The sequence below is a fragment of the Oncorhynchus nerka genome, linkage group LG16, assembly GCF_034236695.1.
Source record: "Oncorhynchus nerka isolate Pitt River linkage group LG16, Oner_Uvic_2.0, whole genome shotgun sequence".
NCBI lineage: Eukaryota > Metazoa > Chordata > Actinopteri > Salmoniformes > Salmonidae > Oncorhynchus > Oncorhynchus nerka.
In genome coordinates, this window is record NC_088411.1 from 44,302,665 (window position 1) to 44,374,753 (window position 72,089).

Sequence of the window (72,089 nt, forward strand, 5' to 3'; positions counted from 1 at the left end):
AATAATATAACATAACATAATATAATATAACATATATATAACATAACATAATATAATATAACATAAATATAATATAATATAACATAACATAATATAACATAATATAACATAATATAACATATATAATATAACATAACATATAAATATAATATAACATAACATAATATAACATAACATAATATAAATATAATATAATATAATAATATATAATATATAAATATAATAATATAATATAATATAACATCTTTATAATATAATATAATATAATAATATAATATAATATAACATAATATAATATAACATAATATAACATATAACATAATATACATAATATATAACATATATATAAATATAATATAATATATAACATAATATAATATAATATAACATAATATAATATAACATAATATAACATAATATAACATAATATAACATAATATAATATAATATAATATAATATATAATATAACATAATATACCATATAACATAACATAATCTTTATAATTATAATATAACATAATATAACATAATATACCATATAATATAAATAATAACATAATATAACATAAATATAAATAACATAAATATAACATAACATAACATAATATACCCTATAACGTGTTTATCATAACATAATATGTATTGGTGCTAGCTGTGTACCAAGCTAAAGCTAGCTACCCTAGAAGGTGTTTTCAGGCTGATTGTATTGGTGCTAGCTGTGTACCTAGCTACCCTAGAAGGTAATTTTCAGGCTGGTTGTATTGGTGCTAGCTGTGTACCAAGCTAAATAGCTACCCTAGAAGGTGTTTTCAGGCTGGTTGTATACCCTAGAAGGTGTTTTCAGGCTGGCTGTATTGTGCTACCAAGCTATACCCAGAAGCTAGCCCTAGAAGGTGTTACTGTACCAAGAAGGTAGCTACCCTTCAGGCTGGTTGTATTGGTGCTAGCTGTGTACCAAGCTAAAGCTAGCTACCCTAGAAGGTGTTTTCAGGCTGGTTGTATTGGTGCTAGCTGTGTACCAAGCTAAAGCTAGCTACCCTAGAAGGTGTTTTCAGGCTGGTTGTATTGGTGCTAGCTGTGTACCAAGCTAACGCTAGCTACCCTAGAAGGTGTTTTCAGGCTGGTTGTATTGGTGCTAGCTGTGTACCAAGCTAACGCTAGCTAGCCCAGAAGTTGTGGTCGAACAAATAATGCTTTATTACCAACGCGGTGTTTTAAACACATCGTTTGTAGCTGGTGTTTGCTTTTTTTGTACAGCTTTGACAGTGCTACTGATAGTAGTGATGGCGCTTGGCTTTGACAGTGCTACTGATAGTAGTGGTGGCGCTTGGCTTTGACAGTGTTACTGATAGTAGTGGTGGCGCTTGGCTTTGACAGTGCTACTGATAGTAGTGATGGCGCATAGTAGTGATTGGCTTTGACAGTGCTACTGATAGTAGTGATGACAGTGCTGACAGTGCTACTGATAGTAGTGATGGCGCTTGGCTTTGACAGTGCTACTGATAGTAGTGATGGCGCTTGGCTTTGACAGTGCTACTGATAGTAGTGGTGGCGCTTGGCTTTGACAGTGCTACTGATAGTAGTGGTGGCGCTTGGCTTTGACAGTGCTACTGATAGTAGTGATGGCGCTTGGCTTTGACAGTGCTACTGATAGTAGTGATGGCGCTTGGCTTTGACAGTGCTACTGATAGTAGTGATGGCGCTTGGCTTTGACAGTGCTACTGATAGTAGTGATGGCGCTTGGCTTTGACAGTGCTACTGATAGTAGTGATGGCGCTTGGCTTTGACAGTGCTACTGATAGTAGTGATGGCGCTTGGCTTTGACAGTGCTACTGATAGTAGTGATGGCGCTTGGCGAACACACAACATTCTCCAATTGAAAGGTGTTACTTGACGCTCATTGAAGCTTATATAATGCGGCACATAGTGATGGTGTTATTTGACGTGTATCTGTTTTGACGCAGTGTTAGGTTCTAATTCTCAGAGTAAAACACTCAACTAACATTTATGAAAGCTGAACCAAGTTTATTCTACCCAGAGTGTCAATACAGCTGCATTGGACAAGAACATGTTTCAACATATATATATATATTTACTTCAATTTACGCACTCCTCCTTCTCTCCAATCCTTACATCTTTTATGGCCCGACAGGTAGACGAAATGATTGGGTAATAAACCATTGTTTTTCCCTTAGGGGGATCTGTTCTAACCTCAACCCCCTTGATGCCCAATCCAAAGATCTCCACCTGTATCCCCTATAGCACTCCGGTGACTTCCTCCCGTCCACCCAACACATTCCAAAGCCATCTGGCTCCTACAGATAACCATTAACTTCTGATGTAAAAACCCAGTCTCTATCACTCCTCAGATTCTATACTTCTGAGTATAACAATGTTCCACGTTTAACCCAGAATCTTAACCGCGCAAAGACCCAAATGGCGTTCCATAGTATGTCGTGAAGCTAATAGCAGTGACGCTATTACTGTGTAACACCGGTAGGGCAACTTCTGAACAATAGCGCACTTGGTAATGTGTACCGGTGCTCAACCAGTCGGCAAAAGCCAACACCACCCAATGACAGAAAACGGTTGATTGTCAAGGGCAATGAATTCCATTATCTTGGCGTTAATTGGATTTCGCCTTTTGACTTGTCTCCCTGAAATGTTCTTACTCTTTCAAATGACTGCTGGACTTGTTGACTGCTCGATACACACAGCAGACATTGTTGGCGAGGTTAGGAATGCTGTGTTGCACTGCTTGACTTGTTGACTGGTCGATCCACACAGCAGACATTGTTGGCCAGGTTAGGAATGCTGTGTTGCACTGCTTGACTTGTTGACTGGTCGATCCACACAGCAGACATTGTGGGCGAGGTTAGGAATGCTGTGTTGCACGTGTAGCGCTACATTTTACGTGGCGTCATTACTTCGTGTGCCTGTGTTATATAGGTCTGCACGGTAGCTTTGACATCGGTTCTTCACATCGGTGTTCATCTAGACATCGGACCGATACTGATGTTAGCATTTTTAGCTAATATCGTCCGATTCCGATATGTTCCCCGATATATCGTTCATCCCTACTGTTAATTACACCGTTAGAAACAAGACTAATTTTTAAACTTGATTTTAAATGTTCTGTAGCCTTTGAAAGACTCTCTTTGAGACTTAATATGAACTCTTACTTCCTTTTCAGGCTGTTTGAGGGCTCTTCCCCAAAGAAGAGGGAGAAACTGAAAACACTTTTGTGCTATTTTAGAAGTGTAATCGAGCAAAGTAAGGTTTTTTGTATTATCAAATCAATGTTATGTCATTTATTTTATATTGGTTTCAAAACAAAAGCATTGATGATTTTGATTTTAACTTTTTAAACTTTTTTGTGTTTTGTTTTATGTTTCAGAACCTACTGGACTTGTGACGTACACAAGAAAGTGTTTGGATCGACCTCCACATTGGAAAAAGTAATGCACTTCATGTGGAATTACTGTCCTTTTAAATTTTTAAATTTTTAATTTTATCCAATAATTGTATGGATTTTATCTAAATAGGAACAAGGGGAATTTTTTTTCTTCTCTGATTGGTGACCGAGCTAAAAAAAATAATTGTTTTTCTATGTTCCAGCTCCCAGAATCAGCTCACCAAGCTTCACATAACATGTGTAGGAACCATAGAAGATGACGGACACGGCATGCTGCAGGTAAGATGTACGGAAGAGTTGACATACAACCCCGTATACTTAGTCATATAGAGTTGTATCCCAAATGGCACCCTATTCCTTATTTAGTGCACTAATTATTTAAGATTTATTTTTTTTTTTGTTTTGTTTACAAAAGGCCCATAGGCCTCTGGTCAGAAGTAGTGGATGAAATAGGAAATCGGGAGCCATTTTACATGCACATGTGTTGTGCCGAGAGGGCATGATTTAGTATTCTAGAAGTATCTAGAAGCATCTTGGTGGAGCAGGAGTCTTACTGTACATGTGTTGTGCCGAGAGGGCATGATTTAGTATTCTAGAAGTATCTAGAAGCATCTTGGTGGAGAAGTCTTACTGTACATTGTTGTGCCGAGAGGGCAGTATTCTAGAAGCATCTAGAAGCATCTTGGTGGAGCAGGAGTCTTACTGTACATGTGTTGTGCCGAGAGGGCATGATTTAGTATTCTAGAAGCATCTAGAAGCATCTTGGTGGAGCAGGAGTCTTACTGTACATGTGTTGTGCCGAGAGGGCATGATTTAGTATTCTAGAAGCATCTAGAAGCATCTTGGTGGAGCAGGAGTCTTACTGTACATGTGTTGTGCCGAGAGGGCATGATTTAGTATTCTAGAAGCATCTAGAAGCATCTTGGTGGAGCAGGAGTCTTACTGTACATGTGTTGTGCCGAGAGGGCATGATTTAGTATTCTAGAAGCATCTAGAAGCATCTTGGTGGAGCAGGAGTCTTACTGTACATGTGTTGTGCCGAGAGGGCATGTTTTAGTATTCTAGAAGCATCTAGAAGCATCTTGGTGGAGCAGGAGTCTTACTGTACATGTGTTGTGCCGAGAGGGCATGATTTAGTATTCTAGAAGCATCTTGGTGGAGCAGGAGTCTTACTGTACATGTGTTGTGCCGAGAGGGCGTGATTTAGTATTCTAGAAGCATCTTGGTGGAGCAGGAGTCTTACTGTACATGTGTTGTGCCGAGAGGGCGTGATTTAGTATTCTAGAAGCATCTTGGTGGAGCAGGAGTCTTACTGTACATGCCAGGGTTCTTCATTCTATATTCTAAGCCACACATCCAGCCTAGAGGGGCCTCCCTGCCTTTCCCTTCTCTTTTTATATGCTGTGATTGTCAATCACAAGAGTCGACCTCGCGCACGCACTCCTAGCTTTAACTCAGAATGCTTACTGCTACTGAACAAGTCCTTTTGAGGAAGAGGACGGCTGACAACACGTCTGTGGGACTGAGTGTGCGTGCTGGGACTGGGGTCGAGGCCCTGCACTCCCTCTGCTCTCTACCCAGTCCGTTCTCCTCTCTCCCTGTCAGGCCGGCCCCCTCTCCCCAGTCCCTTTCACCTTTTAGTTTGCCTGTGGAGGCTGTGGTTGCCACGGGCTGACAGCTGATGGGTGACATGACCAGATTCAGCTAGGGCCTGGGCTCCCTGCCATCGGAGTGAAGGGCTCTCTGGTGAGGAGGGGCTCTCTGACAGCCTGTCAAAGAAAGACAGCAGACTGTGTGTGCTGCTTCCGAGGGCCCCTCCCACCACGCAACTGACCGACTGGGCCCCCCCACCACGCAACTGACCGACTGGGCCCCCCCACCACGCAACTGACCGACTGGGCCCCCCCATCACGCAACTGACTGACTGGGCCCCCACCACGCAACTGACTGACTGGGCCCCCCACCACGCAACTGACTGACTGGGCCCCCCACCACCCAACTGACTGACTGGGCCCCCCACCACCCAACTGACTGACTGGGCCCCCCACCACCCAACTGACTGACTGGGCCCCCCACCACCCAACTGACTGACTGGGCCCCCCACCACCCAACTGACTGACTGGCCCCCCCACCACCCAACTGACTGACTGGGCCCCCCCACCACCCAACTGACTGACTGCCCCCCCACCACCCAACTGACTGACTGCCCTCCCCACCACCCAACTAACTGACTACGTGCCCTCCCCACCACCCAACTAACTACGTGCCCTCCCCACCACCCAACTGACTGACTGGGCCCCTCCACCACCCAACTGTCTGACTGATCCTAGATACTGTACCCCACCACCTAGATACTAACTGGCTATGATGTATCCTAGATACTATACTCGGCTGTATGATGTATCCTAGATACTATACTCGGCTGTCTGATGTATCCTAGATACTGTACTCGGCTGTCTGATGTATCCTAGATACTATACTCGGCTGTCTGATGTATCCTAGATACTATACTCGGCTGTCTGATGTATCCTAGATACTATACTCGGCTGTATGATGTATCCTAGATACTATACTCGGCTGTCTGATGTATCCTAGATACTATACTCGGCTGTATGATGTATCCTAGATACTATATGATGTATCCTAGGCTGTCTGATGTATCCTAGATACTATACTCGGCTGTATGATGTATCCTAGATACTATACTCGGCTGTATGATGTATCCTAGATACTGTACTCGGCTGTCTGATGTATCCTAGATACTGTACTCTGCTGTCTGATGTATCCTAGATACTGTACTCGGCTGTCTGATGTATCCTAGATACTATAATCGGCTGTCTGATGTATCCTAGATACTATACTCGGCTGTCTGATGTATCCTAGATACTATACTCGGCTGTCTGATGTATCCTAGATAGATACTGTATATACTGTACTCGGCTGTCTGATGTATCCTAGATACTATACTCGGCTGTATGATGTATCCTAGATACTGTACTCGGCTGTCTGATGTATCCTAGATACTGTAGTACTCGGCTGTCTGATGTATCCTAGATACTGTAGTACTCGGCTGTCTGATGTATCCTAGATACTGTACTCGGCTGTCTGATGTATCCTAGATACTGTACTCGGCTGTCTGATGTATCCTAGATACTGTACTCGGCTGTCTGATGTATCCTAGATACTGTACTCGGCTGTCTGATGTATCCTAGATACTGTAGTACTCGGCTGTCTGATGTATCCTAGATACTGTACTCGGCTGTCTGATGTATCCTAGATACTGTACTCGGCTGTCTGATGTATCCTAGATACTGTAGTACTCGGCTGTCTGATGTATCCTAGATACTGTACTCGGCTGTATGATGTATCCTAGATACTGTAGTACTCGGCTGTATGATGTATCCTAGATACTGTACTCGGCTGTCTGATGTATCCTAGATACTGTAGTACTCGGCTGTATGATGTATCCTAGATACTGTAGTACTCGGCTGTCTGATGTATCCTAGATACTGTACTCGGCTGTCTGATGTATCCTAGATACTGTAGTACTCGGCTGTCTGATGTATCCTAGATACTGTACTCGGCTGTATGATGTATTCTAGATACTGTAGTACTCGGCTGTATGATGTATCCTAGATACTGTAGTACTCGGCTGTCTGATGTATCCTAGATACTGTACTCTGCTGTCTGATGTATTCTAGATACTGTAGTACTCGGCTGTCTGATGTATCCTAGATACTGTACTCGGATGTCTTCTTCATGTGTGTGCTGCCCTGCTCTCTCTCTCTCTCTCCGCAGGTGGACTTTGCCAACCGGTTTGTGGGCGGAGGGGTCACCGGATCGGGTCTGGTTCAGGAAGAGATTCGCTTCCTGATTAACCCTGAACTCATCGTCTCTCGCCTCTTCACTGAAGCCCTGCTGCAGAATGAGTGTCTCATCGTCACAGGTCAGAGGTCACAGGTCCTCACTAGTGTCTGCTCTAGTCACCACACAGATGTGTATGTTTCATAGGCACACACAAAAAAAAATCTTATTTCTCTCAAATGTTGTGCACACATTGGTTTACATCCCGGTCAGTGAGCATTTTCTCCTTTGCCAAAGATAATCCATCCACCTGACAGGTGTGACATATCAAGGAGCTGATGAAACAGCATGATCATTTCACAGGTGCACCTTGTGCTGGGGGGGACAATAAAAGGCCACTCTAAAATGTGCAGTTTTGTCACAGAACACTGGTGTTTTGAGGGATCGTACAATTGTCATGCTGACTGCTGGAATGTCCACCAGAGCTTTTGCCAGAGAATTGTCCCATGGTGGTGGTGGGGTTATGTTATGGGCAGGCATAAGCTACAGACAACGAACACAATTGCATTTTATCGATGAGATAAAGAGATACCGTGACAGAGATCCTGAGGCCCATTTTTGTATTTATTTTTAAGGTATTTGTGACCAACAGATGCATATCTGTATTCCCAGTCATGTGAAATCCATAGATTAGGACCTAATTAATTAATTTATATTCACTGACTTCCTTATTTGAACTGTAACTGTTTCATGCGTTGCTATTTGTGTTCGGTATAATTTGGTGGACAAGAATCTGTTGGGAAATCTAAGAGAGCAGAGCCACATAGACATTGCATCTACATTTGGCTGGGTACTGTGTAATGCTGTGGGGACCCCTCATCTAAAGGAGTAAATAAGACCAGGACATATGACTGGTAACTCACAGCAGGGTTTGCTGTAAATGACAGAACCCTTCAGTCCAAACCTGTAAGAGGTACCTCTTACAGCACCAGCCAGCAGTACCTACTGCTGTGACAATCACTTCCTGGAATTGTCAACCTCTCCCTGTTATTTCCTCTGATTGGCTCTTCCTGAGATCGGCCCAATCAGCGGCTGGTTAGTGGTTAGTGGTAGATAGGGACTGTTGATTGCTCTGTCTGTCTGTGTCTGGGGTAATTACTGGATTACATCAAGTGCTTGAACATTATAGCTCTGACGGACAAATAAACTAACAAAAACAAACAAGGATTTATTTACCAGTAATGTTACAATCAATATATCCATGTTGCTCAACTTTGCCACACAGGCTTCGTTATTTTGAACCTGAACATTCATATGTTTGACCAATGAAAACCGAACGGGAAATACAGTGAGGCTCCAAAAGTATTGGGACATTTGTTGTTGTTTTGCCTCTGTACTCCAGCGCTTTGGATTTGGAACGATACAACGGCTATGAAGTTAACGTGTAGACTGTCAGCTGTAATTATAGGGTATGTTCATTCATATCGGGTGAACCGTTTAGGATTTACAGGACTTATTGTACGTAGTCCCCCATTTGAGGGGATGTGTAGACTGTCAGCTGTAATTATAGGGTATGTTCATTCATATCGGGTGAACCGTTTAGGATTTACAGGACTTATTGTACGTAGTCCCCCCCATTTGAGGGGATGTGTAGACTGTCAGCTGTAATTATAGGGTATGTTCATTCATATCGGGTGAACCGTTTAGGATTTACAGGACTTATTGTACGTAGTCCCCCCCCATTTGAGGGGACCAAAAGTATTGGGACAAATTCACTTCTGTGTATTAAAGTAGTCTTAAGGTTTAGTATTTGGTCCCATATTCCACGTAATGATTACGCCAAGCTAGTGATTCTTTTGGATGCGTCTGCTGTTCATTTAGCTTGTGTTTCAGATCATCTGGTACCCCAAAAGAAATTAATGGTCAATAATTAGTGTTATTTTGGAGTCACGTGTTATTTTGGAGTCACGTTTTATTGTAAATCGGAATAAGAATATGTTTCTAAACACTTCTACATTAATGTGGATGCTAGAGGGGGGGGGGGGTCATGTCTGAATGCATTTTGAATAACTGAATTGAATTGAAAGGCTGCATGCAAGGACAAAGGTGGCTAGCGCTCGCTCTCTTCAGCCTAGTGAACTCTGGCAGAGATGCGTTTTAGCCCCTGGGCGCACACTGGCTGTCTGAACGAGGCCTCTAAAACGCATATCGGCCTGCTTAAGCAAGCGTTAAGATGGAATAGTAAGTTAGTTGAATGAAAATAGTATGATCAGAAAGGTAGATTTTTTTTATGGATTTTTATGGCACAGATCATGTCAGTTATTTTAAATGACATTTTAGACTGAAACATCATTTTTAAATATATATATTTTTTTACTATTTTTATTTTGGCTTTGCCTAATAATACAGTATAACCAAAACATTTAAAAAAAAACTGTCTTTAACCTCAAATAAAAGGGCTGAGTCCTCCATAAATATTTCTTAAATATATGGTTTGCAGCTGCTAGAAGTCATTGTCCGTTATTCTGCAGGCTGATCTCTCATAGCTCTTCTTAGATGTGAACCCGCCTGTCCCAACAAGCAGAGGAGAGGGATGACCGGCGTGATTAGTGAGTTGTTGACGAAGGAGAGCGAGATTCTGCCTACGGTGTGTACGTGCGTAGGCTGATTTGTGAGGCTGTCTGGTTGATACCACACTGTGACGATTCCCTTCCTCTCTCTTCATCAGCCACCTCTCAACAGGCACAATCAGCGAACAAACACGTAGACACACAAACACTCAGTCTTCAACAAACTCGGTCCTCTGGACCCCAAGAGGTCCACGTTTTGGTTTTTTCCCCCCTAGCACTACACAGCTGATTCATAATCAATAATCAATCAAGCTTGTCTACATCGCCCCTTTCTTAAAAAGACACTATTGTAAAAAGACAATTTGTTGAAAAAAATTATATATATATCTAACTGGTTTGAAGTTAGACTACAAGGATGCATACAGTGAAATGCTGAAAACATAACACCAACCCTCCTGTATCTCCCTACATCAATTGGATTTTTATCTGGGTTTCGCCTGTAACATCAGTTCTGTGGCACTCACAGACAATATCTTTGCAGTTTTGGAAACGTCAGAGTGTTTTCTTTCCAAAGCTGTCGATTATATGCATAGTCGAGCATCTTTTCGTGACAAAATATCTTGTTAAAAACAGGAACGTTTTTCATCCAAAATGTTTAAAGCATGAATTTTTACTCACCAGTATAACAACACAGTGTGGTCAAAGACTTAGTAACGTAGTTGTAGTCACCATAGTTATGTTTTTGGGTTATTGCATATGTATTAACTTATTTCCAAATATCTTCTAAACTACCCACAATGCACTATTTCTCAACATTATATTGGAGGATCTATTCTGTGCTACCGAGTTCATATGCTAGCTCGGTGGCTAGCTCAAGTGGGCTAACGTTAGCCACTAGCATGTAATTACATTCTAGACCCAACTGTTGGTGAGGGTGAGCTACAATCCACCAATCCCAGGAAGTGTTATGTAAACAAGGAGCAAGTGCTGCAATGCAGCATGCTTTTTTTTTTCACTGACTTTGTAGCTAACGGTATCTAGTGAGAACCTCTTAGCACAGCAGACTACAGTGCCTTCTTGCCGTTTCCAAACGAAAGAGAAAATGCTCTAATTGTGTAGTACCTCGTGTCTGTTCTCCTTTTTTTGTTTCGTCAACTTTTCGGCATGTTCTCTGTGAAGTAAGCTACGTGTGTTTTGTAACTTTTTCTACCTTGGCTTATGCTAGCACACTAGCTGACGGACATCTGGAATCTTAACTATTTTTGAATTCCATGACGCTTCATCGGCCGGTGAAGCATCTGCCTCCCGCTAGCTTTGATAACTAACTCGGTCTGCACGCTTTAAAAAGTTTTGCCATCATTCAATCTGTCCCTGCTCTCTCTGCTTTGATTTGTCGTTACGTTTCAGTAGTTCTAGCTGGTCTCCAGTAGTTGGGCTCTAGCTTGCCGACCATAACCGTGGTGGTTGGCTAGGCTAGTAGTTAGTTGGCTAAATAGCTAACGTTAGCTGGATAGCTAGCTTGCTGGCTAAGATAACTGTATATAGCTTACATTCTTTGATAACTGGTTAGATGGTGTTATGTATTTCCAAAACTTTGGTTTACTTTAATGTAGCCGTAAGCTAGGTGTTGATAGCAGCTGGCTGACTCGTGTAGTGCTAACGTAAAGCTAGTAGTCTAGTAGGGCAAACGTTAGCATGCTAATTGGCTAGCAACCTCGCAAGTAGATTTGTATACATTCATCCATAAAGTATCAGCAGAACAGTTTTTTTTTTTTAAACCAGTAGTCAAGAGTGCAAATAATTTGCTTTAATTTGAAGGTATACATGTGAAGGTATTTCTGTTGGGAGTTTTACATTCTAGGGAACATGACTTTGTCACTGTTTGGGAATTCTGATCCGTTTTATGTGATACCTCCTCAAATAGAAAAGAGAGGTGTATAACTTTGCATTGAGACTTTTGACGTGTATACTAATGCAGATCCATAATGTTAGTCGTAGTAACATTTTTTGCTAGCTACCCTGTAACACCACACAGGTTAGTTTTCTCAGAGGAAGTTTTTCGTTCTGCGTCACGTCATTCCTGGTCAGCGGGATAACCATCGATGTATCATCTGCCTTCCCCTGTCACAGCACAGCCCGGCCAGGCAATCAAGGCCAATTCAATTAGGCCTGGGCACTTTGGCAAATTTCAAATGGGGGAGGTAATATCCATTAACCCCCCATGTCAAGACGTATCACGGGGGAATATGATTTAATACCACCGGCCTGGTCGTCCGGCCCGCAATGATACAACCAAATGCTGCTGGTGGTGGTGGCACAGGAAAAGGTTTAATAAAGATGATGGAATGGGAGAGGCCATTAGTGGAACAGGGTCTTGGGCAGGTCTTTCTGCTCTGAGGTCATGAATTCTAGTACTGCTGTAATAACATTAAGTGATTTAAGTGGGGAGGGGAGGAAAGGGAGGGAGGGGAGAGATGAGGGGAAAGGGAGGGGAGAGAGGAAAGGGAGGGGAGTAGGGGTAAGGGGAGGGAGGGGAGGGGAGAGAGGAAAGGGAGGGGAGGGATGAGGGGAAAGAGGAGAGGGGAGGGAGGTAGGGGTAAGGGGAGGGAAGGGAGGGAGGGGGAGATGAGGGAAAGGGAGGGGGGAGAGAGGAAAGGGAGGGGAGTAGGGGTAAGGGGAGGGAGGGGAGGGAGAGGAAAGGGAGGGAGGGAGATGAGGGGAAAGGGAGGGGAGGGAGGGGAGAGAGGAAAGGGAGGGGAGTAGGGGTAAGGGGAGGGGAGAGAGGAAAGGGAGTGGAGGGATGAGGGGAAAGAGGAGAGGGGAGGGAGGTAGGGGTAAGGGGAGGGAAGGGAAAGAGGAGAGGAAAGGGAGGGAGGTAGGGGTAAGGGGAGGGAGTGGAAAGAGAGAGGGGAGGGAGGGAGGGAGGGAGGTAGGGGAGGGAGGGATGGAGGAGGGAAGGGGAGAGGCTAGTGGAGGAGGGAAGGGGAGAGGCTAGTGGAGGGGGGAGGAGAGAGAGGCTAGTGGAGGGGAGAGTGGATCTGTGAGGGGTGGGGACAAGGAGTGGTGAGGAGGGAGGCTGAAGGTTACCCCTCTCTGAGAGGTGACCTGTCCTCTCTCTGTCCCTGGCTGGCTGGTGGAGAGGGTTAGTTTGGTGATTGGCTGGCTGGTGGAGAGGGTTAAAATGCTGATTGGCTGGCTGGTGGAGAGGGTTAGAATGCTGATTGGCTGGCTGGTGGAGAGGGTTAGAATGCTGATTGGCTGGCTGGTGGAGAGGGTTAGTTTGGTGATTGGGTGGCTGGTGGAGAGGGTTAGAATGCTGATTGGCTGGCTGGTGGAGAGGGTTAGAATGCTGATTGGCTGGCTGGTGGAGAGGGTTAGAATGCTGATTGAGTGGCTGGTGGAGAGGGTTAGTTTGTTGATTGGGTGGGCGGAGCTAGAAAACTCTCGGTGCTTGTGAGTTCCTGGAAGGAGTGTCCCACTTCCACAGTGTTCACTGATATGTCCTGGGTTGTATCCCACTTCCACAGTGTTCACTGATATGGCCTGGGTTGTATCCCACTTCCACAGTGTTCACTGATATGGCCTGGGTTGTGTCCCACTTCCACAGTGTTCACTGATATGGCCTGGGTTGTATCCCACTTCCACAGTGTTCACTGATATGGCCTGGGTTGTATCCCACTTCCACAGTGTTCACTGATATGGCCTGGGTTGTATCCCACTTCCACAGTGTTCACTGATATGGCCTGGGTTGTATCCCACTTCCACAGCGTTCACTGATATGTCCTGGGTTTTGTCCCACAAATGGCAACCTATAGGGAATAATACAGTGCCATTATTACAGACTGAGTGGACAAAACATTAGGAACACCTTCTTAATCTAGAGTTGCACCCCGTTTGGCCCTCAGAACAGCTTCAATTGGTTGGGGCATGAATGACAATAACTATTTATTTCCTCCTTCCTTACTCCTTCCTTACTGCTCACTGCTCATGCGCTCTTAAAGTGGCAGCGCACGGTGAAGGCTCCGTGCAGATTTCGCCACAACCTCTCGAGGGAAATCATCACCACTTGTCCAGTTGTCCTTTTGACAAAGCTGCAGATTTAATTTGTTTCTGACCTTTCTCTGCCCCGCCCAACTGACCTGTCCTCAACCAATTAGAGACTGTATATTTGTCAGAAAACAATTCATGTAGAGACCTGGGCATATTAATGCATCAAAGCATTCAAGTGAATGAAATTCCTAATCATTAGTCAGTCCAGGGCCTCTAGTCTGGTCTGTGGCCTATCAAAATGATCTTTCAGATGTTAAACAACTTTGTGTGGCTATAAGAGGGAGGGAAACGACTGGCTTTATAAAGGCCTCTGGTGAAATGGGTCAAATCCCCAACCATTGGCTTTCCAGAGAATACAAACATTTGTTTAGTCTGAATAAGAACCTTTGGTCGTCCTCTTCCGAGGATCTGCTCTGTCAAAATCACTTCCTCCTTCAATGGACGGTTTTTCAGTCAGTCAGAAGGACACTGTTTAGCATTACTGGTGATGGTCCACTTGTGATGGTCCACTTGTGATGGTCCACTTGTGATGGTCCACTTGTGATGGTCCACTTGTGATGGTCCACTTGTGATGGTCCACTTGTGATGGTCCACTGGTGAGGGTCCACTTGTGATGGTCCACTGGTGAGGGTCCACTGGTGATGGTCCACTGGTGAGGGTCCACTGGTGAGGGTCCACTGGTGATGGTCCACTTGTGATGGTCCACTGGTGATGGTCCACTTGTGATGGTCACGTGTAAAATGTCTGTCTGCGTCCTGCAGTGTATGAATGACAGTGTTATCTCTCTCTTTCATTGAACCTTTATTGAACTAGGCACGTCAGTTAAGAACAAACTCTTATTTACAATGACTGCCTACCGGGGAACAGTGGGGTTAACTGCCTTGTTCAGGGGCAGAACTACAGCTTGTTACCTTGTCAGCTTGGGGATTCGATCCAGCAACCTTTCGGGTTACTGGCCCAACGCTCTGACTACTAGTCTACCTGCCGTCCCAAATGGCACCCTATTCCCTATTTCCTTTTCCCTATTCCCTTTTCCCTATTCCCTTTTCCCTATTCTAATGAAATGTCTATCTAACATCTAGGGAACATCATCTGGGACGTATCCCTTATCTATTAGCTCCTCTCCAGATGCTGGCTTTTCCCTTTTCCCTATATAAGTGAATGAGATAAATTGTGCAAATGAACAAAGTTGTGATGCTTGCTTTTCTGAAGGAAGAGTAACATGGGTACACGGAGCAGAGGGGGGAGGAACGTAGGAGGAAGAGCAGCATGTGTACACGGAGCAGAGGGGGGGAAGAACGGAGGAGGAAGAGCAGCATGGGTACACTGAGCAGAGGGGGGAAGAACGTAGGAGGAAGAGCAGCATGGGTACACGGAGCAGAGGGGGAAGAACGGAGGAGGAAGAGCAGCATGGGTACACGGAGCAGAGGGGGAGGAACGAGGAGGAAGAGCAGCATGGGTACACGGAGCAGAGGGGGGAAGAACATAGGAGGAAGAGCAGCAGCAGAGGGGGAAGAACGGAGGAGGAAGAGCAGCATGGGAACGGAGGAGGAAGAGCAGCACACGGAGCAGAGGGGGAAGAACGGAGGAGGAAGAGCAGCATGGGTACACGGAGCAGAGGGGGAGGAACGGAGGAGGAAGAGCAGCATGGGTACACGGCGCAGAGGGGGAAGAACATAGGAGGAAGAGCAGCATGGGTACACGGAGCAGAGGGGGCAAAACGGAGCAGTAGGAGGAAGAGCAGCATGGGTACATGGAGCAGAGGGGGAGGAACGTAGGAGGAAGAGCAGCATGGGTACACGGAGCAGAGGGGGAAGAACGGAGGAGGAAGAGCAGCATGGTACATGGAGCAGAGGGGGAAGAACGTAGGAGGAAGAGCAGCATGGGTACATGGAGCAGAGGGGGAAGAACCTAGGAGGAAGAGCAGCATGGGTACACGGAGCAGAGGGGAAGAACGCAGAGGAGGAAGAGCAGCATGGGTACACGGAGCAGAGGGGGAGGAACCTAGGAGGAAGCACATGGGACAAAATACGGAGGAGGAAGAGCATGGGTTCTTGACTTCTCAAACACGAGCAGAAAGCCGCATTTTGAGGAAAGCAGCATGGGTACACAGAGCTTAATAATGGTACATGGAGCAGAGGGGGAAATAGGAGGAAGAAGAACTGAGCAGAAAAACGGCTTTATCTCCTAACATGTAATTTAAAAAGTAACTACAAATATTCAAATCTATTGAACTAGGAAAAACTTTAAAGAACTTGTTTCAGCAGAGGGGGAGGTATTCACATGGGTATATGAAACCGTAGGAGGAATCCCGCATGGGTATTTCCAAACACCCCGATATATACAGCATACGGAGCAGAGGGGGGCTATCAATCATGTGTACATTTTTCCAGAGGGGGAACACTACATTTGTATTTAATAAACCTTGTGTATCATTCTGGGAACTGGAATTTAACACCAGAAAGCCTTACTGAGGCAGTGATTACATTACCAGGACTAGGAGGAAGAGCCTGAAAACAGTGGGGATTTTTACAGAGTAGACAATCCTGGTTAAAATACATCAAATGAGTGTAAGTTCACTGAAGAAAGGTGGAAAAATAATAATTATGAGCTGATTGGTAATGACGTCCTGGGCTTGTCAAATTGTTGAAGGGCAGCATGGGTGAGATTCTTGCTTCTTGAGAGGAGGCACCCACTGACCAGGCTTCAGTAATCCGCTCTAGGAGGAAGAGCAGCATGTTTGTACACACAGCACACACACACACACACACACACACACACACACAGAGGGGGAGGAACCTAGGAGGAAGCACAGGGACAAAATACAGAGCTTTCTTGACTTCTCACACGGCAGTACGTTTTAATGAGGCCTAATGAATGAGAGGTTCATTTTTGTACCTTCTGTTGTTCTGAACCCTGCAAACCCGTGGGTATTTCCAAACACCCCTACTATGCCTTCCTCCCCATTTGTGGGTCTGGGCTGTTAACACCAGAAAGCCTTCTGAACCCTCCCTCTATGCCTTCCTCCCCTGTGAGGATTGGGCTGCCCTGGGCTTGTCCCCTCTATCCCTTCCTCCCCTGTGGGTTCCAGCTGGGCTCTTGTTCTGAACCCACACCCCACACATCCCTTCCTCCCCTGTGAGGCCTAATGAATGAGAGGTTCATTTGCCCTCCCCTCTATCCCTTCCTCCCCTGTGGGTTGGGCTGTTGTTCTGAACCCTCCCCTCTATGCCTTCCTCCCCTGTGGGTTGGGCTGCCCTCCCCTCTATCCCTTCCTCCCCTGGGTGGGTTGGGCTGTTGTTCTGAACCCTCCCCCTCTATGCCTTCCTCCCCTGTGGGTTGGGCTGCCCTCCCCCTCTATCCCTTCCTCCCCTGTGGGTTGGGCTGTTGTTCTGAACCCTCCCCTCTATCCCTTCCTCCCCTGTGGGTTGGGCTGTTGTTCTGAACCCTCCCCTCTATCCCTTCCTCCCCTGTGGGTTGGGCTGCCCTCCCCCTCTATCCCTTCCTCCCCTGGGTGGGAACCCTCCCCTCTATCCCTTCCTCCCCTGTGGGTTGCGCTGTTGTTCTGAACCCTCCCCCTCTATCCCTTCCTCCCCTGTGGGTTGGGCTGCCCTCCCCTCTATTCCTTCCTCCCCTGTGGGTTGGGCTGTTGTTCTGAACCCTCCCCTCTATCCCTTCCTCCCCTGTGGGTTGGGCTGTTGTTCTGAACCCTCCCCTCTATCCCTTCCTCCCCTGTGGGTTGGGCTGCCCTCCCCTCTATCCCTTCCTCCCCTGTGGGTTGGGCTGTTGTTCTGAACCCTCCCCTCTATGCCTTCATCCCCTGTGGGTTGGGCTGCCCTCCCCCTCTATCCCTTCCTCCCCTGTGGGTTGGGCTGTTGTTCTGAACCCTCCCCTCTATCCCTTCCTCTCCTGTGGGTTGGGCTGTTGTTCTGAACCCTCCCCTCGATCCCTTCCTCCCCTGTGGGTTGGGCTGTTGTTCTGAACCCTCCCCCTCGATCCCTTCCTCCAATGTGGGCTGGGCTGTTGTTCTGAACCCTCCCCCTCTATCCCTTCCTCCCCTGTGGGTTGGCCTACTTATGTAGTGCACTATATAGGGATAGGGTGCCATTTGTGACGCAGTCTAGCGCTCTCTTCTTCCTAGGGAGGTAATAATAAGTGACCTTCCTGTTGTTGGAGACAGCTGCTCTCCTGTGGCATCACTTCACATGGAATAATTAACAAAAAGATTAAGCGATTGGCTGGCTGTTAAAAATCACAGCTTTCCTGACAGTTTTTTGTTTTATCATATCTCAACTACTCAAATAATATCACATTTTTTGGGGTCATTGTCAGTCACTGATGTGTCAGTAATTTGACGCTCCCATTGATAACGTCCTTCAATTAACGATGTCAAAGGGCTAACATTTAAAGGGAAAAGTATGCGATTTTTGGCAACTAAGCCATTTCCTACTTAGCCAGTCAGATGAATTCGGGGATATCATTTGTATGTCTCTGTGTACAGTTTTGGAAGGAAGTTGAAGGTGTTTTTTTTTGCGAGCCAATGGTAAACTTCCGGTCATTGCCCTAAGCATTGGCTTGCGAAACTCCCTCTAAACTTCTTTCATTGCCCTAACGCTAGTTAGCATTGGCTTGCGAAACTCCCTCTAAACTTCTTTCATTGCCCTAACGCTAGAAACTCCCTCTAAACTTCTTTCATTGCCCTAACATTGGCTGCGAAACTCCCTCTAAACTTCTTTCATTGCCCTAAACTCGCGAAACCCTCTAAACTTCTTTCATTGCCCTAACGCTAGTTAGCATTGGCTCGCGAAACTCCCTCTAATCTTCTTTCATTGCCCTAACGCTAGTTAGCATTGGCTCGCGAAACTCCCTCTAAACTTCTTTCATTGCCCTAACGCCATTGGCTCGCGAAACTCCCTCTAAACTTCTTTCAAACAGCACACAGAAGCATACAAATGGTATCCATGTGTACACATGACTCGGGTGTAATTAGAACAAGTTAATTGCCAAAATCTTTCACTATCGCTTTAATGATATTGGTCTGGTCATGAACGGTGTCTGTTCTGTTTGTCCTTCCCCCAGGTACTGAGCAGTACAGTACGTACACTGGCTACGCAGACAGCTACCTATGGGACAGCAAACATCAGGACAAGACCCCAAGGTACGTGCTTACTGATCAGACCGTTTTAAAATATACTTTACATATTTAAGGGATTTCACTCTGAAGTTGTTTACAATATTGATTACCCAATTACCAAGAGATATAATGACTTTTCCTCCCAACTAACCGGTCGCCAGGAGAGGACTGACCACCCTTCAGAGCCCGGTTCCTCTCTAAGTTTCTTCCTAGGTTCCTGCCTTCTAGAGAGTTTTCCTAGACACTGTGTTTCTGCCTCTGCATTGCTTGCTGTTTTAGACTGGGTTTCTGTTAAGCACTTAAAATGGCTTTATAAAATACATTTGATTGATATGACGTTGATCTGTCGTCCACAGAGACACCTGGCAGAGGAGGTGCACAGAGATCGTAGCGATGGACGCTCTGAAGTTCAGGAACTTCCTCGAACAGTTTCACCCTGAGAAAATGAACAGAGAACTGAATAAGGTGAGTAGTGGTACCTAGACCAGGGGGAGCGGTGGTACCTCTACCAGGGGGAGCGGTGGTACCTCTACCAGGGGGAGCGGTGGTACTCTAGACCAGGGGGAGCGGTGGTACCTAGACCAGGGGGAGCGGTGGTAACTAGACCAGGGGGAGTGGTGGTAACTAGACCAGGGAGCGGTGGTAACTAGACCAGGGGAGAGGTGGTAACTAGACCAGGGGAGCGGTGGTAACTAGACCAGGGGAGGGGAGACCAGGGGTGGTAACTAGACCAGGGGAGAGGTGGTAACTAGACCAGGGGAGCGGTGGTAACTAGACCAGGGGAGCGGTGGTAACTAGACCAGGGAACTAGACCAGGGGAGCGGTGGTAACTAGACCAGGGGAGTGGTGGTAACTAGACCAGGGGAGCGGTGGTACCTCTACCAGGGGGAGTGGTGGTAACCACCAGGGAGTGGTGGTAACTAGACCAGGGAGCGGTGGTACCTCTACCAGGGGGAGTGGTGGTACCTCTACCAGGGGAGTGGTGGTACCAGGGGGAGCGGTGGTACCTCTACCAGGGGAGTGGTGGTAACTAGACCAGGGGGGAGTGGTGGTAACTAGACCAGGGGGAGCGGTGGTAACTAGACCAGGGGAGGGGGAGTGGTGGTAACTAGACCAGGGGAGCGGTGGTACCTAGACCAGGGGAGCCAGGGGAGCGGTGGTAACTAGACCAGGGGAGCGGTGGTAACTACCAGCGGTGGGGGGAGCGGTGGTACCTCTACCAGCGGTGGGAGTGGTGGTAACTAGACCAGGGGGAGTGGTGGTAACTAGACCACCTCTACCAGGGGGGGAGTGGTGGTACCTCTACCGGTGGTAACTACCAGGGAGCGGTGGACTCAGGGGAGCGGTGGTAACTAGACCAGGGGAGCGGTGGTAACTAGACCAGGGGGAGTGGTGGTACCTCTACCAGGGGAGCGGTGGTAACCAGTGGGAGACCAGGGGAGCGGTGTTAACTAGACCAGGGGAGCGGTGGTAACTAGACCAGGGGGAGCGGTGGTAACTAGACCAGGGGAGCGGTGGTAACTAGAGACCAGGGGAGCGGTGGTAACTAGACCAGACCAGGGGAGCGGTGGTAACTAGACCAGGGGAGCGGTGGTAACTAGACCAGGGGAGTGGTGGTAACTCTACCAGGGGAGCGGTGGTAACTAGACCAGGGGAGCGGTGGTAACTAGACCAGGGGAGCGGTGGTAACTAGACCAGGGGAGCGGTGGTAACTAGACCAGGGGGAGCGGTGGTAACTAGACCAGTGGTGGGGGAGCGGTGGTAACTAGACCAGGGGAGCGGTGGTAACTAGACCAGGGGAGCGGTGGTAACTAGACCAGGGGAGTGGTGGTACCTCTACCAGGGGAGTGGTGGTACCTCTACCAGTGGGGAGTGGTGGTACCTCTACCAGGGGAGTGGTGGTACCTCTACCAGGGGAGTGGTACCTCTACCAGGGGAGCGGTGGTACCTCTACCAGGGGGAGCGGTGGTAACTAGACCAGGGGGAGCGGTGGTAACTAGACCAGGGGGAGGGGAGGTGGTAACTAGACCAGGGGAGTGGTGGTACCTCTACCAGTGGGAGCGGTGGTACCTCTACCAGGGGAGCGGTGGTAACTAGACCAGGGGAGTGGTGGTAACTAGACCAGGGGAGCGGTGGTAACTAGACCAGGGGGAATGGTGGTAACTAGACCAGGGGAGCGGTGGTAACTAGACCAGGGGAGTGGTGGTAACTAGACCAGGGGAGCGGTGGTAACTAGACCAGGGGAGCGGTGGTAACTAGACCAGGGGAGTGGTGGTAACTAGACCAGGGGAGGGGAACTGGTGGTAACTAGACCAGGGGGAGTGGTGGTAACTAGACCAGGGGAGCGGTGGTAACTAGACCAGGGGGAGCGGTGGTACCTCTACCAGGGGAGCGGTGGTACCTCTACCAGCGGTGGGGGAGCGGTGGTACCTAGACCAGGGGGAGCGGTGGTAACTAGACCAGGGGAGCGGTGGTAACTAGACCAGGGGAGCGGTGGTAACTAGACCAGGGGAGCGGTGGTAACTAGACCAGGGGAGCGGTGGTAACTAGACCAGGGGAGCGGTGGTAACTAGACCAGGGGAGCGGTGGTAACTAGACCAGGGGAGCGGTGGTAACTAGACCAGGGGGAGTGGTGGTAACTAGACCGGTGGTAACTAGACCAGGGGAGCGGTGGTAACTAGACCAGGGGAGCGGTGGTAACTAGACCAGGGAGCGGTGGTAACTAGACCAGGGGGAGCGGTGGTAACTAGACCAGGGGAGTGGTAACTAGACCAGAGGGAGTGGTGGTAACTAGACCAGGGGAGTGGTGGTAACTAGACCAGGGGGAGCGGTGGTAACTAGGGAGCGGTGGTAACTAGACCAGGGGAGTGGTGGTAACTAGACCAGGGGAGCGGTGGTAACTAGACCAGGGGGAGTGGTGGTAACTAGACCCGGTGGTAACTAGACCAGGGGGAGTGGTGGTACTAGACCAGGGGGAGCGGTGGTAACTAGACCAGGGGAGGTGGTAACTAGACCAGGGGAGTGGTGGTAACTAGACCAGGGGAGTGGTGGTAACTAGACCAGGGGGAGCGGTGGTAACTAGACCAGGGGGAGCGGTGGTAACTAGACCAGGGGGAGCGGTGGTAACTAGACCAGGGGGAGCGGTGGTAACTAGACCAGGGGGAGCGGTGGTAACTAGACCAGGGGGAGCGGTGGTACCTCTACCAGGGGGAGTGGTGGTACCTAGACCAGGGGGAGTGGTGGTAACTAGACCAGGGGAGCGGTGGTAACTAGACCAGGGGAGCGGTGGTAACTAGACCAGGGGGAGCGGTGGTACCTCTACCAGGGGAGCGGTGGTAACTAGACCAGGGAGCGGTGGTAACTAGACCAGGGAGCGGTGGTAACTAGACCAGGGGAGTGGTGGTAACTAGACCAGGGGGAGTGGTAACTAGACCAGGGGAGCGGTGGTAACTAGACCAGGGGAGCGGTGGTAACTAGACCAGGGGAGCGGTGGTAACTAGACCAGGGGGAGCGGTGGTAACTAGACCAGGGGAGTGGTGGTACCCTAGACCAGGGGAGTGGTGGTAACTAGACCAGGGGGAGTGGTGGTACCTAGACCAGGGGGAGTGGTGGTAACTAGACCAGGGGAGCGGTGGTAGACCTCTACCAGGGGAGCGGTGGTAACTAGACCAGGGGAGCGGTGGTAACTAGACCAGGGGGAGCGGTGGTAACTAGACCAGGGGAGCGGTGGTAACTAGACCAGGGGAGCGGTGGTAACTAGACCAGGGGAGCGGTGGTAACTAGACCAGGGGAGCGGTGGTAACTAGACCAGGGGAGTGGTGGTAACTAGACCAGGGGAGTGGTGGTAACTAGACCAGGGGAGCGGTGGTAACTAGACCAGGGGGAGCGGTGGTAACTAGACCAGGGGAGTGGTGGTAACTAGACCAGGGGGAGCGGTGGTAACTAGACCAGGGGACTAGACCAGGGGAGCGGTGGTAACTAGACCAGGGGAGCGGTGGTAACTAGACCAGGGGAGCGGTAACTAGACCAGGGGAGCGGTGGTAACTAGACCAGGGGAGCGGTGGTAACTAGACCAGCGGGGGAGCGGTGGTAACTAGACCAGGGGAGTGGTGGTAACTAGACCAGGGGAGTGGTGGTACCTCTACCAGGGGGGAGTGGTGGTACCTCTACCAGGGGGAGTGGTGGTACCTCTACCAGGGGGAGTGGTGGTACCTAGACCAGGGGGAGCGGTGGTACCCTCTAGACCAGGGGGAGCGGTGGTAACTAGACCAGGGGAGCGGTGGTAACTAGACCAGGGAGCGGGGGAGAGGTGGTAACTAGACCAGGGGAGTGGTGGTACCTCTACCAGTGGGAGCGGTGGTACCTCTAGACCAGGGGAGCGGTGGTACCTCTACCAGGGGGGAGCGGTGGTAACTAGACCAGGGAGACCAGGGGAGCGGTGGTAACTAGACCAGGGGAGCGGTGGTAACGGTGGTAACTAGACCAGGGGGAATGGTGGTAACTAGACCAGGGGAGCGGTGGTAACTAGACCAGGGGAGCGGTGGTAACTAGACCAGGGGAGTGGTGGTGACTAGACCAGGGGGGAGCGGTGGTAACTAGACCAGGGGAGTGGTGGTACCCTCTAGACCAGGGGAGCGGTGGTAACTAGACCAGGGGAGCGGTGGTAACTAGACCAGGGGAGCGGTGGTAACTAGACCAGGGGGAGCGGTGGTAACTAGACCAGGGGAGCGGTGGTAACTAGACCAGGGGAGCGGTGGTAACTAGACCAGGGGAGCGGTGGTAACTAGACCAGGGGGAGCGGTGGTAACTAGACCAGGGGAGCGGTGGTAACTAGACCAGGGGAGCGGTGGTAACTAGACCAGGGGGAGCGGTGGTAACTAGACCAGGGGGAGCGGTGGTAACTAGACCAGGGGAGCGGTGGTAACTAGACCAGGGACCTCTACCAGGGGAGCGGTGGTAACTAGACCAGGGGAGCGGTGGTAACTAGACCAGGGGAGCGGTGGTAACTAGACCAGGGGGAGCGGTGGTAACTAGACCAGGGGAGCGGTGGTAACTAGACCAGGGGAGTGGTGGTAACTAGACCAGTGGGAGCGGTGGTAACTAGACCAGGGGAGTGGTGGTAACTAGACCAGGGGAGCGGTGGTAACTAGACCAGGGTGGTAACTAGACCAGGGGAGTGGTGGTAACTAGACCAGGGGAGTGGTGGTAACTAGACCCGGTGGTAACTAGACCAGGGGAGTGGTGGTAACTAGACCAGGGGAGCGGTGGTAACTAGACCAGGGGAGTGGTGGTAACTAGACCGGTGGTAACTAGACCAGGGGAGGTAACTAGACCAGGGGAGTGGTGGTAAACTAGACCAGGGGAGTGGTGGTAACTAGACCAGGGGAGCGGTGGTAACTAGACCAGGGGAGCGGTGGTAACTAGACCAGGGGAGCGGTGGTAACTAGACCAGGGGGGGGTGGTAACTAGACCGGTGGTAACTAGACCAGGGGGGAGTGGTGGTAACTAGACCAGGGGGCGGTGGTAACTAGACCAGGGTGGTGGTACCTCTACCAGGGGAGTGGTGGTACCTCTACCAGGGGAGTGGTGGTACCTCTACCAGGGGAGTGGTGGTACCTAGACCTGGTAACTAGACCAGGGGGAGCGGTGGTACCTCTAGACCAGGGGAGCGGTGGTAACTAGACCAGGGGAGCGGTGGTAACTAGACCAGGGGAGAGGTGGTAACTAGACCAGGGGGAGTGGTGGTAGACCTCTAGACCAGTGGGAGCGGTGGTACCTCTACGGTGGTGGGAGCGGTGGTAACTACCCTCTACCAGGGGAGCGGTGGTAACTAGACCAGGGGAGCGGTGGTAACTAGACCAGGGGAGCGGTGGTAACTAGACCAGGGGAATGGTGGTAACTAGACCAGGGGAGCGGTGGTAACTAGACCAGGGGAGCGGTGGTAACTAGACCAGGGGAGTGGTGGTAACTAGACCAGGGGAGTGGTGGTGACTAGACCAGGGGAGTGGTGGTAACTAGACCAGGGGAGTGGTGGTACCTCTACCAGGGGGAGTGGTGGTAACTAGACCAGGGGAGCGGTGGTAACTAGACCAGGGGAGCGGTGGTAACTAGACCAGGGGAGCGGTGGTAACTAGACCAGGGGAGCGGTGGTAACTAGACCAGGGGAGCGGTGGTAACTAGACCAGGGGAGCGGTGGTAACTAGACCAGGGGGAGCGGTGGTAACTAGACTAGACCAGGGGAGCGGTGGTAACTAGACCAGGGGAGCGGTGGTAACTAGACCAGGGGAGCGGTGGTAACTAGACCAGGGGGAGCGGTGGTACCCTCTAGACCAGGGGGAGCGGTGGTAACTAGACCAGGGGAGCGGTGGTAACTAGACCAGGGGAGCGGTGGTAACTAGACCAGGGGACTAGACCAGGGGGAGCGGTGGTAACTAGACCGGTGGTAACTAGACCAGGGGAGTGGTGGTAACTAGACCAGTGGGAGCGGTGGTAACTAACTAGACCAGGGGAGCGGTGGTAACTAGACCAGGGGGGTGGTAACTAGACCAGGGGGAGCGGTGGTAACTAGACCAGGGGAGCGGTGGTAACTAGACCAGGGGAGTGGTGGTAACTAGACCAGGGGGAGTGGTGGTAACTAGACCGGTGGTAACTAGACCAGGGGGAGTGGTGGTAACTAGACCGGTGGTAACTAGACCAGGGGGAGTGGTGGTAACTAGACCAGGGGGAGCGGTGGTAACTAGACCAGGGGGAGCGGTGGTAACTAGACCAGGGGGAGTGGTGGTAAACTAGACCAGGGGAGTGGTGGTAACTAGACCAGGGGAGCGGTGGTAACTAGACCAGGGGAGCGGTGGTACCTCTACCAGGGGGAGCGGTGGTAACTAGACCAGGGGAGCGGTGGTAACTAGACCAGGGGGAGTGGTGGTAACTAGACCAGGGGGAGTGGTGGTAACTAGACCAGGGGAGCGGTGGTAACTAGACCAGGGGAGTGGTGGTAACTAGACCAGGGGAGTGGTGGTAACTAGACCAGGGGAGCGGTGGTAACTAGACCAGGGGAGACCGGTGGTAACTAGACCAGGGGGGGAATGGTGGTAACTAGACCAGGGGGAGCGGTGGTAACTAGACCAGGAGGAGTGGTGGTAACTAGACCAGGGGAGCGGTGGTAACTAGACCAGGGGAGTGGTGGTACCTAGACCAGGGGAGTGGTGGTAACTAGACCAGGGGAGCGGTGGTACCTCTACCAGGGGAGTGGTGGTAACTAGACCAGGGGAGTGGTGGTACCTAGACCAGGGGAGTGGTGGTAACTAGACCAGGGGGAGCGGTGGTACCTCTACCAGGGGAGCGGTGGTACCTAGACCAGGGGGGAGTGGTGGTAACTAGACCAGGGGAGCGGTGGTAACTAGACCAGGGGGAGCGGTGGTACCTAGACCAGGGGGAGTGGTGGTAACTAGACCAGGGGAGTGGTGGTAACTAGACCAGGGGAGTGGTGGTAACTAGACCAGGGGGAGCTAGACCAGGGTGGTAACTAGACCAGGGGGTGGTGGTAACTAGACCAGGGGGGAGTGGTGGTAACTAGACCAGGGGAGTGGTGGTAACTAGACCAGGGGAGCGGTGGTAACTAGACCAGGGAGCGGGGAGTGGTGGTAACTAGACCAGGGGAGTGGTGGTACCTCTACCAGGGGAGTGGTGGTACCTAGACCAGGGGAGTGGTGGTACCTCTACCAGGGGAGTGGTGGTACCTCTACCAGGGGAGCGGTGGTAACTAGACCAGGGGGGAGTGGTGGTAACTAGACCAGGGGAGCGGTGGTAACTAGACCAGGGGGAGTGGTGGTACCTAGACCAGGGGAGTGGTGGTAACTAGACCAGGGAGCGGTAACTAGACCAGGGGAGTGGTGGTAACTAGACCAGGGGAGTGGTGGTACCTAGACCAGGGGAGTGGTGGTAACTAGACCAGGGGAGCGGTGGTACCTCTACCAGGGGAGCGGTGGTACCTCTACCAGGGGAGTGGTGGTAACTAGACCAGGGGAGCGGTGGTAACTAGACCAGGGGGAGTGGTGGTGGTAACTAGACCAGGGGAGTGGTGGTAACTAGACCAGGGGAGTGGTGGTAACTAGACCAGGGGGAGTGGTGGTAACTAGACCAGTGGGGGAGTGGTGGTAACTAGACCAGGGGAGCGGTGGTAACTAGACCAGGGGGAATGGTGGTAACTAGACCAGGGGAGCGGTGGTAACTAGACCAGGAGGAGTGGTGGTAACTAGACCAGGGGAGCGGTGGTAACTAGACCAGGGGAGTGGTGGTAGACCAGGGAGCGGTGGTAACCTAGACCAGGGGAGTGGTGGTAACTAGACCAGGGGAGCGGTGGTAGACCTCTAGACCAGGGGAGTGGTGGTAACTAGACCAGGGGAGTGGTGGTACCTAGACCAGACCAGGGGGAGTGGTGGTAACTAGACCAGGGGAGACCGGTGGTACCTCTACCAGGGGAGTGGTGGTAACTAGACCAGGGGGAGTGGTGGTAACTAGCGGTGGTAACTAGACCAGCGGTGGGGAGCGGTGGTACCTCTACCAGGGAGTGGTGGTAACTAGACCGGTGGTAACTAGACCAGGGGAGTGGTGGTAACTAGACCAGGGGAGCGGTGGTAACTAGACCAGGGGAGTGGTGGTAACTAGACCAGGGGAGTGGTGGTAACTAGACCAGGGAGTGGTGGTAACTAGACCAGGGGAGCGGTGGTAACTAGACCAGGGGAGTGGTGGTAACTAGACCAGGGGAGTGGTGGTACCTCTACCAGGGGAGTGGTGGTACTAGACCAGGGAGTGGTGGTACCTCTACCAGGGGAGTGGTGGTACCTCTAGACCAGGGGAGCGGTGGTACCTCTAGACCAGGGGAGTGGTGGTACTGGGCCGGTGGTAACTAGACCAGGGGAGTGGTGGTACCTCTACCAGGGGAGTGGTGGTAACTAGACCAGGGGAGCGGTGGTAACTAGACCGGTGGTAACTAGACCAGGGGAGTGGTGGTAACTAGACCAGAGGGAGCAGTGGTAACTAGACCAGGGGAGCGGTGGTACCTCTACCAGGGGAGCGGTGGTAACTAGACCAGGGGGGAGCTAGGTGGTAACTAGACCAGGGGAGCGGTGGTAACTAGACCAGGGGGAGCGGTGGTAACTAGACCAGGGGGAGCGGTGGTAACTAGACCAGGGGAGCGGTGGTAACTAGACCAGGGGGGGAGACCAGGGGGTGGTAACTAGACCAGGGGAGCGGTGGTAACTAGACCAGGGGAGCGGTGGTAACTAGACCAGGGGAGCGGTGGTAACTAGACCTAGACCAGGGGAGCGGTGGTAACTAGACCAGGAGGAGCGGTGGTAACTAGACCAGGGGAGTGGTGGTACTAGACCAGGGGAGTGGTGGTAACTAGACCAGGGGAGTGGGAGCGGTGGTACCCTCTACCAGGGGAGTGGTGGTAACTAGACCAGGGGAGTGGTGGTACCTAGACCAGGGGGAGTGGTGGTAACTACCAGGGGGAGACCAGGGGAGCGGTGGTAACTAGACCAGGGGAGTGGTGGTAACTAGACCAGGGGAGCGGTGGTAACTAGACCAGGGGAGCGGTGGTAACTAGACCAGGGGGAGCGGTGGTAACTAGACCAGGGGAGCGGTGGTAACTAGACCAGGGGGAGTAGGTGGTAACTAGACCAGGGGGAGTGGTGGTAACTAGACCAGGGAGCGGTGGTAACTAGACCAGGGGAGTGGTGGTAACTAGACCAGGGGAGTGGTGGTAACTAGACCAGGGGAGCGGTGGTAACTAGACCAGGGGAGCGGTGGTAACTAGACCAGGGGAGTGGTGGTAACTAGACCAGGGGAGTGGTGGTAACTAGACCAGGGGAGTGGTGGTACCTCTACCAGGGGAGTGGTGGTAGACCAGGGGGAGTGGTGGTACCTAGACCAGGGGAGTGGTGGTAACTAGACCAGGGGAGCGGTGGTACCTCTACCAGGGGGAGTGGTGGTAACTAGACCAGGGGAGCGGTGGTAACTAGACCAGGGGGAGTGGTGGTAACTAGACCAGGTGGTAACTAGACCAGGGGGAGCTGGTGGTAACTAGACCAGGGGGAGTGGTGGTAACTAGACCAGGGGGTGGGGTAACTAGACCAGGGGAGTGGTGGTAACTAGACCAGGGGAGTGGTGGTAACTAGACCAGGGGAGTGGTGGTAACTAGACCAGGGGAGCGGTGGTAACTAGACCAGGGGGAGTGGTGGTAACTAGACCAGGGGAGTGGTGGTAACTAGACCAGGGGAGTGGTGGTACCTCTACCAGGGGGGTGGTACCTCTACCAGGGGGAGTGGTGGGCGGTGGTAGACCAGGGGAGTGGTGGTAACTAGACCAGGGGAGCGGTGGTACCTCTACCAGGGGAGTGGTGGTAACTAGACCAGGGGAGCGGTGGTAACTAGACCAGGGGTGGTGGGGAGACCGGTGGTAACTAGACCAGGGGAGTGGTGGTAACTAGACCAGGGGGGAGACCAGGGGGAGTGGTGGTAACTAGACCAGGGGAGCGGTGGTAACTAGACCAGGGGGAGTGGTGGTAACTAGACCAGGGGGAGTGGTGGTAACTAGACCAGGGGGAGCGGTGGTAACTAGACCAGGGGGAGCGGTGGTAACTAGACCAAGGGGAGCGGTGGTAACCTAGAGACCAGGGGGAGCGGTGGTAACTAGACCAGGAGTGGTGGTAACTAGACCGGGGGAGCGGTGGTAACTAGACCAGGGGAGTGGTGGTAACTAGACCAGGGGAGTGGTGGTAACGAGACCAGGGGAGTGGTGGTACCTAGACCAGGGGAGCAGTGGTAACTAGACCAGGGGAGCGGTGGTAACTAGACCAGGGGGAGTGGTGGTAACTAGACCAGGGGGAGTGGTGGTAACTAGACCAGGGGGAGTGGTGGTAACTAGACCAGGGAGAGTGGTGGTAACTAGACCAGGGGGAGTGGTGGTACCTCTACCAGGGGGAGTGGTGGTAACTAGACCAGGGGGAGCGGTATTAACTGATATACGACTCCTTGCCGTTCTTCAAGTTATAACGCGTTAGTTGCTTACGGGACCCTGGCAATCTGTGTGAAACTAGTTATCGAACTAACCACTATCTGGTAACTAATGTTTTCCCTCTACAGTATGTGGTTCATTTCCAGAATGAGAGAATAAGGTGAAAATGAGGCGTTTTTAAACAAGTGGATTCAGGGATCAAGTGTAGCTGTAGCTGGGCCTGGTTTTAACAGGATGCCACTATAGAGGTGAAAGGAACACAACACACTTTCCCTCTTTCTCACTTCTTCAATACAGTGGATTAAAAGGGGTTATGCCAGGTGTTACTCTCTGCCTGAAAGAGATTAATTATGCCAACAGAGGGTATCATGCTCTGCTGGCACATTGTAGAATAGAAGTCCACAGGCAGAAAGTGTACAATGTAGTAATGTGCCGTGTAGCCCAAAGATATGGGTTTTGTTGTGTTGAACTTGACAGTGGCACGTGTGAATGAGGGGGGATTATAATTTATTTAACTTTAATTTAGTGAATGTTATTTTTGCAGACATGTAGCCTTGTGCACCTGATCAATGTCTACTATAGTTCTCTGACGTCCTCCCTATAGGCCGTCTCATCGTTGTCGGTGATCAGGCCTACCACTGTTGTGTCGTCAGCAAACTTAATGATGGTGTTGGAGTTGTTTGGTCACGCAGTCGTGGGTGGGATATGTATGTACAGTCACTGTGGGGACGACGTCATCGATGCACTTATTGATGAAGCCGGTGACTGAGCTGGTATTCTCCTCAATGCCATTGGATGAATCCCAGAACATATTCCAGTCTGTGCTGCGAAACAGTCCTGTAGCATAGCATCCGCGTCATCTGACCATCGTATTAAGCGAGTCACTGGTACTTCCTCCTTTAGTTTTTACATGTAAGCAGGAATCAGGAGGATAGACGTATGGTCAGATTTGCCAAATGGAAGACGAGGGAGCTTTGTATGCATCTCTGTGTGTGGGGTATAGGGGTTCTAGGATTTTAAAAAATTCTGGTTGCACATGGTAAAAATTTGGTAAAACTGATTTCAGTTTGCCTGCATTTAAGTCCCTGGCCACTAGGAGCGCTGCTTCTGGGTGAGCATTTGCTTATGGCCTTAGAGAGTTGGTTGAGAGTGGTCTTAGTGCCAGCTTTGTTCTGTGGTGGTGAATAGACGGCTATGAAAAATACAGATGAGAACTCTCTTGGTAGATAGTGTGGTCGACAGCTTGTGACCCGTTCCACACATCTGTTGTTTGTTATGTAGACTAGGGGGTGGATCTTTGCTGTAAAATATTTTAGTGTCGTGGCTCTCAACGAATCATCTGAGGGGGTGGTTCGTCGACCAGCCATCGCTATTGCAATAGATTCAGTTTACGTATAAGTCTGACTTGTGTGATAAGTTTGACTCTCCTCGTTTGATAATACAGAAATGAACCACCACAGTGGCTGGAGGTTTTGGGAGAGTGATCCTAAAGTGTACATTCATGTACTCCATTCAGTAAAAAAAAAAAAATGCATGAACATTTTAGGATCGTTATCCCAAATCTCCAGCCACGAATCATATGCTCATCTTATTGAGTTACCACTACTGTAGAACAAACAAGTACGAAACAACCTTACGTGCTCATCTTATTGAGTTACTGTAGAACAACCAAGTACAAAACAACCATTTGGCAAGTTATAAAACATGAACATAGTCGTCATGTTGGTTTGGGGTCAATGATGTATATAAACCCTGGATTGCTGATGCTATGTATTGGGCCAATGAGAGGCTTTGAAGCCACAGGTCGGCCATATTGGTACTCCTCAGAAGAAGCAGTCCATATGAATGAATGGGATTCTGCAGTATTTAAATAACATGTTTCAACAACTAAATTAAATGTATTTAAGTGTTTTGTTTTATTGGGGAGAGTAGCATTTTTATTACTCTCTAAAAGTTATACTTAAGGAACATTTTTGTATATATATTTGTTAGTTTCACTCGTATAATATAATTTAACAGTATGGATTAAGGTGTTTGTAATGTGGGGGAAAAACTAATGTAAAACATTGTTCTATAGCTTCTAGAATCTTCTTTACAATGGTTGGGGGAGAGAACCAAGATGGTGGCTCTGTGGCTTTGAGTCACTAGTGTATACTGTATTTAAAAAATTGGCTGCGTCTTTGAGAAGCTCTCATTCTCTGCTTCTCGTATCTGGAGTGCTTCTGCTTTTAAGTGAATTTTGTCTTCCGTTGTACTGTAGACACAAATATGAACGTTCTGTAATATTAATGAAAGTGGAAGTGAGGAGGGTGTCAGGGTACCGCTACCGCTCTTTGATGTTCAGCTTTGATCTTCCGTGTGTGTGTGTGTGTGTGTGTGTGTGTGTGTGTGTGTGTGTGTGTGTCCCTTTAAAAAAAAAAAATTATATGCATCAGCGAGAACCTTAATTTATAATTTAAGTTCAAATTAGTCTCGTCACGTTGATTTAATAGAGTTAGTGTCTAGCCGTTGCATACAATCAGACAAAAGACAACGCAATGATCTCGTAATCACTACTGCCAAATGTAAAGTGATCTGAAATGACTCACGTGCGCTGTTCTTCTGGGGTAAACAATAATGAACATTTTGATTCAGGAATGGATCATGTCTATGATTAGCTAGTTAAGGCTCTCTTTTCTTCTGGGGTAAACAATAATGAACATGTTGATTCAGGAATGGATCATGTCTATGATTAGCTAGTTAAGGCTCTCTGTTCTTCTGGGGTAAACAATAATGAACATGTTGATTCAGGAATGGATCATGTCTATGATTAGCTAGTTAAGGCTCTCTGTTTCATTACGATCTCTGCTACTTCCTGCATTAGTCGATCCAACATTTTTTGTTTAACCGGTAAAGTTATTGCGAACACATTTATTATTTTGTCAATTATTTTAGTTTTTACAATAGTAACCTGACCGTGGTGGTTAATTACATCATAAAAAAAACGTATTTATCCATTTCTTCACGTAATATTCTCCGATAGGAAAACGACAATGTGAAATGAAGACGTGAAATGTTGATGTTGTCCCGGTTTCACTTCAGAGAGAAGCTGACCGTTCTGACAGGAAGTGGAAAAATAACCAGGAGATCCTGTTTTGGAGGGTTGTTTAGGAAACGGTCCCATCTGCCCTTTTTAAACCCTAGAATTTACCTCTGGCCTTCCAGGGGAGTGTACATCCCAAATGGCACCCTATTCCCTATATAGTGCACTACTTTCCACGGAATAGGGTGCCATTTGGGATGAAACTGAAAATGGATGTCCAGAGCCCCTTCATATCGTTTAATTTGCTGAGGTATCTCATGTCATGTTAGAGGATGTCAAGTCCATCCGTATCAAAATCCTCCCGTAGCGATGTAAATGGGCTGTAGGGTCTGATAGCTGTAATTGGCAGTTCTACAACATGTGAAGTTGTTAGATGATCGTTTTAAAAATGCATGGTTTATACTCGGGCCAACCGGATCTTTCTTCGGGGGCTTTTAGTTGACACGCAGCGTGCCATTACATTGAATGATGTGCCAAGCTTCAAGCCCGGCAGGCAGTATCCAGTACGTTACATATTCCATTTACGTGTCAATGTATAGGATCCTACTAGAGTTCTCATGATTACATTATGAAACGTACCAGAGATGTGGGACTACACTAAACAGGGATGTGGGACTACACTAAACAGAGATGTGGGACTACACTAAACAGGGATGTGGGACTACACTAAACAGGGATGTGGGACTACACTAAACAGAGATGTGGGACTACACTAAACAGAGATGTGGGACTACACTAACCAGAGATGTGGGACTACACTAACCGGTGACGTGGGACTACACTAAACAGAGATGTGGGACTACACTAACCAGAGATGTGGGACTACACTAACCAGAGATGTGGGACTACACTAACCAGAGATGTGGGACTACACTAAACAGAGATGTGGGACTACACTAAACAGAGATGTGGGACTACACTAAACAGGGATGTGGGACTACACTAAACAGAGATGATGGGACTACACTAAACAGAGATGATGGGACTACACTAACCAGAGATGTGGGACTACACTAAACAGGGATGTGGGACTACACTAAACAGAGATGTGGGACTACACTAAACAGAGATGTGGGACTACACTAAACAGAGATGTGGGACTACACTAAACAGAGATGTGGGACTACACTAAACAGGGATGTGGGACTACACTAAACAGGGATGTGGGACTACACTAAACAGAGATGTGGGACTACACTAAACGGAGATGTGGGACTACACTAAACAGATGTGGGACTACACTAAACAGAGATGTGGGACTACACTAAACAGAGATGTGTGACTACACTAAACAGAGATGTGGGACTACACTAAACAGAGATGTGGGACTACACTAAACAGAGATGTGGGACCACACTAAACAGAGATGTGGGACTACACTAACCAGATGTGGGACTACACTAAACAGAGATGTGGGACTACACTAAACAGAGATGTGGGACTACACTAAACAGATGTGGGACTACACTAAACAGAGATGTGGGACTACACTAAACAGATGTGGGACTACACTAAACAGAGATGTGGGACTACACTAAACAGATGTGGGACTACACGAAACAGAGATGTGGGACTACACTAAACAGATGTGGGACTACACTAAACAGAGATGTGGGACTACACTAAACAGATGTGGGACTACACTAAACAGAGATGTGGGACTACACTAAACAGATGTGGGACTACACTAAACAGAGATGTGGGACTACACTAAACAGATGTGGGACTACACTAAACAGAGATGTTGGACTACACTAAACAGAGATGTTGGACTACACTAAACAGAGATGTGGGACTACACTAAACAGGGATGTGGGACTACACTAAACAGGGATGTGGGACTACACTAAACAGAGATGATGGGACTACACAAAACAGAGATGATGGGACTACACTAAACAGGGATGTGGGACTACACTAAACAGGGATGTGGGACTACACTAAACAGAGATGATGGGACTACACTAAACAGAGATGTGGGACTACACTAAACAGAGATGTGGGACTACACTAAACAGAGATGTGGGACTACACTAAACAGAGATGTGGGACTACACTAAACAGAGATGTGGGACTACACTAACCGGTGACGTGGGACTACACTAAACAGAGATGTGGGACTACACTAACCAGAGATGTGGGACTACACTAACCAGAGATGTGGGACTACACTAAACATAGATGTGGGACTACACTAAACAGAGATGTGGGACTACACTAAACGGATGTGGGACTACACTAAACAGAGATGATGGGACTACACTAAACAGAGATGATGGGACTACACTAACCAGAGATGTGGGACTACACTAAACAGGGATGTGGGACTACACTAAACAGAGATGTGGGACTACACTAAACAGAGATGTGGGACTACACTAAACAGAGATGTGGGACTACACTAAACAGGGATGTGGGACTACACTAAACAGAGATGTGGGACTACACTAAACAGGGATGTGGGACTACACTAAACAGGGATGTGGGACTACACTAAACAGAGATGTGGGACTACACTAAACAGAGATGTGGGACTACACTAAACAGAGATGTGGGACTACACTAAACAGAGATGTGGGACTACACTAAACAGAGATGTGTGACTACACTAAACAGAGATGTGGGACTACACTAAACAGAGATGTGTGACTACACTAAACAGAGATGTGGGACTACACTAAACAGAGATGTGGGACTACACTAAACAGAGATGTGGGACTACACTAAACAGAGATGTGGGACTACACTAACCAGATGTGGGACTACACTAAACAGAGATGTTGGACTACACTAAACAGAGATGTGGGACTACACTAAACAGAGATGTGGGACTACACTAAACAGATGTGGGACTACACTAAACAGAGATGTGGGACTACACTAAACAGATGTGGGACTACACTAAACAGAGATGTGGGACTACACTAAACAGATGTGGGACTACACTAAACAGAGATGTGGGACTACACTAAACAGATGTGGGACTACACTAAACAGAGATGTGGGACTACACTAAACAGATGTGGGACTACACTAAACAGAGATGTTGGACTACACTAAACAGAGATGTTGGACTACACTAAACAGGGATGTGGGACTACACTAACCAGAGATGTGGGACTACACTAAACAGAGATGTTGGACTACACTAAACAGAGATGTTGGACTACACTAAACAGAGATGTGGGACTACACTAAACAGGGATGTGGGACTACACTAAACAGGGATGTGGGACTACACTAAACAGAGATGATGGGACTACACAAAACAGAGATGATGGGACTACACTAAACAGGGATGTGGGACTACACTAAACAGGGATGTGGGACTACACTAAACAGAGATGATGGGACTACACTAAACAGAGATGTGGGACTACACTAAACAGAGATGTGGGACTACACTAAACAGAGATGTGGGACTACACTAAACAGAGATGTGGGACTACACTAACCGGTGACGTGGGACTACACTAAACAGAGATGTGGGACTACACTAACCAGAGATGTGGGACTACACTAACCAGAGATGTGGGACTACACTAAACATAGATGTGGGACTACACTAAACAGAGATGTGGGACTACACTAAACGGATGTGGGACTACACTAAACAGAGATGATGGGACTACACTAAACAGAGATGATGGGACTACACTAACCAGAGATGTGGGACTACACTAAACAGGGATGTGGGACTACACTAAACAGAGATGTGGGACTACACTAAACAGAGATGTGGGACTACACTAAACAGAGATGTGGGACTACACTAAACAGAGATGTGGGACTACACTAAACAGAGATGTGGGACTACACTAAACAGGGATGTGGGACTACACTAAACAGGGATGTGGGACTACACTAAACAGAGATGTGGGACTACACTAAACAGAGATGTGGGACTACACTAAACAGAGATGTGGGACTACACTAAACAGAGATGTGTGACTACACTAAACAGAGATGTGGGACTACACTAAACAGAGATGTGTGACTACACTAAACAGAGATGTGGGACTACACTAAACAGAGATGTGGGACTACACTAAACAGAGATGTGGGACTACACTAAACAGAGATGTGGGACTACACTAACCAGATGTGGGACTACACTAAACAGAGATGTTGGACTACACTAAACAGAGATGTGGGACTACACTAAACAGAGATGTGGGACTACACTAAACAGATGTGGGACTACACTAAACAGAGATGTGGGACTACACTAAACAGATGTGGGACTACACTAAACAGAGATGTGGGACTACACTAAACAGATGTGGGACTACACTAAACAGAGATGTGGGACTACACTAAACAGATGTGGGACTACACTAAACAGAGATGTTGGACTACACTAAACAGAGATGTGGGACTACACTAACCAGAGATGTGGGACTACACTAAACAGAGATGTTGGACTACACTAAACAGAGATGTTGGACTACACTAAACAGAGATGTGGGACTACACTAAACAGGGATGTGGGACTACACTAAACAGGGATGTGGGACTACACTAAACAGAGATGATGGGACTACACTAAACAGAGATGATGGGACTACACTAAACAGGGATGTGGGACTACACTAAACAGGGATGTGGGACTACACTAAACAGAGATGATGGGACTACACTAAACAGAGATGTTGGACTACACTAAACAGAGATGTGGGACTACACTAAACAGAGATGTGGGACTACACTAAACAGAGATGTGGGACTACACTAAACAGAGATGTTGGACTACACTAACCGGTGACGTCGGACTGCGCGAAACGGCCGTCAGAGGAGCAAAAGGCTTCCTTCTGGCTTTAGTGTAGTTCAAGGAGATCTCATCACATTACTACTGGCTGGTACCCAGCCAGGGCCTGCCATGGTCTGATGACTTGACATTCTGTCACATGCGTACTCTCAGCATCGACCAGCCAACTGAGGACTACTTACTGAGGATTTATTTCTCACCAGTGCAATTTACATGGTACCACTTGTCTGAGAAATTTGGTTGCTCTTTTTTTGTGTTTTGTTCTAAATCTTTCTTTCCCCCCCCCTCCATCCTTTAGGCATACTGTGGCTTTTCCCGCCCAGGGGAGAAGAGTCAGGATCTCTCTGCGGTTGCTACAGGAAACTGGGGTTGCGGTGTGTTCGGTGGAGACGCTAGGTTTAAGGGTAAGCATGGGGCAACACTACACTCAAAATGGCTGATTTTACATTTTAGTCATTTAGGAGCCACTCTTATCCACTTCTTGAGGTGGACTGAATGTGCCTGTACTCATTTTGTGTGCCGGTACCATGTTCCGGCCCAAGTTAAGCACCGTTCTTATCCAGGGCAACTTGAATTGAACTAAAGGTAGGTTAAAAAATTAAATAAAACACAAGCACATATCACAATACTTGCTATTTAAACCTTATTAAAAAATATTTAAAAAACATTTTAAAGAATCCATGAATTGTTTAACGTGGTCCAAATTGGACTGTACTGTTGAGTATAGGAGAGAATATGATTAAATCTCCATGAAAAGCCATGCTTTTCAACGGGCCCTGATTTGAGTCCCAAATGGCACCCTATTCCCTATAATGTAGTGTACACCCTATATGGACCATGGCCAAAAGTAGTGTACTGAATAGGGTGCCATTTGGGACGCATTGCCTGTTAGTGTGAACTGGCCCCTCTCTCCGTTAGCCTTGGCTGTGGAATACATTTATTTACTTAATGCCCATTTGTCGCCCGTCATATTGATCAACTGACAACGTTAATATTTTTCATTAACAGTGGAATTGATCGCCTGCCCCAGCCCACCTATCCATTATAGACCTGGGGGCAATTCCACGTTAACGGATTTACGCCGAGGCTCACGATTTTTCACTTAGGAATGTATGCCAAACATAAAACCATTTGATTTCAAAGTTTAACAAACCGTACAACTCTATGCACAAGGACTAACTTTAAATCATTTACACAGTAAAATTGTTTTTATGAACATTTACAGGGAAAAGCTGTGCAGATGCAAATTTTTGTAACAGAATTACGGTAAAATCTCAGGCAGGGGCTCAGAGGAGGATACCACTAGACTACTGCACTACCGCTAACACTTAGCACCCAGTGGTGCTGTGAGGCTAAACTACCGCTAACTCTTAGCACCCAGTGGTGCTGTGAGGCTAAACTACCGCTAACACTTAGCACCCAGTGGTGCTGTGAAGCTAAACTACCGCTAACACTTAGCACCCAGTGGTGCTGTGAGACTAAACTACCGCTAAAACTTAGCACCCAGTGGTGCTGTGAGGCTAAACTACCGCTAACACTTAGCACCCAGTGGTGCTGTGAGACTAAACTACCGCTAACACTTAGCACCCAGTGGTGCTGTGAGGCTAAACTACCGCTAACTCTTAGCACCCACTGGTGCTGTGAGGCTAAACTACCAATAACACATTAGCACCCAGTGGTGCTGTGAGGCTAAACTACTGCTAACACTTAGCACCCAGTGGTGCTGTGAGACTAAACTACCGCTAACACTTAGCACCCAGTGGTGCTGTGAGGCTAAACTACCGCTAACACTTAGCACCCAGTGGTGCTGTGAGACTAAACTACCGCTAACACTTATCACCCAGTGGTGCTGTGAGGCTAAACTACCGCTAACACTTAGCACCCAGTGGTGCTGTGAGACTAAACTACCGCTAACACTTAGCACCCAGTGGTGCCGTGAGGCTAAACTACCGCTAACACTTAGCACCCAGTGGTGCCGTGAGGCTAAACTACCGCTAACACTTAGCACCCAGTGGTGCCGTGAGGCTAAACTACCGCTAACTCTTAGCACCCAGTGGTGCTGTGAGGCTAAACTACCGCTAACACTTAGCACCCAGTGGTGCTGTGAGGCTAAACTACCGCTAAGACTTAGCACCCAGTGGTGCTGTGAGACTGAACTACCGCTAACTCTTAGCACCCACTGGTGCTGTGAGGCTAAACTACCGCTAAAACTTAGCACCCAGTGGTGCTGTGAGGCTAAACTACTGCTAACACTTAGCACCCAGTGGTGCTGTGAGACTAAACTACCGCTAACACTCAGAGTATAATGGCTGTGATGGGAGAAAACGGAATATGGATCAACAACATTGTATTAACCTAAATGACAGAGTGAAAAGAAGGAAGCCTGTACAGACTAAAAAATATTCCGGAACATGCATCTTGTTTGCATGAAAGTAAAACTGCAAAAAATGTGGCGATTACAATGTGTTATGTTGGATTTGCCCCAAACATAACTCATCACTGAGTACCACTCTTCATATTTTCAATCTTGGTGGTGACTGCATCATGTTATGGGTATGCTTGTCATTGACAAGGACTAGGGAGTGTGTTAGGATAAAAATAAACTAAATAGAGCTAAGCAAAATCTGGGAGGTAAACCTGGTTGTCTGCTTTCCAACAGACAATGGGAGTGAAATTCACCTTTCAGCAGGACAATAACCTAAAATAGAAGGCCAAATATACACTGGAGTTGCTTACCAAAACGACATTGAATGTTCTTGAGTGGCCCAGTTATAGTTTTGACATATGACCTGGGTTTTTCTCGCTCAACAGTTTTCCATGTATATGGTCAAGAATGGTCCACCACCCAAAGGACATCCAGCCAACCTGACACAACTGTGAGAAACATTGTAGTCAACATGGGCCAGCATCCCTGTGGAACGCTTTCGACACCTTGTAGAGTTCATACCCCGATTAATTGAGGCTGTTCTGAGGGGAAAAGGAGGGGAGGGGAAACTATCAATGTTAGGAAGGTGTTCCTAATGTTTGGTATATAAAGTGCCTCCAGAAAGTAGTCATACCCCTTGACTTATTCCACATTTTGTTGTTACAGCCTGAATTCAAAATCGATTAAACTTTTTTTAGTTTTTTACAAGTTTGTTAATTAGCCTAGCATCAGTCCTAAACCAAACAAAATGCTTGAAAAGTCAAGGGGTGTGAATACTTTCTGAAGGTACTGTATATATGGTTTATCAGCATGTATTCCAGTTAGTTCATTAGCCTAGCATCGGTCCAGAACAAGTTAGTTAATTAGCCTAGTATCGGTCCAGAATCAGTTAGTTAATTAGCCTAGTATCGGTCCAGAACCAGTTAGTTAGTTAGCCTAGCATCGGTCCAGAACAAGTTAGTTAGTTAGCCTAGCATCGGTCCGGAACCAGTTAGTTAATTAGCCTAGCGTCGGTCCGGAACCAGTTAGTTAATTAGCCTAGCATCGGTCCGGAACCAGTTAGTTAATTAGCCTAGCGTCGGTCCGGAACCAGTTAGTTAATTAGCCTAGCATCGGTCCGGAACCAGTTAGTTAATTAGCCTAGCATCGGTCCGGAACCAGTTAGTTAATTAGCCTAGCATCGGTCCGGAACCAGTTAGTTAATTAGCCTAACGTCAGTCCAGGTCTCTGAAGTCAACTGGCAGTTTTCTTACTCCACTTTCTTCTTAATGACATGCCTCTGGGGGACACAGACACTTAATATAGCCCAATGTTCCCCTCTGTTTACCTGGACTCTCTCTCGAATCGCTCCATCCCATACTTTTAATTGTGGGACAAGTTGAAAGAGTGATGACAATGTAAAACAAGGAGGAAAGGAAAGTCTGAAAGGAGAAGCTTCAGCCCCCCCACCGTGGCAGATGTTTATTCAGCAGCGTTCGTAGCTCGTTACTGTTGCCTCTCTCTGTCGCGGTTTCTTTATTAATAAAGCAGACTTTATTTCCAGACTCTTAATGAAATATTCACAAGGTTCTGGGGCCAGAGCCTGCCTTCCCTTGCTCACACGGTGACTAAGTCTGGCTCCTCAGTGGGGGACTGGGTATTTTAGTAATTTCTTCATTCATTCTGAGCCATGGTGTGTAATATGACAGTTTTAAATGGCGCCGGTTGAATCTGGTTGTATTGTCGCTGTCTTCAGCATGTTTACTCTGACCCTTGTATCATGTCTTGTACTGGTTCTGTAGAAAGTATCGGTCCTGTATAGACAGTTTCTCTCTCTCTCTCTCTGTCTGTCTCCATGTCTCTCACGGTCTCTCCCTCTCTCTCTCTCCGTCCTTCTCTCTCCCCCCTACATCTCTCCACCCCTCCAGCTCTGCTCCAGATTCTGGCAGCCTCTGAGGCAGGCCGAGACGTGGCCTATTTCACCTTTGGTGACAGCGCCCTGATGAAAGACGTCTACGACATGCACTACTTCCTCACACAGAGACACGTCAGCGTCGGTAAGGCACATGCTATCTCCCTATCCACATTACCATGTCCCTAACCCTCACACAGAGACACGTAAGCGTCGGTAAGGCACACGCTATCTCCCTATCCACATTACCATGTCATATCTACTGTATTCCCCTGGCTCACACCAGATCTCCCACTACCATATAGTTCTATACATACAACACTGTCTGGTGTTCTATAGTTCTAGACATACAACACTGTATGGTGTTCTATAGTTCTGTACATACAACACTGTCTGGTGTTCTATAGTTATATACATACAACACTGTCTGGTGTTCTATAGTTCTGTACATACAACACTGTCTGGTGTTCTATAGTTCTGTACATACAACACTGTCTGGTGTTCTATAGTTATATACATACAACACTGTCTGGTGTTCTATAGTTCTGTACATACAACACTGTCTGGTGTTCTATAGTTATATACATACAACACTGTCTAGTGTTCTATAGTTCTATACATACAACACTGTCTGGTGTTCTATAGTTCTATACATACAACACTGTCTGGTGTTCTATACATACAACACTGTCTGGTGTTCTATAATTCTATACATACAACACTGTCTAGTGTTCTATAGTTCTATACATACAACACTGTCTGGTGTTCTATAGTTCTATACATACAACACTGTCTGGTGTTCTATAGTTCTATACATACAACACTGTCTGGTGTTCTATAATTCTATACATACAACACTGTCTGGTGTTCTATAGTTCTATACATACAACACTGTCTGGTGTTCTATAGTTCTATACATACAACACTCTCTAGTGTTCTATAATTCTATACATACAACACTGTCTGGTGTTCTATAATTCTATACATACAACACTCTCTAGTGTTCTATAATTCTATACATACAACACTGTCTGGTGTTCTATAGTTCTATACATACAACACTGTCTGGTGTTCTATAGTTCTATACATACAACACTGTCTGGTGTTCTATAGTTCTATACATACAACACTGTCTAGTGTTCTATAGTTCTATACATACAACACTGTCTGGTGTTCTATAGTTCTATACATACAACACTGTCTGGTGTTCTATAGTTCTATACATACAACACTGTCTAGTGTTCTATAGTTCTATACATACAACACTGTCTGGTGTTCTATAGTTCTATACATACAACACTGTCTGGTGTTCTATAATTCTATACATACAACACTGTCTGTTCTATAGTTCTGGACATACAACACTGTCTAGTGTTCTATACATACAACACTGTCTGGTGTTCTATAGTTCTATACATACAACACTGTCTGGTGTTCTATACATACAACACTGTCTGGTGTTCTATAGTTCTATACATACAACACTGTCTAGTGTTCTATAGTTCTATACATACAACACTGTCTAGTGTTCTATAGTTCTATACATACAACACTGTCTGGTGTTCTATACATACAACACTGTCTGGTGTTGTATAGTTCTATACATACAACACTGTCTGGTGTTCTATAGTTCTATACATACAACACTGTCTGGTGTTCTATAGTTCTATACATACAACACTGTCTGGTGTTCTATAGTTCTATACATACAACACTGTCTAGTGTTCTATAATTCTATACATACAACACTGTCTGGTGTTCTATACATACAACACTGTCTGGTGTTCTATAGTTCTATACATACAACACTGTCTGGTGTTCTATAGTTCTATACATACAACACTGTCTGGTGTTCTATAATTCTATACATTACAACACTGTCTGGTGTTCTATAATTCTATACTGTCACGAACCGGCTCAAAGCCCGTAACAAAGGGAGACAACGTGGAGATAAGGAGTAGCAAAACATATTTATTAACTAAAGCAACTAAGGAAAATATACAATGGTGTGTGTAATCAGTAATCAGTAGTGTAAGTGAGTGTTTTGCATGCATGAATGTGATAATGCAGGGTGTTGAAAGGTGCCAAAGCAAACAAACAAAAGGTCACCAAGAACCACAACACAATCTACATAAGGTGTCTGCCTGGAGAGAGTCTCCTCCATGAATGGGGAAGTGGTGTATTTATCCTGGGAGACACCTGGCCCAGGTGTTTCCCATGTAGCTGACGACCCTCTCAACTCCGCCCACCGGCATCCTAATAAGGAAACAAGAACAAAGACAGAATACGGCAGACAGAGTGGGAGGATCGTCACAATACATACAACACTGTCTGGTGTTCTATACATACAACACTGTCTGGTGTTCTATAGTTCTATACATACAACACTGTCTGGTGTTCTATAGTTCTATACATACAACACTGTCTGGTGTTCTATAGTTCTATACATACAACACTGTCTGGTGTTCTATAGTTCTATACATACAACACTGTCTAGTGTTCTATACATACAACACTGTCTGGTGTTCTATACATACAACACTGTCTGGTGTTCTATACATACAACACTGTCTGGTGTTCTATAGTTCTATACATACAACACTGTCTAGTGTTCTATACATACAACACTGTCTAGTGTTCTATACATACAACACTGTCTGGTGTTCTATACATACAACACTGTCTGGTGTTCTATAGTTCTATACATACAACACTGTCTGGTGTTCTATACATACAACACTGTCTGGTGTTCTATAGTTCTATACATACAACACTGTCTGGTGTTCTATAGTTCTATACATACAACACTGTCTAGTGTTCTATAGTTCTATACATACAACACTGTCTAGTGTTCTATAGTTCTATACATACAACACTGTCTAGTGTTCTATACATACAACACTGTCTGGTGTTCTATAGTTCTAGACATACAACACTGTCTGGTGTTCTATAGTTCTATACATACAACACTGTCTAGTGTTCTATAGTTCTATACATACAACACTGTCTGGTGTTCTATAGTTCTATACATACAACACTGTCTGGTGTTCTATAGTTCTATACATACAACACTGTCTGGTGTTCTATAGTTCTATACATACAACACTGTCTAGTGTTCTATAGTTCTATACATACAACACTGTCTAGTGTTCTATAGTTCTATACATACAACACTGTCTGGTGTTCTATAGTTCTATACATACAACACTGTCTGGTGTTCTATAATTCTATACATACAACACTGTCTGGTGTTCTATACATACAACACTGTCTGGTGTTCTATACATACAACACTGTCTGGTGTTCTATAGTTCTATACATACAACACTGTCTGGTGTTCTATAGTTCTATACATACAACACTGTCTGGTGTTCTATAGTTCTATACATACAACACTGTCTGGTATTCTATAGTTCTATACATACAACACTGTCTGGTGTTCTATAGTTCTATACATACAACACTGTCTGGTGTTCTATAATTCTATACATACAACACTGTCTGGTGTTCTATACATACAACACTGTCTGGTGTTCTATACATACAACACTGTCTGGTGTTCTATAGTTCTATACATACAACACTGTCTGGTGTTCTATAGTTCTATACATACAACACTGTCTGGTATTCTATAGTTCTATACATACAACACTGTCTGGTGTTCTATAGTTCTATACATACAACACTGTCTAGTGTTCTATAGTTCTATACATACAACACTGTCTGGTGTTCTATAGTTCTATACATACAACACTGTCTGGTGTTCTATAGTTCTATACATACAACACTGTCTGGTGTTCTATAGTTCTATACATACAACACTGTCTAGTGTTCTATACATACAACACTGTCTGGTGTTCTATAGTTCTATACATACAACACTGCCTGGTGTTCTATAGTTCTATACATACAACACTGTCTGGTGTTCTGTAGTTCTATACATACAACACTGGTGTTCTATAGTTCTATACATACAACACTGTCTGGTGTTCTGTAGTTCTATACATACAACACTGTCTGGTATTCTATAGTTCTATACATACAACACTGTCTGGTGTTCTATAGTTCTATACATACAACACTGTCTGGTGTTCTATACATACAACACTGTCTGGTGTTCTATAGTTCTATACATACAACACTGTCTGGTGTTCTATAATTCTATACATACAACACTGTCTGGTGTTCTATAATTCTATACATACAACACTGTCTGGTGTTCTATAGTTCTGGACATACAACACTGTCTGGTGTTCTATAGTTCTATACATACAACACTGTCTGGTGTTCTATAGTTCTATACATACAACACTGTCTGGTGTTCTATAGTTCTATACATACAACACTGTCTAGTGTTCTATAGTTCTATACATACAACACTGTCTGGTGTTCTATAGTTCTATACATACAACACTGTCTAGTGTTCTATAGTTCTATACATACAACACTGTCTGGTGTTCTATAGTTCTATACATACAACACTGTCTGGTGTTCTGTAGTTCTATACATACAACACTGTCTGGTGTTCTATACATACAACACTGTCTGGTGTTCTATAGTTCTATACATACAACACTGCCTGGTGTTCTATAATTCTATACATACAACACTGTCTGGTGTTCTATACATACAACACTGTCTGGTGTTCTATACATACAACACTGTCTGGTGTTCTATACATACAACACTGTCTGGTGTTCTATAGTTCTATACATACAACACTGTCTGGTGTTCTATAGTTCTATACATACAACACTGTCTGGTGTTCTATACATACAACACTGTCTGGTGTTCTATAATTCTATACATACAACACTGTCTGGTATTCTATAGTTCTATACATACAACACTGTCTGGTATTCTATAGTTCTATACATACAACACTGTCTGGTGTTCTATAGTTCTATACATACAACACTGTCTGGTGTTCTATAGTTCTATACATACAACACTGTCTAGTGTTCTATACATACAACACTGTCTGGTGTTCTATAGTTCTATACATACAACACTGTCTGGTGTTCTATAGTTCTATACATACAACACTGTCTGGTGTTCTGTAGTTCTATACATACAACACTGTCTGGTGTTCTGTAGTTCTATACATACAACACTGTCTGGTGTTCTGTAGTTCTATACATACAACACTGTCTAGTGTTCTGTAGTTCTTAACATACAACACTGTCTGGTGTTCTATAGTTCTATACATACAACACTGTCTGGTGTTCTGTAGTTCTATACATACAACACTGTCTAGTGTTCTGTAGTTCTTGACATACAACACTGTCTAGTGTTCTGTAGTTCTTGACATACAACACTGTCTAGTGTTCTGTAGTTCTTGACATACAACACTGTCTAGTGTTCTATAGTTCTAGACATACAACACTGTCTGGTGTTCTATAATTCTATACATACAACACTGTCCGGTGTTCTATAGTTCTATACATACAACACTGTCTAGTGTTCTATAGTTCTATACATACAACACTGTCTAGTGTTCTGTAGTTCTATACATACACCACTGTCTGGTGTTCTATAGTTCTATACATACAACATTGACATGTATGCAGTATTTTGCACATTGCAATGGCATACATCTTACTATATTGGTTATAGAATTATGTAATTTTGGTAAGCAATTCGCTTTATTAAATCACAAACTGTAAAATCAATTAGAATTGCAATACTATTTGTTTATATTTGCCCTCTGCTAAATTCTCTGCTGTGGTTGTTTGGTGAATGAATGATGTATCTGACATAGTCTCTGTCTCTGTCTCATAGGGGCTCTGTACAGTTTGCTGGGTCAGTACTACAGCTCAATGTGTCAGAGCTGCTTCACCCGCTGTCCCGACGTCAGCCTCTACTCCTTCATCTACCAGGAGGCCAGCTCTGTCTCCCCCTAGACCAGAAACACACACGCAGGTCGGCTCCCCCTAGAAGATCCGAGACGCCACGTCACGCAGCTCTGTCTCCCCCTAGACCAGAAACACACACACAGGTCGGCTCCGCCTAGAAGACCGTAGATGCCCCCCCCCCCCCCCCCCCCGGACACAAAACAAGCGCTGTGCCCCGCGAGAGATTCCAGTGGAAGTTTGTCTTGTCATTCTGCTACTGGTAGCTGATACGCACATGGATAGAGATTCAATGTGTTGAGATTTGTGATTTGGAATGGTAAAGCCAAAGGCTGTCATCCGTCTTGTGAGTGTGTCATGTTTCCTTGGTTTTACCCCCCTCATAAATCCAGACTAAATGAATCAGTTGTCAGAAATTCAGTTTATGGAAAGAATGAATAGAGCTGTTCTTAGAGAGGATTTTTTTTTTAAATAAAAAAATGTTTTAATTTGATAATAGGGAAATGATCTTCAGTCTTTGGCTGGTTACTCTGTTCTGCACTGGAGAGAAGCTGACTCTGTGTGGGGATGATCACTTGAAGTGTGTGCCGTAATCATTTATTTTATTTTCAAATATTTCAGATTATCATGGGCCTAGCCATGGTCCTCTAAGTGGATATATTACCATGGGCCTAGCCATGGTCCTCTAAGTGGATATATTACCATGGGCCTAGCCATGGTCCTCTAAGTGGATATATTACCATGGGCCTAGCCATGGTCCTCTAAGTGGATATATTACCATGGGCCTAGCCGTGGTCCTCTAAATGGATATATTACCATGGGCCTAGCCGTGGTCCTCTAAGTGGATATATTACCATGGGCCTAACCGTGGTCCTCGAAGTGGATATATTACCATGGGCCTAACCGTGGTCCTCGAAGTGGATATATTACCATGGGCCTAGCCATGGTCCTCTAAGTGGATATATTACCATGGGCCTAGCCATGGTCCTCTAAGTGGATATATTACCATGGGCCTAGCCATGGTCCTCTAAGTGGATATATTACCATGGGCCTAGCCGTGGTCCTCTAAGTGGATATATTACCATGGGCCTAGCCATGGTCCTCTAAGTGGATATATTACCATGGGCCTAGCCATGGTCCTCTAAGTGGATATATTACCATGGGCCTAGCCGTGGTCCTCTAAATGGATATATTACCATGGGCCTAGCCGTGGTCCTCTAAGTGGATATATTACCATGGGCCTAACCGTGGTCCTCGAAGTGGATATATTTCCATGGGCCTAACCGTGGTCCTCGAAGTGGATATATTACCATGGGCCTAGCCATGGTCCTCTAAGTGGATATATTACCATGGGCCTAGCCATGGTCCTCTAAGTGGATATATTACCATGGGCCTAGCCATGGTCCTCTAAGTGGATATATTACCATGGGCCTAGCCGTGGTCCTCTAAGTGGATATATTACCATGGGCCTAGCCATGGTCCTCTAAGTGGATATATTACCATGGGCCTAGCCATGGTCCTCTAAGTGGATATATTACCATGGGTGAGAAGCCATGGTCCTCTAAGTGGATATATTACCATGGGCCTAGCCGTGGTCCTCTAAGTGGATATATTACCATGGGCCTAGCCGTGGTCCTCTAAGTGGATATATTACCATGGGCCTAGCCATGGTCCTCTAAGTGGATATATTACCATGGGCCTAGCCGTGGTCCTCTAAGTGGATATATTACCATGGGCCTAGCCGTGGTCCTCTAAGTGGATATATTACCATGGGCCTAGCCGTGGTCCTCTAAATGGATATATTACCATGGGCCTAGCCGTGGTCCTCTAAGTGGATATATTACCATGGGCCTAGCCGTGGTCCTCTAAGTGGATATATTACCATGGTCCTCTAAGTGGATATATTACCATGGCCTCCATTCAGTGGATATATTACCATGGCCTCCATTCAGTGGATATATTACCATGGCCTCCATTCAGTGGATATATTACCATGGCCTCCATTCAGTGGATATATTACCATGGCCTCCATTCAGTGGATATATTACCATGGCCTCCATTCAGTGGATATATTACCATGGCCTCCATTCAGTGGATATATTACCATGGCCTCCATTCAGTGGATATATTACCATGGCCCTAGCCGTGGGCTTAAGTGGATATATTTGTTATTTTTGTGCCACATACAGGAAATAATGTGAACAAGTGTACTTAATGACACCCTGTCCAATAATATAATTAGATTTTCAACTCTTAAGTAGTAGTCTGACTGTAGGAAAAGTGATTTATTAAGATAATGCTGTATGCCTCAACATCTTAAAACATTGAAAAGTGAGAAATTGGTTTTGAATTGTTTTGTGTGATTATGGATTTTTGGGGGGAGGGATAATTCATTAAAAATATGTAACTCGTTTTATACGAATATTGTTTGTTTTTTTACTTTGTAATGTGATCCTAGGAACCCATATTGAATATAACATCTGCCTGCACTGTCTTTCAAATGTCCTTTTTCAGACCTAAATTATTCACAGAAACAATGGTGCAGGTTAAATTAACATACCTTATCCTCAATGACTAATGGTGCAGGTTAAATTAAAATATACCTTATCCTCAATGACTAATGGTACAGGTTAAATTAAAATATACCTTATCCTCAATGACTAATGGTACAGGTTAATTAAAATATACCTTATCCTCAATGACTAATGGTACAGGTTAAATTAAAATATACCTTATCCTCAATGACTAATGGTGCAGGTTAAATTAAAATATACCTTATCCTCAATGTCTAATGGTACAGGTTAAATTAAAATATACCTTAACCTCAATGACTAATGGTACAGGTTAAATTAACATACCTTATCCTCAATGACTAATGGTGCAGGTTAAATTAAAATATACCTTATCCTCAATGACTAATGGTACAGGTTAAATTAACATACCTTATCCTCAATGACTAATGGTGCAGGTTAAATTAAAATATACCTTATCCTCAATGTCTAATGGTGCAGGTTAAAATGTAACCGTACCTGACCGATTGGTTCGATTCGGTCTTATGTAGCAAAAATTGAAATCGTTTTTTTTACATTGGATAAAAGTAGAGACTCAGAACTAGAAAAATGGTATATCAGACACTACAGTTGAGGAACAATGGGAAAGTTATTCTGCTTTGAAAGTTGATAAACTGTAACCACCATTCAGCATCGTTCACATCCTCTCAAGCTTTAGCCCCACCCATCTCTTTAAGGATTCATTTAAACTGAGTTTAGTAAATGTCAATCTAGGAAACCAGGCAATTAAAAGCAACTTTCAATACAATGTTTTGGTTCGTTTCTAGCTTGTTAGCTAATGTTAAGTTAGCTGGCTATCCGGGTTCAAATATTGACTATATCATAGCTGACAATGTCTTAACTTTAGCTAATTTGTATTCATTACTAAAGGAAAATAAACTCGCAACAAGATCATTATTTACAAGTTAATGCCGAGCTAATGACAAATGACTTCCGGTTGTGAGTGTGATGCAATAAAAGCAGAGCATTCTACTGGAGAATTTTAGAACTTGGACACTGTCTCGTTGGCCTAACGCTATGTCCTAATTTGACTTTGGCGCAGGTCATGTTGTTCTTCACATTAGTCTCTAGTAAACACACACTATATCAAATCAAATCTATGTTTATTTGTCATATGGACAGGATACAGAAAGTGTCAACGGTACAGTGAAATGGTCACTTGCACAGTGGAGTCTTTTGTTTAGACCTGTAGGTAGCTAGCTAGCTAAACAATTAACCATAATTCCAACTCATAACGTTACTACCATGCATGAATTTGCAGGTAGCTAAAGCTAACCAACTAGCTAGCTAGCTAACATTAGTCTATAACTAGCAATGCAAATGGATTTCTGAGAAGCAAATAATATTACTACACAGATCATACACATAACGTTAGCTCGCAAGCCAGCCACCTAACATCAGCTAGCTAGCTAACTAACAGTACGCTTTAACTTGCAATGAAAACAACTTTCTGACAAAATTAGATATTATACATATCTAAAAATGTAGCTAGACTCTTACCCGTTCACATGGATGGATGCTTCTTCCTCTCTGTCACGGATGCCATGGTTACCCTTAGTTTGATGATGTAATCCGGGAGATAGGTGTTTTGTGTGTTCTCTTTTCGACTCCCTCCACATATTTGCAATCAAACGGCAGAATCTTCTCGATCTCGTTAGCTGTCATGCTCTGCTTCCACCGGGCATTCCACTGATTTCAAAACTCGGTCAACTTATTTCCTCGTCATCTTATTCCTTTTCAGACTCCGAGAGAGTCAGTATGGCACAATCGTCCTCCAGAAAGTGGAGATCATTAGCAACACTTTTGAAGGTCTTTGTGGTATCTTTTTCAAAAAAGCCACGTTAGAAAGGATTATCTATACATAATGAGCAGCTCATGTTATAGACAGAAGCATGCTACATGGTAGACCAATCCAAACTCATCTCTCAGCATGTCCCGCCCATCCATTATCTCAGCCAATCATGGCTAGCGGGAAGATTCCTGTCTTTTTCTGTTGCTAAACCAACTATGCAAGTCATTTAACAATTTGATTCGTATTTAAAGATGGCATACACTTTTGTTGTTAAGGCTCTTGCAAGTTTACATGTTCCAGAAGGCATTTCTGCCCAAAAATGCATTTCTATTTTTATTTTTTTTGTTTAATTTCAAACGGTTCTCCTGATATGTAGTGAAGTGAGACATACACCTAGTTTCCTGAAATGAGTCACATACCTTAACAACCTCATTGACTGATGGTGCAGGTTGAAATAGAACCATACCTTAACAACCTCATTGACTGATGGTTCAGGTTGAAATAGAACCATACCTTAACAACCTCATTGACTGATGGTGCAGGTTGAAATAGAACCATACCTTAACAACCTCATTGACTGATGGTGCAGGTTAAAATAGAACCATACCTTAACCTCATTGACTGATGGTGCAGGTTAAAATAGAACCATACCTTAACAACCTCATTGACTGATGGTTCAGGTTGAAATAGAACCATACCTTAACCTCGTTGACTGATGGTGCAGGTTGAAATAGAACCATACCTTAACCTCATTGACTGATGGTTCAGGTTAAAATAGAACCATACCTTAACAACCTCATTGACTGATGGTGCAGGTTGAAATATAACCATACCTTAACCTCATTGACTGATGGTGCAGGTTGAAACAACCTCATTGACTGATGGTGCAGGTTAAAATAGAACCATACCTTAACCTCATTGACTGATGGTGCAGGTTGAAATAGAACCATACCTTAACCTCATTGACTGATGGTGCAGGTTAAAATAGAACCATACCTTAACCTCATTGACTGATGGTGCAGGTTGAAATAGAACCATACCTTAACAACCTCGTTGACTGATGGTGCAGGTTGAAATAGAACCATACCTTAACCTCGTTTACTGATGGTGCAGGTTGAAATAGAACCATACCTTAACCTCATTGACTGATGGTGCAGGTTAAAATAGAACCATACCTTAACAACCTCATTGACTGATGGTGCAGGTTGAAAAAGAGCCATACCTTAACAACATCATTGACTGATGGTGCAGGTTAAAATAGAACCATACCTTAACCTCATTGACTGATGGTGCAGGTTGAAATAGAACCATACCTTAACAACCTCATTGACTGATGGTGCAGGTTGAAATAGAACCATACCTTAACAACCTCGTTGACTGATGGTGCAGGTTGAAATAGAACCATACCTTAACCTCATTGACTGATGGTGCAGGTTGAAATAGAACCATACCTTAACCTCATTGACTGATGTTGCAGGTTGAAATAGAACCATACCTTAACCTCGTTGACTGATGGTGCAGGTTGAAATAGAACCATACCTTAACAACCTCATTGACTGATGGTGCAGGTTGAAATAGAACCATACCTTAACCTCATTGACTGATGGTGCAGGTTAAAATAGAACCATACCTTAACCTCATTGACTGATGGTGCAGGTTAAAATAGAACCATACCTTAACAACCTCATTGACTGATGGTTCAGGTTGAAATAGAACCATACCTTAACCTCGTTGACTGATGGTGCAGGTTGAAATAGAACCATACCTTAACCTCATTGACTGATGGTTCAGGTTAAAATAGAACCATACCTTAACAACCTCATTGACTGATGGTGCAGGTTGAAATATAACCATACCTTAACCTCATTGACTGATGGTGCAGGTTGAAATAGAACCATACCTTAACCTCATTGACTGATGGTGCAGGTTGAAACAACCTCATTGACTGATGGTGCAGGTTAAAATAGAACCATACCTTAACCTCATTGACTGATGGTGCAGGTTGAAATAGAACCATACCTTAACCTCATTGACTGATGGTGCAGGTTAAAATATAACCATACCTTAACCTCATTGACTGATGGTGCAGGTTGAAATAGAACCATACCTTAACAACCTCGTTGACTGATGGTGCAGGTTGAAATAGAACCATACCTTAACCTCGTTTACTGATGGTGCAGGTTGAAATAGAACCATACCTTAACCTCATTGACTGATGGTGCAGGTTAAAATAGAACCATACCTTAACAACCTCATTGACTGATGGTGCAGGTTGAAAAAGAGCCATACCTTAACAACCTCATTGACTGATGGTGCAGGTTAAAATAGAACCATACCTTAACCTCATTGACTGATGGTGCAGGTTGAAATAGAACCATACCTTAACAACCTCATTGACTGATGGTGCAGGTTGAAATAGAACCATACCTTAACAACCTCGTTGACTGATGGTGCAGGTTGAAATAGAACCATACCTTAACCTCATTGACTGATGGTGCAGGTTGAAATAGAACCATACCTTAACCTCATTGACTGATGTTGCAGGTTGAAATAGAACCATACCTTAACCTCATTGACTGATGGTGCAGGTTGAAATAGAACCATACCTTAACCTCATTGACTGATGGTGCAGGTTTAAATAGAACCATACCTTAACCTCATTGACTGATGGTGCAGGTTGAAATAGAACCATACCTTAACCTCATTGACTGATGGTGCAGGTTGAAATAGAACCATACCTTAACAACCTCATTGACTGATGGTGCAGGTTGAAATAGAACCATACCGTAACAACCTCATTGACTGATGGTTCTATTCTGGTGGACGTCAGTCTATAGACAGGTTATATTTATTTAGCCTTTATTTTGACAAGGAATTGATAATGAGTCTAGGGTCTGTTTTACAGATGAGCCCTGCATAAATACAACAAAGACATTCAATATACAAAATTACAAAAGATATTAAGAAAACAAGACACATTTATCAACATAAAGGTCTCTGGTCATTACTCTGAATTGACAGAGGGACCAGAACATCTAATTTCAGAGCTTTTTTTTTAAAGCAGCTTTACCCAACTCTGTGGAGACCGAAGGGGCCTCCAGTGTTATCCAAGCATGAAACCGGGATTGGTCATTTTTAAGTCTAAATTGAATTAATGATGATAGATACATAAGAAGTTTCTGCATGAGTGTTGTGTAGATAAACACAAGAGAATGCTGCTCTTTCCTTACATACAAAGAGGGCCAACCTATGTTTTGATACAAAACACGATGGTAAGTTCTAGAACCTTCACCAGTAATAAACCTTAGGGAACAATGGTGAGTTCTAGAACCATCACCAGTAATAAACCTTAGGGAACAATGGTGAGTTCTAGAACCATCACCAGTAATAAACCGTAAGGAACAATGGTGAGTTCTAGAATCATCACCAGTAATACACCTTAGGGAACAATGGTGAGTTCTAGAACCATCACCAGTAATAAACCTTAGGGAACAATGGTGAGTTCTAGAAGGTTATATCCTTCCTGTTTGGCCCTGTCCGGGGGTGTCCTCGGATGGGGCCACAGTGTCTCCTGACCCCTCCTGTCTCAGCCTCCAGTATTTATGCTGCATTAGTTTATGTGTCGGGGGGCTAGGGTCAGTTTGTTATATCTGGAGTACTTCTCCTGTCCTATTCGGTGTCCTGTGTGAATCTAAGTGTGCGTTCTCTAATTCTCTCCTTCTCTCTTTCTTTCTCTCTCTCGGAGGACCTGAGCCCTAGGACCATGCCCCAGGACTACCTGACATGATGACTCCTTGCTGTCCCCAGTCCACCTGGCCATGCTGCTGCTCCAGTTTCAACTGGCCTGGGCCCTAGGACCATGTTCCAGGACTACCTGACATGATGACTCCTTGCTGTCCCCAGTCCACCTGGCCATGCTGCTGCTCCAGTTTCAACTGTTCTGCCTTACTATTATTCAACCATGCTGGTCATTTATGAACATTTGAACATCTTGGCCACGTTCTGTTATAATCTCCACCCGGCACAGCCAGAAGAGGACTGGCCACCCCACATATGCTCTTTCTAATTCTCTCTTTCTTTCTCTCTCTCTCGGAGGACCTGAGCCCTAGGACCGTGCCCCAGGACTACCTGACATGATGACTCCTTGCTGTCCCCAGTCCACCTGACTGTGCTGCTGCTCCAGTTTCAACTGTTCTGCCTTATTATTATTCGACCATGCTGGTCATTTATGAACATTTGAACATCTTGGTCATGTTCTGTTATAATCTCTACCCGGCACAGCCAGAAGAGGACTGGCCACCCCACATAGCCTGGTTCCTCTCTAGGTTTCTTCCTAGGTTTTGGCCTTTCTAGGGAGTTTTTCCTAGCCACCGTGCTTTTACACCTGCATTGTTTGCTGTTTGGGGTTTTAGGCTGGGTTTCTGTACAGCACTTTGAGATATCAGCTGATGTACGAAGGGCTATATAAATAAATTTGATTTGATTTGATTTAGAACCATCACCAGTAATAAACCTTAGGGAACAATGGTGAGTTCTAGAACCATCACCAGTAATAAACCGTAAGGAACAATGGTGAGTTCTAGAATCATCACCAGTAATACACCTTAGGGAACAATGGTGAGTTCTAGAACCATCACCAGAAATAAACCTTAGGGAACAATGGTGAGTTCTAGAACCATCACCAGTAATACACCTTAGGGAACAATGGTGAGTTCTAGAACCATCACCAGTAATAAACCGTAAGGAACAATGGTGAGTTCTAGAACCATCACCAGTAATAAACGGGCCTGGACATGCGCTGGCTTGAGCAGGGGGACCTGGCGTGTGCTGCAGGATTTTAATCCATGACGGCTTAGTGTGCTACTAATGGTTTTCTTTGAGACTGTGGTCCCAGCTCTCTTCAGGTCATTGACCAGGTCCTGCCGTGTAGTTCTGGGCTGGTCCCTCACCTTCCTCATGATCAATGATGCTCCACGAGGTGAGATCTTGCATGGAGCCCCATCTTGAACTTCTTCCATTTTCTAATAATTGCGCCAACAGTTGTTGCCTTCTCACCAAGCTGCTTGCCTATTGTCCTGTAACCCATCCCAGCCTTGTGCAGGTCTACAATTTTATCCCTGATGTCCTTACACATCTCTCTGGTCTTGGCCATTCTGAGGAGGTTGGAGTCTGTTTAATTGAATGTGTGGACAGGTGTCTTTTATACAGGTAACGAGGTCAAACAGGTGCAGTTAATACAGGTAATGAGTGGAGAGCAGGAGGGCTTCTTAAAGAAAAACTAACAGGTCTGTGAGAGCCGGAATTCTTACTGGTTGGTAGGTGATCAAATACTAATGTCATGCAATAAAATGCAAATTAATTACTTAAAAATCATACAATGTGATTTTCTGGATTTTTGTTTTAGATTCCGTCTCTCACAGTTGAAGTGTACCTATGATAAACAATTACAGACCTCTACATGCTTTGTAAGTAGGAAAACCTGCAAAGTCGGCAGTGTATCAAATACTTGTTCTCCCCACTGTGGACATTAGGCTATAGACAGTCTGAGCACTGATGGAGGGATTGTGCGTTCCTGGTGTTATTCGGACAGTTGTTGTTGACATCCTGTACCTGTCCCGCATGTGTGATGTTTGGATGTACCAATCCTGTGCAGGTGTTGTTACACGTGCTCTGCCACTGTGAGGACGATCAGCTGTCCATCTTGTCTCCCTGTAGCGCTGTCTTAGGCGTCTCACAGTACAGACATTGCAATTTATTGCCCTGGCCTCATCTGCAGTCCTCATGCCTCCTTGCAGCATGGCTAAGGCACATTCACGCAGATGAGCAGGGACCCAGGGCATCTTTCTTTTAGTGTTTTTCAGAGTCAGTAGAAAGGCCTCTTTATAGTGTCCTAAGTATTCATAACTGTGACCTTAATTGCCTACCGTCTGTAAGCTGTTAGTGTCTTAACGACCGTTCCACAGGTGCATGTTCATTAATTGTTTGTGGTTCATTGAACAAGCAGGGAAACAGTGCTTAAACCTTTTACAATGAAGATCTGTGAAGTTATTTGGATTTTTACGAATTATCTTTGAAAGACAGGGTCCTGAAAAAGGGACGTTTCTTTTTTTATTTGTTGCTGATTTAATTAGATCATTTGTAATACACGCCCCCCGTCCTACAATCATTACTGTATTCAAAAGAATGTGAATATCCCATGAATGCTTCCCTAGAGTGTTGAGTATTGATTTCTCCCCAGGTATAAGTGCTGTCTCCCTCCCTCCACGGGGAAGGGTGCTGTGTGTCTCTGTGGAATTAGAGCCTGGTATGGGGGGGGGTCTACCTCCAGCATGCTGACATCAAAAGGCTTTTTGGTGGCAGCCTTCACAAGGTTAGCCCCTCCAGAGCAAAGCAGAGATGCTCATGGCTTGTTCCCTATCCGATGGGACCCCATACATGTCTGTGACCTTTCTGACACCATCTGTCACAAAACATGATCACTTACAAATACACTGAGTGGACAAAACATTAGGAATGCCTTTCATAATCTAGTTGCACCATTTACATATAATATGAGTGGACAAAACATTAGGAACACCGTTCTAATAAACACTTACATAGACTTGAGTGTACACAACATTAGGAACACCTTCCTAATAAAGACTTACTTATAGACTGAGTGTACAAAACATTAGGAACAACTTCCTAATAAAGACTTACTTATAGACTGAGTGTACAAAACATTAGGAACACGTTCCTAATAAAAACTTACATATAGACTGAGTGTACAAAACATTAGGAACACCTTCCTAATATAGATTTACATAGACTTGAGTGTACAAAACATTAGGAACACTTTCCTAATAAAGACTTACATATAGACTGAGTGTACAAAACATTAGGAACACCTTCCTAATATAGATTTACATAGACTTGAGTGTACAAAACATTAGAAACACCTTCCTAATAAAGACTTACATATAGACTGAGTGTACAAAACATTAGGAACACCTTCCTAATAAAGACTTACATATAGACTGAGTGTACAAAACATTAGGAACACCTTCCTAATAAAGACTTACATGGACTTGAGTGTACAAACATTAGAAACACCTTCCTAATAAAGACTTACATATAGACTGAGTGTACAAAACATTAGGAACACCTTCCTAATAAAGACTTACATGGACTTGAGTGTACAAAGCTAATAAAGACTTATAGACTGAGTGTACAAAACATTAAGAACACTAATAAATACTTACTTACATTTACATTTAATAAAGACGCTCTTATCCAGAGCGACTTACAAATAGTGCATTCACCTTATGACATCCAGTGGAGCAGCCACTTTACAAAGTGCATCTAAATCTTTTAAGGGGGTGAGAAGGATTACTTTATCCATCCTAGGTATTCCTTAAAGAGGTGGGGTTTCAGGTGTCTCCGGAAGGTGGTGATTGACTCCGCTGTCCTGGCGTCGTGAGGAGTTTGTTCCACCATTGGGGGCCAGAATGAACAGTTTTGTGTACTTCCTCAGTGGTAGGGAGGCGAGCAGGAGGTGGATGAACGCAGTGCCCTTGTTTGGGTGTAGGGCCTGATCAGAGCCTGGAGGTACTGAGGTGCCGTTCCCCTCACAGCTCCGTAGGCAAGCACCATGGTCTTGTAGCGGATGCGAGCTTCAACTGGAAGCCAGTGGAGAGAGCGGAGGAGCGGGGTGACGTGAGAGAACTTGGGAAGGTTGAACACCAGACGGGCTGCGGCGTTCTGGATGAGTTGTAGGGGTTTAATGGCACAGGCAGGGAGCCCAGCCAACAGCGAGTTGCAGTAATCCAGACGGGAGATGACAAGTGCCTGGATTAGGACCTGCGCCGCTTCCTGTGTGAGGCAGGGTCGTACTCTGCGGATGTTGTAGAGCATGAACCTACAGGAACGGGCCACCGCCTTGATGTTAGTTGAGAACGACAGGGTGTTGTCCAGGATCACGCCAAGGTTCTTAGCGCTCTGGGAGGAGGACACAGTGGAGTTGTCAACCGTGATGGCGAGATCATGGAACGGGCAGTCCTTCCCCGGGAGGAAGAGCAGCTCCTTCTTGCCGAGGTTCAGCTTGAGGTGGTGATCCGTCATCCACACTGATATGTCTGCCAGACATGCAGAGATGCGATTCGCCACCTGGTCATCAGAAGGGGGAAAGGAGAAGATTAATTGTGTGTCGTCTGCATAGCAATGATAGGAGAGACCATGTGAGGTTATGACAGAGCCAAGTGACTTGGTGTATAGCGAGAATAGGAGAGGGCCTAGAACAGAGCCCTGGGGGACACCAGTGGTGAGAGCACGTGGTGAGGAGACGGATTCTCGCCACGCCACCTGGTAGGAGCGACCTGTCAGGTAGGACGCAATCCAAGCGTGGGCCGCGCTGGAGATGCCCAACTCGGGGAGGGTGGAGAGGAGGATCTGATGGTTCACAGTATCGAAGGCAGCCGATAGGTCTAGAAGGATGAGAGCAGAGGAGAGAGAGTTAGCTTTAGCAGTGCGGAGCGCCTCCGTGATACAGAGAAGAGCAGTCTCAGTTGAATGACTAGTCTTGAAACCTGACTGATTTGGATCAAGAAGGTCATTCTGAGAGAGATAGGGGGAGAGCTGGCCAAGGAAGGCACGTTCAAGGGTTTTGGAGAGAAAAGAAAGAAGGGATACTGGTCTGTAGTTGTTGACATCGGAGGGATCGAGTGTAGGTTTTTTCAGAAGGGGTGCAACTCTCGCTCTCTTGAAGACGGAAGGGACGTAGCCAGCGGTCAGGGATGAGTTGATGAGCGAGGTGAGGTAAGGGAGAAGGTCTCCGGAAATGGTCTGGAGAAGAGAGGAGGGGATAGGGTCAAGCGGGCAGGTTGTTGGGCGGCCGGCCGTCACAAGACGCGAGATTTCATCTGAGAGAGAGGGGAGAAAGAGGTCAGAGCACAGGGTAGGGCAGTGTGAGCAGAACCAGCGGTGTCGTTTGACTTAGCAAACGAGGATCGGATGTCGTCGACCTTCTTTTCAAAATGGTTGACGAAGTCATCTGCAGAGAGGGGGGATTCAGGAGGGAGGAGAAGGTGGCAAAGAGCTTCCTAGGGTTAGAGGCAGATGCTTGGAATTTAGAGTGGTAGAAAGTGGCTTTAGCAGCAGCGACAGAAGAGGAAAATGTAGAGAGGAGGGAGTGAAAGGATGCCAGGTCCGCAGGGAGGCGAGTTTTCCTCCATTTCCGCTCGGCTGCCCGGAGCCCTGTTCTGTGAGCTCGCAATGAGTCGTCGAGCCACGGAGCGGGAGGGGAGGACCGAGCCGGCCTGGAGGATAGGGGACATAGAGTCAAAGGATGCAGAAAGGGAGGAGAGGGTTGAGGAGGCAGAATCAGGAGATAGGTTGGAGAAGGTTTGAGCAGAGGGAAGAGATGATAGGATGGAAGAGGAGAGAGTAGCGGGGGAGAGAGAGCGAAGGTTGGGACGGCGCGATACCATCCGAGTACTTATAGACTTGAGTGTACAAAACATTAAGAACACCTTCCTAATATAGAGTTGCACCCCCTTTTGCCCTTGATGCTGGCCCATGTTGACTCCAATGCTTTCCACATTTGTGTCAAGTTGTCTGGAAGTCCTTTGGGTGGTGGACCATTCTTGATACACACAGGAAACTGTTGAGTGTGAAAATCCCAGCAGCGTTTCAGTTCTGGACACAAACCGGTGCGTCTGGTACCTACTACCATACCTCGTTCAACGACACTTAAATCTGTTGTCTTGCCCATTTACCATCTGAATGGCACACAATCCATGTCTCAATTGTCTCAAGGCTTAAAAATCCTTTTCACCTGTCTCCTCCCCTTCATCTACACTGATTGAAGTTGCTTTAACAAGTGACATCAATAAGGGATGATAGCTTTCACCTGGATTCACCTGGTCAGTCTGTCATTGAAAGTTCCTAATGTTTTGTACACTCAGTGTACATGATTTATTTGTTGCTTGCCCTAGATTTTTTTTGTGTGTGTGTGTGTGAGTGTGTGTGTGTGTGTGTGTGCGAGTGTGTGTTCAATGACATTGAGTCAATAATCAGGATAGGTTCATGTGAAGTGTACCACTGCTATGGTACCATCCAATTTCAAAACCTAGCTACTGGTGGCTACAGTCGTTGTCAAGACTGGGGGGGGAATAATATCGTAGACATTATTCAGAAAATACAAATGGTATAGAGCTAATTAATTAGCCAAGGAATTCCTTAAGTTATTTTTTTTTTTTTTTGGGGGGGGGGGGGCAAGCTTCCCACCACTGCTATCTGTTGTTGGAGGGTTGGCAGCCCATTGGATGAAGCTACAGTTATCTATGGATGCAGGATACCACTGCTATCTGTTGTTGGAGGGTTGGCAGCCCATTGGATGAAGCTACAGTTATCTATGGATGCAGGATACCACTGCTATCTGTTGTTGGAGGGTTGGCAGCCCATTGGATGAAGCTACAGTTATCTATGGAGGCAGGATACCACTGCTATCTGTTGTTGGAGGGTTGGCAGCCCATTGGATGAAGCTACAGTTATCTATGGAGGCAGGATACCACTGCTATCTGTTGTTGGAGGGTTGGCAGCCCATTGGATGAAGCTACAGTTATCTATGGATGCAGGATACCACTGCTATCTGTTGTTGGAGGGTTGGCAGCCCATTGGATGAAGCTACAGTTATCTATGGAGGCAGGATACCACTGCTATCTGTTGTTGGAGGGTTGGCAGCCCATTGGATGAAGCTACAGTTATCTATGGAGGCAGGATACCACTGCTGCCTGTTGTTGGAGGGTTGGTCACCCATTGGATGAAGCTACAGTTATCTATGGAGGCAGGATACCACTGCTATCTGTTGTTGGAGGGTTGGTCACCCATTGGATGAAGCTACAGTTATCTATGGAGGCAGGATACCACTGTTATCTGTTGTTGGAGGGTTGGTCGCCCATTGGATGAAGCTACAGTTATCTATGGAGGCAGGATACCACTGCTATCTGTTGTTGGAGGGTTGGTCGCCCATTGGATGAAGCTACAGTTATCTATAGAGGCAGGATACCACTGCAACATCAGCAGGAGGTTTAGTGTTTCTCGTGAGTAGCAGCACTGGTTTTGCTGATGCGTAGTGTGACCAGAGCTGGCCAAGCGATACTGCAGCTTACTATGCTATTGTAGGCTGCTCCTGTTTAGCAATTAATCAATCAATAAACAATGACGTTGCTGATGGTTTGGGGTTTTCGCCTCCCCAGTGTATCCTCTTCCTCTTCAGTGTATTATCTTCCTCCTCCTCAGATTATTCTCCTCCTCTTCCTCCTCAGTGTATTCTCCTCCTCCTCAGTGTATTCTCCTCCCCCTCAGTGTATTCTCCTCCTCCTCAGAGTATTCTCCTCCTCCTCAGATTATTCTCCTCCTCTTCCTCCTCAGGGTATTCTCCTCCTCCTCTGAGTATTATCCTCATCTTCCTCCTCAGAGTATTCTCCTCCTCCTCAGAGTATTCTCCTCCTCTTTCTCCTCAGTATTTCTCCTCCTCAGTGTATTCTCCTCCTCCTTCCTCCTCCTCATAGTATTCTGTTTTTCCTCAGTGTATTCTCTTTCTCCTCAGTGTTCTCCTCCTCCTCAGAGTATTTTCTTTCTCCTCAGAGTATTCTCCTCCTCTTCCTCCTCAGACTATTCTCCTCCTCTTCCTCCTCAGAGTATTCTCTTTCTCCTCAGTATTCTCCTCCTCCTCAGAGTATTCTCTTCCTCCTTAGAGTATTCTCCTCTGAGTATTCTCTTTCTCCTCAGAGTATTCTTCTCCTGTTCCTCCTCAGAGTATTCTCCTCCTCAGTGTATTCTTCTCCTCAGTGTATTCTCCTCCTCCTCAGAGTATTCTCCTCTGAGTATTCTCTTTCTCCTCAGGGTATTCTCCTCCTCTTCCTCCACAGATTATTCTCTTCCTCCTCAGAGTATTCTCTTCCTCCTCAGAGTATTCTCTTCCTCCGAGTATTCTCCTCCTCATAGTATTCTCCTCCTCCTCAGTGTATTCTCCTCCTCCTTCCTCCTCCTCAGTGTATTCTCTTCCTCCTCCTCCCTCCTCCTCAGTGTATTCTCCTCCTCCTTCCTCATCCTCAGTGTATTATATTCCTCCTCCTCAGTGTATTCTCTTCCTCCTCCTCCCTCCTCCTCGGTGTATCTCTCCTCCTCCTCCCTCCTCCTCAGTGTATTCTCTTCCTCCTCCTCCCTCCTCCTCAGTGTATTCTCCTTCTCCTCCTCCCTCCTCCTCAGTGTATTCTCTTCCTCCTCCTCCCTCCTCCTCAGTGTATTCTCCTCCTCCTTCCTCATCCTCAGTGTATTCTCCTTCTCCTCCTCCCTCCTCCTCAGTGTATTCTCTTCCTCCTCCTCCCTCCTCCTCAGTGTATTCTCCTCCTCCTTCCTCATCCTCAGTGTATTATATTCCTCCTCCTCAGTGTATTCTCTTCCTCCTCCTCCCTCCTCCTCAGTGTATTCTCCTCATCCTCAGTGTATTATATTCCTCCTCCTCTGTGTATTCTCCTCCTCCTTCCTCATCCTCAGTGTATTATATTCCTCCTCCTCAGTCTATTCTCTTCCTCCTCCTCCCTCCTCCTCAGTGTATTCTCCTCCTCCTTCCTCATCCTCAGTGTATTATATTCCTCCTCCTCAGTCTATTCTCTTCCTCCTCCTCCCTCCTCCTCAGTGTATTCTCCTCCTCCTTCCTCATCCTCAGTGTATTCTCCTTCTCCTCCTCCCTCCTCCTCAGTGTATTCTCTTCCTCCTCCTCCCTCCTCCTCAGTGTATTCTCCTCCTCCTTCCTCATCCTCAGTGTATTATATTCCTCCTCCTCTGTGTATTCTCCTCCTCCTTCCTCCTCCTCAGTGTATTCTCCTCCTCCTCCCTCCTCCTCAGTGTATTCTCCTCCTCCTTCCTCATCCTCAGTGTATTCTCCTCCTCCTCCTCCCTCCTCCTCAGTGTATTCTCCTCCTCCTTCCTCCTCAGTGTATTCTCCTCCTCCTTCCTCATCCTCAGTGTATTATATTCCTCCTCCTCTGTGTATTCTCCTCCTCCTCAGTGTATTCTCCTCCTCCTCAGATTATTCTCCTCCTCCTCAGATTATTCTCCTCCTCTTCCTCCTCAGGGTATTCTCCTCCCCCTCAGTGTATTCTCCTCCCCCTCAGGGTATTCTCCTCCCCCTCAGGGTATTCTCCTCCCCCTCAGTGTATTCTCCTCCTCCTCAGGGTATTCTCCTCCTCCTCAGGGTATTCTCCTCCTCCTCAGGGTATTCTCCTCCTCCTCAGGGTATTCTCCTCCTCCTCAGGGTATTCTCCTCCTCCTCAGGGTATTCTCCTCCCCTCAGTGTATTATATTCCTCCTCCTCTGTGTATTCTCTTCCTCCTTCTCCCTCCTCCTCAGTGTATTCTCTTCCTCAGTTTCCTCCATGTATGTTTGACTGGAATTTATATCTCAACCAGAGTAGAAGCCACATTGCAAGCAGAATCTCTGGTTCTGATGGAGGAAGTTGCCTTTGGACCAGGAACCGTATCAGCATGTTACAGCCAGGGCCTCAGGAGAGACCAATTATCCTCACTCAGCACCGGCAGTCGCAGTGGAACTGCTCCTACTGCTGAAAATCAGCGGAGGGGAGGGGGAGGAGAGGAGAGGGGAAGGGAGTGGAGAGGGGAAGGGAGTGGAGAGGAAAGGAGAGGGGAAGGGAAGGGAAGGGAGAGGAGAGGGGAAGGGAAGGGAGAGGAGAAGGGAGAGAAGAGGAGAGAGGGAAGGGAGAGGAGAGGAGAGAGGGAAGGGAGAGAAGAGGAGAGAGGGAAAGGAGAAGAGATCAAAACAGAGGAAGACTGAGGAAGCATGTGAAACATGTAGGTCACACAGAGTTCAGAGACACAGCCATTCAGCAAGAAGAGTTTACTTTGTCAAATCACAACATGTATGGAGTTTTTGTCAGAGAGGGAGGATGGATATTGACTAAGGTAGCTGGAGATGAAGAATGGAACAGCCAAGCAGGAGAACCCTGTATCGTACATGTGAGTTTAGTACGGAACAGCTTAGTGCTGTGGGCCAAGCAGGAGAACCCTGTATCGTACATGTGAGTTTAGTACGGAACAGCTTAGTGCTGTGGGCCAAGCAGGAGAACCCTGTATCGTACATGTGAGTTTAGTACGGAACAGCTTAGTGCTGTGGGCCAAGCAGGAGAACCCTGTATCCTCATGTGAGTTTAGTCGGAACAGCTTAGTGCTGTGGGCCAAGCAGGAGAACCCTGTATCGTACATGTGAGTTTAGTACGGAACAGCTTAGTGCTGTGGGCCAAGCAGGAGAACCCTGTATCGTACATGTGAGTTTAGTCGGAACAGCTTAGTGCTGTGGGCCAAGCAGGAGAACCCTGTATCGTACATGTGAGTTTTATATCGGAACCAGTACATGTGAGTTTAGTAGAAGCTGTGCTGTGGGCCAAGCAGGAGAACCCTGGTTCTGAGTTTAGGACGGAACAGCTTAGTGCTGTGGGCCAAGCAGGAGAACCCTGTATCGTACATGTGAGTTTAGTGCTGTGGGCCAAGCAGCAGCTTAGTGCTGTGGGCCAAGCAGGAGAACCCTGTATCGTACATGTGAGTTTAGTACGGAACAGCTTAGTGCTGTGGGCCAAGCAGGAGAACCCTGTATCGTACATGTGAGTTTAGGCGGAACAGCTTAGTGCTGTGGGCCAAGCAGGAGAACCCTGTGGAGGAGGGGATGGAGAGGAAAGGAGAGGGGAAGGGAAGGGAGAAGGGAAGGAACAGCTTAGTGCTGTGGGCCAAGCAGGAGAAGGGACATGTGAGTTTAGTACGGAACAGCTTAGTGCTGTGGGCCAAGCAGGAGAACCCTGTATCGTACATGTGAGTTTAGTACGGAACAGCTTAGTGCTGTGGGCCAAGGAGAAGTACATGTGAGTTTAGAAGAGAACCCTGTAGCATGTGAGTTTTAGTGCTGTGGGCCAAGCAGGAGAACCCTGTATCGTACATGTGAGTTTAGTACGGAACAGCTTAGTGCTGTGGGCCAAGCAGGAGAAAACATGTGAGTTTAGTCGGAACAGCTTAGTGCTGTGGGCCAAGCAGGAGAACCCTGTATTCGTACATGTGAGTTTAGTACGGAACAGCTTAGTGCTGTGGGCCAAGCAGGAGAACCCTGTTGTGAGTTTTATCTTTGTACATGTGAATCGGAACAGCTTAGTGCTGTGGGCCAAGCAGGAGAACCCTTTCGTACATGTGAGTTTAGTACGGAACAGCTTAGTGCTGTGGGCCAAGCAGGAGAACCCTGTATCGACATGTGAGTTTAGAATGGACACTTAGTGCTGTGGGCCAAGCAGGAGAACCCTGTATCGTACATGTGAGTTTAGTACGGAACAGCTTAGTGCTGTGGGCCAAGCAGGAGAACCCTGTATCGTACATGTGAGTTTAGTACGGAACAGCTTAGTGCTGTGGGCCAAGCAGGAGAACCCTGTATCGTACATGTGAGTTTAGTACGGAACAGCTTAGTGCTGTGGGCCAAGCAGGAGAACCCTGTATCGTACATGTGAGTTTAGTACGGAACAGCTTAGTGCTGTGGGCCAAGCAGGAGAACCCTGTATCGTACATGTGAGTTTAGTACGGAACAGCTTAGTGCTGTGGGCCAAGCAGGAGAACCCTGTATCGTACATGTGAGTTTAGTACGGAACAGCTTAGTGCTGTGGGCCAAGCAGGAGAACCCTGTATCGTACATGTGAGTTTAGTACGGAACAGCTTAGTGCTGTGGGCCAAGCAGGAGAACCCTGTATCGTACATGTGAGTTTAGTACGGAACAGCTTAGTGCTGTGGGCCAAGCAGGAGAACCCTGTATCGTACATGTGAGTTTAGTACGGAACAGCTTAGTGCTGTGGGCCAAGCAGGAGAACCCTGTATCGCCAACATGTGAGTTTAGTGAGGTACGGAACAGCTTAGTGCTGTGGGCCAAGCAGGAGAACCCTGTATCGTACATGTGAGTTTAGTACGGAACAGCTTAGTGCTGTGGGCCAAGCAGGAGAACCCTGTATCGTACATGTGAGTTTAGTACGGAACAGCTTAGTGCTGTGGGCCAAGCAGGAGAACCCTGTGAGTTTAGTGCGGAACAGCTTATGTGGGCCAAGTGAGTTTAGTGTGAGGAACAGCTTAGTGCTGTGGGCCAAGCAGGAGAACCCTGTATCGTACATGTGAGTTTAGGAGGAACAGCTTAGTGCTGTGGGCCAAGCAGGAGAACCCTGTATCGTACATGTGAGTTTAGTACGGAACAGCTTAGTGCTGTGGGCCAAGCAGGAGAACCCTGTATCGTACATGTGAGTTTAGTACGGAACAGCTTAGTGCTGTGGGCCAAGCAGGAGAACCCTGTATCGTACATGTGAGTTTAGTACGGAACAGCTTAGTGCTGTGGGCCAAGCAGGAGAACCCTGTATCGTACATGTGAGTTTAGTACGGAACAGCTTAGTGCTGTGGGCCAAGCAGGAGAACCCTGTATCGTACATGTGAGTTTACATGTGAGTTTAGTACATGTGAGAACAGCTTAGTGCTGTGGGCCAAGCAGGAGAACCCTGTATCGTACATGTGAGTTTAGTACGGAACAGCTTAGTGCTGTGGGCCAAGCAGGAGAACCCTGTATCGTACATGTGAGTTTAGTACGGAACAGCTTAGTGCTGTGGGCCAAGCAGGAGAACCCTGTATCGTACATGTGAGTTTAGTACGGAACAGCTTAGTGCTGTGGGCCAAGCAGGAGAACCCTGTATCGTACATGTGAGTTTAGTACGGAACAGCTTAGTGCTGTGGGCCAAGCAGGAGAACCCTGTATCGTACATGTGAGTTTAGTACGGAACAGCTTAGTGCTGTGGGCCAAGCAGGAGAACCCTGTATCGTACATGTGAGTTTAGTACGGAACAGCTTAGTGCTGTGGGCCAAGCAGGAGAACCCTGTATCGTACATGTGAGTTTAGTTTGGCTCATTGGTGACATTCAGCATATATACTTTAAAATAAAATTTAAAAAACACAATTTCACCCAGTGTGAAAAACAGAACGGTGAGTAAATGTAGCCTGGCATTTGGAAGACGAGTATTGTCTGATTGAGCTGTATGACCATTATCACATAATGCTATGACATTATCACATAATGCTATGACATTATCACATAATTATGACATTATCACATAATGCTATGACATTATCACATAATGCTATGACATTATCACATAATGCTATGACCATTATCACATAGTGCTATGACATTATCACATAATGCTATGACATTATCACATACTGCTATGGCATTATCACATAATGCTATGACATTATCACATAATGCTATGACCATTATCACGTAGTGCTATGACATTATCACATAATGCTATGACATTATCGCGTAATGCTATGACATTATCACATAATGCTATGACATTATCACATAATGCTATGACATTATCACATAATGCTATGACATTATCACACAATGATATCACATTATCACATAATGATATGACATTATCACATAATGCTATGGCATTATCACATAATGCTATGACATTATCACGTAATGCTATGACCATTATCACATAATGCTATGACATTATCACATAATGTTATGACATTATCGCGTAATGCTATGACATTATCACATAATGCTATGACATTATCACATACTGTTATGACATTATCACATACTGCTATGGCATTATCACATAATGCTATGACATTATCACATAATGCTATGACCATTATCACGTAGTGCTATGACATTATCACATAATGCTATGACATTATCACATAATGCTATGACATTATCGCGTAATGCTATGACATTATCACATAATGCTATGACATTATCACATAATGCTATGACATTATCACATAATGCTATGACATTATCACACAATGATATGACATTATCACATAATGATATGACATTATCACATAATGCTATGACATTATCACGTAATGCTATGACCATTATCACATAATGCTATGTCATTATCACATAATGCTATGACATTATCGCGTAATGCTATGACATTATCACATAATGCTATGACATTATCACATACTGCTATGACATTATCACATAATGCTATGACATTATCACACAATGATATGACATTATCACATAATGCTATGACATTATCACATAATGCTATGACATTATCACATAATGCTATGACATTATCACGTAATGCTATGACCATTATCACATAATGCTATGACATTATCACATAATGCTATGACATTATCACATAATGCTATGACATTATCACACAATGGTATGACATTATCACACAATGATATGACATTATCACATAATGCTATGACATTATCACATAATGCTATGACATTATTACATAATGCTATGGCATTATCACATAATGCTATGACCATTATCACATAATGCTATGGCATTATCACATAATGCTATGACCATTATCACATAATGCTATGACATTATTGCATAATGCTATGACATTATCGCATAATGCTATGACATTATCACATAATGCTATGACCATTATCACATAATGCTATGACCATTATCACATAATGCTATGACCATTATCACATAATGCTATGACATTATCACATAATGCTAAGACATTATCACATAATGATATGACATTATCACATAATGCTATGACATTATCACATAATGCTATGACATTATCACATAATGCTATGACCATTATCACATAATGCTATGACATTATCACATAATGCTATGACATTATCACATAATGCTATGACCATTATCACATAATGCTATGACATTATCACATAATGCTATGACCATTATCACATAATGCTATGGCATTATCACATAATGCTATGACCATTATCACATAATGCTATGACATTATCACATAATGCTATGACATTATCGCATAATGCTATGACATTATCACATAATGCTATGACCATTATCACATAATGCTATGACCATTATCATAACATAATGCTATGACATTATCACATAATGCTAAGACATTATCACATAATGATATGACATTATCACATAATGCTATGACATTATCACATAATGCTATGACATTATCACATATCACATAATGATATGACCATTATCACATAATGCTATGACATTATCACATAATGCTATGACATTATCACATATCACATAATGCTATGACCATTATCACATAATGCTATGACCATTATCACATAATGCTATGACATTATCACATAATGCTATGACATTATCACATAATGCTATGACATTATCACATAATGCTATGACATTATCACATAATGCTATGACATTATCACATAATGCTATGACATTATCACATAATGCTATGACATCCTCTGGTGCTGACCACTTAGGTCTGCGTAAATAAACGGATGATCTGCATTGTGTAATGCAGTACCATATCAACTAGGACATTTCAGTCTAGCGGTAAAGTCAAGGAGGACATACATACTATATACCCTAATCTGTGTATTTTTTAAATATATTTTTCTTTTAACCTTTATTTCACTAGGCAAGTCAGTTAAGAAATTCTTATTTTCAATGACGGCCTAGGAACAGTGGGTTAACTGCCTGTTCAGGGGCAGAACGACAGATTTTTACCTTGTCAGCTTCCGGTTACTAGTCCAACTAGTCCAACTCTCAGCTTCCGGTTACTAGTCCAACTCTCTAACCACTAGGCTACCCTGCCGTATCCAACGTAGAGCACTGCTTTTGTCCAGGAAACAATG

The 72,089-nt window shown here is 46.0% G+C and overlaps 1 protein-coding gene across 1 annotated transcript; it reads left to right on the plus strand.

Moving 5' to 3' along the window:
• The first annotated feature begins 3,156 nt into the window (after nt 1-3,156).
• Nucleotides 3,157-48,200, plus strand: LOC115125108 (poly(ADP-ribose) glycohydrolase-like). The gene is made up of 9 exons (XM_065002692.1): nt 3,157-3,274; nt 3,399-3,459; nt 3,620-3,695; nt 7,215-7,362; nt 18,920-18,998; nt 19,331-19,439; nt 38,139-38,244; nt 42,173-42,301; nt 47,938-48,200. The coding sequence occupies exons 1-9, from the start codon at nt 3,172-3,174 to the stop codon at nt 48,057-48,059; spliced, it is 933 nt and encodes a 310-aa protein (XP_064858764.1). The 5' UTR covers nt 3,157-3,171; the 3' UTR covers nt 48,060-48,200.
• The last annotated feature ends 23,889 nt before the right edge of the window (nt 48,201-72,089 follow it).

Coding starts and splice junctions, on each gene's coding strand:
- LOC115125108 (XM_065002692.1), top strand. CDS start 3,172: ATGAACTCTTACTTCCTTTTCAGGCTGTTTGAGGGCTCTTCCCCAAAG. Junction 3,275..3,398: donor TAGAAGTGTAATCGAGCAAA/GTAAGGTTTTTT, acceptor TTTATGTTTCAG/AACCTACTGGACTTGTGACG. Junction 18,999..19,330: donor CATCAGGACAAGACCCCAAG/GTACGTGCTTAC, acceptor TGTCGTCCACAG/AGACACCTGGCAGAGGAGGT.